Genomic DNA, 55316 nt, shown 5'->3' on the forward strand with positions numbered 1-55316 from the left:
ACCTTTTCATCTAAGCAGCTTTTACTTAGTCACGAGTTCATTAGTTGCTACCAAGAGCACATAATTAAACAACTACCTCAAATGCACATATTTGTTCTAACCCGGGTAGGCAAACTTACCTACCCAACCGGTAATTACCGGTCGGGCAAAATAAATACCCGAAACCCTGTTTAAAATCAAACACAAAGATAAACTACATACGTCTAGTCATTACCGGTGCTCATTACCGGACGGTCCGGTTAATGATACCCGGTTGAAACCGCAGGACGATTAGAGGTTTTCGACCGGTTGTTTATAGCTAAACAGTACGGATAATTAGATTTTTATTTCTTGTGTTTACAATTTTAATTAAAAAGCTCATTACGGGGTGTTTGGTGTTGACATTATTTAGTATTGGATTGTTTTTGTTTGTTGTTTGTTTATGTTATTTAAATTGTTTTCGTGTTATTATTGAGTTTGCGATGTTGTTCGCGCCATTTCTTGTATCTAGCAAAAACATATCGGAGTGGGGATAAGCGTTTTTTTGTGTCTGTCTGCAATTTTTGACATTCAAAATTGAATTACGTGCAAATGCATAAAACGCTGTTGCGTTATTGTTTTACGCTAACAATATATAGCATTAATATTAAATAGTCTACACTGTGTTTTAAGTACAAAAGGAGAGAGCTTTTTGCATGGACTTCAGAGACGTTTCTTTTCACACACCTGATTCAATTAAGGAGCACAAATAAAAATACCTTACCACCTCTTCAAGTAAACATCACTATCTTTTACAAAAGGTTAATATATCATTACGTTTCTTTTACCATGCTCGTTAGCTTCACTCAGTTAGACGACTGTGAATTACGTTAGTTAGCTTAACGTAAAGGATTAAATCGATTCGCTCGCTTGTCTCACAATTGAATTGACTGATGACTGGGAGATGAATGCGGAAGCTGTGATAGTACTACAATGGACTTAAGTGGGATAGGATTAAGGTTGAATATAGATTGGTAGCGGTACATTTATTGAGGCTTAACAGAAGATTCGAGTACTAATGATGACTAAAAATATCAATAGAGTGATGCTGTGGCAAATAATTTTAGACTTAGGTTTACAGGTTATTTTTAGCGATTGTGGTAACCTTAGGAAGAAAAGAAGCTTGGCTAGTCAATACAATTGAAATAGTTGGCGATGATACAAAACAATAATAAAAGTATGAAAATGTGCAAAATAAATAATGTAAACTTGAGTATTAGTACGAAAAAGGAACAACCAGTTCATTAATACAAATTATTTAGAATTTAATAGGTTAGGTTCCTGAATATTTTTTATTTATTTATTTTATTTATTCCTTTATTTCAGGCAACTAGGGCCCATAAAAATACAAATACACATATATCGTACATTACAATACTTATAAACTAATACATAAAAATTCACCATATCAATATATATATACAATACTATATCTATAAAAACATAAACATACTATAAATACATAACAAATATTCTTAAAACTAATGCACACGATGTGTCGGCGTCGTGTTACGCTGACTGGTGTCACGTAGCCGGCCACGAAACCGGCGGTACAGAACACCCTTCGGCCAAAAATCTTCCTTGAGGACCTTCTCGAGACCTTGTGTCGGAACACGCACCACGAACGAGTTAAAATTTGTGTTGTGACGCGGTTCCAACCGCACGACCCTCAAGGTCCAGCTGGTCTTCACGCGCAGATATTCCACGACCTCCTCAACCTTCGTGGAATGGTGCAGCCTGGACACGTACAGCTGCGTCGTCGGAATAGCTGGACGCAGCAGCATATTGGGCCCCGCCAGCGCAGTACCACACTGGTTCCGACAAGGAGGTTTCTTTTTCTTCCTCTTCTCGACCTTGACGAAACCATCCTTGTCGCACGTGTCGACCTGCCTTCTCAAAACCTGGTTTGGTTTCGATCGGCTCTTCTTACCCCCTTTTATGGTTTCCGCTATTTTAACCTGCGAGTTTTGTGGCTCAACAGGCTTCTTAGCGTCTACAATTGCTGCGTAGGCTCGTTTAGGGGTTGACGAACCTACACGAGTCATCGTCTCTACCGATGTCGAGGCAGGGACGGCGGCGGCACACGTTGCAACGCATGCATTCTCGGCAGTAGGTGACGCATTCGAGCCCGCCGACTCGAAACTGCAGATGGAGGCATTTTGCGCCCCGCGACGCGTGTTCACATTTCTGTCGCCGTCGGTAGGTGACCTACTTGCAGAAATTACATTGCGCAATGCTACTAATTCTGCCCGTAGATCACTGATGGTGTTGTTGGACACCTCCAGCTGATGCTGCATCTCGGCCTGGCTTTGCTTCAGGAGTGTAATGTCCTTCAGCAGCCTGGTGACATCTACGTGGTCGAACGTGACGGGAGGAAGCTTGTGCAGGTCCTTCGCCACGAAATCGGGCACGTCGTCCGGGTCGGTCTCCTTCAACAGCGTGACGATGTCTTGGAGACTCTTCTCTGTGCCATCCCTTCGACGAGACGGCATCTGGCTAACTTTGCCAAGCGTCGTGAAAAGCAGCAATTTAGCACTGCTAATTTCATCTTCCTTGAACGAGGTCTTGCAGATCTGCAAGATGCTAACCTCGTCCATGTAGTCGATGGCATGTTTAATAAATGCCAACACTTCGTTGGCTATGAGCGTTTGTGCACTCATAGCGAAAACCGGGCAGCGGCTATAGCCGCGCAATTCGCGAATTTAAAATTCATACAGTGCAGCGCAAACGCGTCCGTACTCGACCGCGTATGGCATTGGACTGAATAACTTATGGACAAAATTACTCCAATAATATTTCCCTCCACTTTACTCTTTATTTAATTTTTGTCACCCCATAAAGCTTTTCTATAAAAACCCACAGCACTGCGGTGGATTTAATTCAGTTAGCGTTGTGTGAAATACGCGACGCGTGTGGATGTGGAAAAATATCTGAAGGGTGGAAACCCCATTCTATGAGAGTTAAAGAAGTTACAGTAAAAAATTACAGGTACAAGAAAATGATATTTTATTAAAAAGAGAGTTTTCGTATAGGTCCATATATTCCTAGGCCCAGATATACAGGGTTACTTGTAACTAGAGCGAATCCTTTCATGAGGTGATAGTATAGGTCAATACGTACAAATTTGACCATGGGATACACTGGGCAAAACATAACCCTTTTCAAGATAATCGAATTTCAAGATTTTTCTTGAGTACTTATAATATATTTAGATAGAAATGTCACCTCGTCGATAATCTGCCTTTCTGCCAGAACCCGTAGTCAAAAACGTTTGCGGTGACTGTTCTCAAAACCGCTCAGAACATTCCATCAACCAAGCATATTATGCGCAGACCTATAGAAGTAACTGAGTGACCTGACCAACCCAACGGGACCAATGCATCTGCTCGACCATGAAATATCTCGGAATTTTTTTTAATCGGAAGAAACAACAGCTTCCCGGTCGTGGCTTCTTTCAAAACTACTCACTTTTTATTTAATCAGGTGATAATTAAAAGAACTTTCAATTTTCTACTTCTCTACTTCTACTTTCAATTTTCAACAGGTACCAACTGAACCTTTTCCAATACATCTGTTTTATGTACAGGGTGGAAAAACATCGGACCGGTAAATTGAGCGCGCTCGGCGGTTGAGCGACTCACGCGCTTCGTTGCGCTGGAAGCGGCGCGTACGCACTGATGAAGATATTATATCTTCTGCGAATGGAAATAGAATTGTGTAGATGTAGATTAGTATAACGTATACTTACTATATTGAAGATATATCGAGAAATTACAAAAAAATATATATATTGGGTGAGCGTTTGTATAGCTACTTATATCACACTGATTAAAACAGTGTTTGCTATTGCCAATACACTGTTAAGATCGTGTTTAACTGAAACTAAAACAAAAGATGGCTTCATTCATTCCTACGTGTTCAATTTCCCACCTAATATCTATATTAATCATTAAATCTTGCAGTATCTCAGGAGTCTTCTAAGCCTTATCAACCACTTAGTGTCTTTTAGACTACATATAGTAGACTAAAGTTGTTTTATCTGCTCATAAAGTTCCCTACCTCCTCGAAACAATTAAATCTACAACATACATTACATAAATTCATATCACTTATTGTTTCACCGTGAGAAGCAAATCTGTCACGTTGTCGCTCTTATAAGAATTAGCATCACGTTCTGCGAGAAATCTCTGTCAGTGTCTAAAGAGCTTTCTGACGCCGTTATACCTAGCTCATATTTATTTTACGTGGTGCAAGAGAAAGGTGGAATTGTTTTTGTAAGTTATTTATTTTTTAACCAACTTCCCAAAAAGGAGGAGGTTCTCAATTCGTCGGGTTCTTTTTTTATGTATGTTCACCGATTACTCGAAGACACCTGGACCGATTTACAATTTTTTTTTTGTTCGATAGGGTTAACCTCCCAGGTGGTCCCATAATCATCAGGTCAGAATCTGATGATGGAAACCCTGAGAAATCGAGGGCAACTTTCAAAAATTGTAGGCATACGTAGGGTAAAAACTTGACACTAAGGCGTATGTCTGATAACACTATGCAATGGTAAAGGTTTGAAGCTGACCTGATGATGGAGACCAGAAAAGGTCGAGGGAACTCGACTACTGACTGTGTAAACTGCCTCGTGTTTGGGCTTATATTATTCGTATTGACGAGACCTTTGCATCAGTGAAGGTTTGGAGCTGACCTGATGATGGAGATCAGAGAAGGTCGAGGGTACTCGACAACTGAATACGTAAACTACCTCGTGTTTGGGCTTATATTATTCGTATTGATGAGAACTTCTGCTTCTTATGCTAACTTATGCGGATAGTGACAACTATGCTTGTCACTGAAAAGCTTAAAATAAAAAAAACGTTTTCGGTCAGTCGGTGTCGGTAAGTCGGTGGCGTATATTTTATTTATTTATTTATTTGTTCCTTTATTTCAGGCAACTAGGGCCCATAGCAAATACAATACACAATACATATAAATGACATATCAATACTTATAAACTAATACATACAAAAATAAAAACAACTACAAGCTACGTATTGACACGAGTAAGCGGTCTCGTGTTACACTTCGTGGTGTCGCGTAACCTCCCGCGGAATCGCCGGAACACGACACCCTTCGGCCAGAACTGTTCTTGAAACAAGTCGAGATGCTGAGTCGGCACACGTACCACAAACGATTTAAAGTTCGTGTTATGACTCGACTCTAACTTCTCGACTCTCAAAGTCCAGTTGGTCTTCACTCGAATATACTCCACGATCTCCTCGACCTTCGTGGAGTGATGTAATCGCGAAACATACAACCGCGTCGTAGGAATAGCGGGGCGCAGCAGCATGTTTGGACCCGTCAATGCAGTTCCGCATTGATTCCGACTTGATGGCTTCTTCTTCTTCCTCTCCACCCTTATGAAACCATCTGCATCAGCCTTCCCTTTGGTTGGTTCAGGATGAACCGTTCCTTGGGTTACTTCAGGGTAACTCTGAGTTCCCACAATAGCCTTAGGTTGCCGTTGAACGGGAATTTGCTTTACGGCAGCCGAGTAAACACGTCTAGGCTTCGACGTGCTTACATTCATCGGCGTCCCGACGACAGGAGACGCGGAGGGGGCGGGGCACAGTTTAGCATCGCTTGCAGTGACGGCGACCGGCGACGAGTGCACTATTGCTGACGCGGCGCTCGGCGATGCGTTGGCCTGTCCGTGGCGTGTGTTGTCGCTGTTGGCAGGCGCGAGTGACCTACTTACAGTGTTTCGTAATTCTGTTACTTCACTGCGTAGATCACTAATGGTAGATTGCGATGCTTCCAGCTTCAACTGCAGCTCGACCAGGCTAGACCTCATGCTAGTGATGTCCTTTAGGAGCCTGGTGACGTCGACGTGGTCAAACGTGACCGGGGGCAGCTTGCGCAAATCCTTTGCCACGAAAGTTGGTACGTCGTCTGGGTCGGTCTCCTTCAGCACTTTAATCATGTCTTGGAGACTCCTCTCTCCCTTTTCATCCCTCCTGCGGGACGGCATTCGATCTGCCATAAGCAGCGTCTCGTACAGCAGCGTCTTGGCGCTGCGTATCTCCGCCTCAGTGAAGTTTGAGGTGCAGATCTGGGTCACACTGACCTCATCCATGACGTCCAGCTGGTACTGCAGGAACGCCAGGACCTCGTTCGCCACAAGTTCTTCCGAACGCATGGTGTGCAAAAAATATGCGGCGACGGCTGACGCCGCGCTCGGCCGAAATTATAAATAATAATTTCTGCGTACGGTGCAGGCGCGTCCGATGTCAACGCTAGTACGCGATGCGTATAAACTCAGGTACATCCATTAGATACTGACTTCTAGGCCGATGCACCTAAGAATAGTCTTTTTTTGCTTTTCAGGAGTTTTTGGGAGTCGGTTTTATTTTTTTATAAAAAGTTTTATTTAATACACTATGTATTTTTAGGAAAACACATCGTCTTTGGAATAAAGTAAGCCACAGGGTTTATTGAATAGCCGTGAAGATTTTATTGATAAAGAAAGCGAAGAAAGTGTTGTGAAAGCCTTCGGCCAGAATCATTTCTTGAACATATCATGTCGATGTATTCAGTCGGGACATGTACCTACTACAAACGATTTGAAGTCCAGCTTCACGACTCTCAAAGTTCAGTTGGTTTTCGAACTTCGTGGAGTGGTCTAAATTATGCATGATTAAATGTAAATGTTGATGAATGTGAATGTTGTTTAAATGTTGATGAAATGTAGTCGCTGATAGCGACTATATTTTTCGAATCGGTTTATTGAGAACTGAAAGAAAACTAAACTTCCTTACACACAATCAACAAAAAAGCTCTAACACATTCTAACACCAAACTTTTCTAACTTGCACCACATACCCGACAAACCCTGGGAGCAACAGACTGTCGAGATCACGTAATGCAGCTTAAAACGGAACGTGGTTTGATTCGGACTATCACACAGTGTACCCCCGGCCTATGTTGTGCGCACATCTGCTTGCTTTGCTAAGGGAAAAATTAATTAGTCTTATTGTTCTGTTGATTGGTTAGTGTCGAAGATTATAGAGGTATTTAATAAGAGGTTTTGTCAATATTAGGGCCATTCTTATTCTTAGTGTACATTAATGATTTACCTTACCACCTCAAAAATATCTGCGATGTTGTATTATTTGCAGATAAGAGAAATAGAGAGCAATTTGACGACGTAAACAGTGCACTCTCAACAGTTACGCACTGGTTTACAACAAACAATTTAGTACTAAATGCTAAAAAAACAAAATGCATTAAGTTCACTTTGCCTAATGTAAAAAACCTAGGTCCTAATGTTATCCTAAACAACGAGGTTCTTCAAACCGTTGCATCTACCGTGTTTTTGGGTATAACAGGTGATACAAAACTTCAGTGGGGTTCACATATTTCTAGCCTCGCGGGAAGGCTTAGTTCTGCTGCCTATGCCGTCAGAAAAGTTAGACAGTTCACTGACGTCGACACTGCGCGATTAGTGTATTTCAGCTATTTTCACTGCGTCATGTCCTACGGTATTTTGTTGTGGGGCAAAGCCGCTGATATAGAGAATATATTTATTATACAAAAACGTGCTATTAGTGCTATATACAAGTTAGGTACCAGAACTTCCCTCAGAGAGTTGTTTAAAGAAATTGGTATTCTCACTGTAGCATCACAGTTCATCTTTGCCAACATTATGTATATTAGACAGAACCTACATTTATATACCAAAAAAAGTGAAGTCCATAGCATTAATACTAGAAATAAGCAAAACTGTGTGTACCCTATCACTGGCTTCATAAAGTGCATGACACATTTCTGGGTTTAGGTATTCGTTTTTATAATAAGCTTCCTTTGACCTTACAAGAACTGCCGCCGTTTAATAAATTCAAAGAACAAATTAAGGCTGTTCTTATAAAAAAGGCATATTACACCATCAATGATTATTTGAATGATAAAAATAGTTGGTCGCCATGATGAACGCAAGACAGCTATATTAGCTATATTATTTAGATAATTTAAATTTCTCCCATTCAATCTCTTGACTCAATGACATTTATTTTATTTTTATTTATTATTCAATTATTATTTTTTAATGTTTTTACATTATTGACAAGATACATTCTTTGTATTAATTTTCTGTTTTGGATTTTAGTAAATAATACTACTTAGCGGGAACTGATAATTTAATCTTGATATTGAGTTGTGTAGCAGTGAGTACGTCATGCTCCCTTAGACGGCACTGCTTGCGGTAGCGTCGGCGGTCGGGTTGCCTCCCTCCCTCAAAAATGTGCGAGGGGGGCGATGGCTGATCCTCGCGTTATGCTCGTGAACGGGTGCTGCTTGTGGTGCCAGGTCGTCTTACTGACTATATATTAGTTTTTTTGTTTTTATTTGTAAACTCTTTTTATTTTACATATGTTCTGGCTGAGCGGTCTAATTTACTAATTTAATAGTTTACAAAAGAATAGCACATGTAGGTGGGCACTCCCTGATATTCTATTAAGTGTAAATATTTGGAGGCTATAATTTTCTGTTCATCAAACATATTCAATGCTTGAGTTAGTTAAGGTATGTAGGGTGAGTGCTAGCTAGCATGTGGTGTATAAATTATTTTTACTGTATTGTCCTCTTTTGTAATATACAAATTAAATTGTATACAAATGTACATATCAAACAATGTTCTAACCGAACAGACAGACATGTGTTGCTGGGGAGTTTGTTGCGCCACTTCTTCTTCCCAGCAAAAACACATAGGAAGTGGTGAAGGGTGGGCGTTTTGGGGGCTGTCTTTTGTAAATTTATTTTTTTTGACGTTCGAAAAGTGCTGTTTTGCAGCCAAGTTTGAATAAATGACTTTTGATTTTTTTGCAGGAGAGCTCGTTACTAACTGAAATGCTTTAGGGTCCATTGCAACTCTTGGAGCTATTGGTAGATAGATGATCATCTATATCATTTCGAGTTCCTCCGTGTTTCGGAAGCCACGTAAAATTGAGGGTTTCGACTGTCATTCATATACATAGATATCAGCAAATATTTTTAATTATTGCAGACTTTGTATAAAGCCTGATAGGGGTGTTAAACTCCAAACTAACCTGAACCTACAACTTTCCTCAGACGAATAAGGCTTCCTAAAAATCAACAAATTCCCCACTCACCGCGAAAATCCACTATAGTTCGGCCATTCAGAGAATGCGTTCCTGACACGTCGCGATTGAACTGACGACGATAATAACATTCATTGATTATTGATATAATAATGTTGTTTTAATGCTCCTCAATTGTTAAAACGGTAAACAACCAGCAAAAATATTTTTATCGTAACTGCAACGCCATTGCAAAGTTACGTCGTCAGTTCAATCGCGACGTGTCAGGAACGCATTCTCTGAATGGCCGAACTATACTTAATAACTATCCCACCACTGTTTACACGGCCCATTACCCAACGGCCTATAAAGAAGGCTCACATTCTAAATCTTGCGCTAATATTTTATGAAACAACTTGAATAATAAACTACTAGTAAAACAGCTCCTACGTGTGTTGGCTACCTGCCAGTAGGTTATACCAGCTGCAAAGAGGTTATGACGACGCTGCACCGTTTTTCAAAGCCACCGGTAAATGTCTTTTAAATATACCTGTAGGAATTGCAGTACTAAAGTCTGGTCTTGCATTATGCAGGCCTCTTTATGTATGTATGTGCTTTTTATTTTGGAGGGAAATGCTGTGAAGAAGAGTATTTTCAATGCTTGTTTGTTAAGAGATCTTGGGTGTGGACGTGGATGGATACACAGGAAGGGGACCAAAGAAACGATGGAAGGTATGAAGAACGATATGGTTGGAGAGATTGTTGCTTAAGAGAGGACGTCAGATAGACGAGTATGAAAGAAGTAGACATGCTGCTCCGACCCCTATTACAATTGGTACTTGTTGAGAATTAGGAAGATGGAGATCTTTGAAAAGATTGATAGATTTGATACAGTTTTCCCAAAACTTGATAGCGGTTTGTAACTAAATTCCGAGCACAAGTACGCCTGCGTCCATACAAGCACCCCCATCACTGTACTTATTAAATAAAAAAATTAACACTCGCTGATATCCAAAAGTGGTTTCTGCTCAGCCACTCGCAAAATGTGCCGTGATGACAAAAAGTTTGGCGAGGACTTAATGTTCAATTGCGTGTTAAATCCGCGCTCTACCAATACCTGTGAAACGTAAATTAAACCTCGAAGTAAATAAAAGGTTGGTTCATGACAATACCTTATAGCTGCAATGAAACGTTTATTTGGACAGTTCGATGTCAGACAAAAGTATGTAAATACGTTAAAAAAACAACATTTTACTGTCGTGATTTAAAAAAAAGGTTCATTAAACTATCCCTTTTTTATTGGAAATCATCAAATGACCCCACTCTCTGTGGGTGCAGAGTGAGGCAGTATCAGACTCTCACTGACTAAAACTCACCATGTTCCTTCTTATGTACCATGGCCGCGGTAACTCTTTCGAACAATCCCGCAGCCTGATACTACACCTAAAGTATGATACGTATATTTATGTAGAACCCTATAATAGTTAAAACAAACGAGGGTAATAACCATTATTCTCATTAACCCCCTACTGCTGTATTACCCTGGTAACACCAATATCTTCTCATATACTGTAAACTTGTAACGGGTCAATTTGCCAAGTAATACAATCTAAAGGATGGTACTCATTGACCTGGTATTCAAAGTCGAAGTCAAATATGTTTATTGAAATTAGGCTACTTAAATTAGCACCCAAAAACCCCTTTCACCACTTCCTAGTTAGTTAACGCTGGGAAGAAGAAACGGTAATGAACAAACTTCCTAGCAACATAACTGCCTATTACAATTTAAACATTTAATTTTTATTATTTTACAAAAAAAAGAGCTGCCATCAGCCATATCTAGTCTAGGCTGCAGTCTTAGTAACCTAATAATTTCTAGCGTCAGAGTTTTCGTACAATCGTCGGTTTCTGACCGCATAGTCATCGTTTTTAGAGTCCTGCACACCACTCCGCCGACCCCAGGTGAAGGATAGTCCATGAGGATTTCGCCATGATAAAAAGATGGTACTGTAGCGCGTAGCGCGCTCGGACCGGGATCTTTGATATATTTAAATAAAAGATCTTCAATAACTTTAACTTTATATTTATTTTTAGGATTGGGAGAGAAGTGACAACCTCAGTATCAAAAACCTAATGTAATTCGAACATATTAAAATGGTTGTCCAGCCAGGGACCAAACACCGAATAAAGACTAAAAAGTTTCTGACTGTTCTACAGTACCTACTTGAGATATACACCAGCTAACTACGTAAGATACAAAAGACATTTACAGATACAGTTCGCTAATGAGTACCCAGCTTAACATAACAATGCCTCGGAGTAAAGACATTAAGCAGTATTTATTACGAAACGCCCTCAAAATGTCCGACGTAATTCAAATTTTATGACTATTAAGTAAAAATATTGTTTTCATAAAAGCATTCCTTTAATTAAGAATACAGTGTTGTTTTAATTGATACTTTTGTCTGTACATTTATTGCCGCTAGTTAAAAACGGGAACAAAATTTGTAAGATGTCCTGTATCTATTTTAAGTTGCGCTCAAAAGAATGTGTGAAATGCTAGAACTGTATGAATTTTCCGTCTTCTTTAAGTTGCAGTATTTAGCCTTTTGATATTTCAGGAATTATTAAAGTGAATCATACCTATAAATTAAAATCTTAAGATATCACAAAAAACGGCATGTCGAGAAAATAAAAGCGTTTATAATATTTCCTCATCAGTTTGACTAAAAGTGTTTTCTAAAACAAATTAAAAATAACAATGACAGACATTTTAAACGCGTATCTTAATTGCGAGGCTAACAAGGACTATTTACCATAAAAAATATATTCCCATCTTGGCTAATGAAAGGAATACCTACTTAAAGGCAGCAAATATAAGTGCTTTTAGAGAAAAAAAGTAATTAAACAACCTCTTAATAACGAACCATTAAACGTTTTGCGGTTTGTGAAATACTAAGAAGAAAATACAGCGTGTTTGATAAATTGGGAGTTATTTATTATTAAGTATTTGCTGCTGTAGATCGCATCATGTTTTCGTAAGCACGACAAACTGTAGGCCCCAGCGGTCATTGAATATCTTTGGCAGTCGTTACGGGTCACTAGCCAGTAAGTCTGACAACCAGTCTTACCTTGAAGCGTTGGGTTCAGGGTAACTGGGCAGAGGAGGTCAGATAGGCAGTCGCGCCTAAAACACTGGTAATCAGCTGCATCCGTTTAGACAAGAAGACAACCCTATCATAGTTAAAAAAATGCTAGGCAGATGATTAATGTATTTAAACGCAGGTGAAACCGCGTCCTCAAGCACCGCTACACAGTCTATGAATTTATCTAAATTCGGGTGAAACCGCGTTCACAACCTCGTCTTTAATAAATGCTTAATATGAAAGTTAATGTACAAACCACCCTAAGATCAAATGTACATTCCAACAGTTTTCAGATATTCCATTAAATTAAAGATAGTTGCCACATTCCACAGTTATTGCACAAACTTGAATATCTGTGGTAGGCTTTGTGTAGACTTCAGTCAATTGAAATAGTTGGTGCGCACGCATTTTGGTAGCTATGTCTGTCTATTGTAAAAACTGGTTCCAGTTTGAGCTTGATTTTAATTTAGATTGCTGCTGCTCAAATATGAAATGGAACGCTTTGAGTTGTAGTGGAAAAGCATAACTTCAAAATAGTTTTAGTGTGATAATAAGCTAAAAATACTAGTTAACTTCAGAGCTTCTATAAAAATATTTATAGGTAATCAATCTCATATTAGAGCATCGGTGGTCAAAGGTGTCCAGATGTACTTCTATTAGGTATAATACAGAAATTATCATAGATTCCAATCATCTAACATCATCTGGGTAGCCCTTATCCAAATATATTGGGGTCGGGTTCAAGCCAAACTGGATTTAGTTGCTTGCTAATGTTTTACATGGAGCCACATATCTGACCTCCTCAACCCAATTACCCGAATAACTCCTTGGCAAGACTGGTTGTCAGACTTCTTGATGGTCAACCATCCACTGACCGATGCACCAATCGATAGATCCTACCTATTAAACCACGTGGCTTCTACTTTACCACGAGCTCCCCTTAAAAAAGACCAGGCACAAAAAACAACAAAGCACATTTTATTTTAACAGAAATATTACCCAAGAATTTTTATGGCGTACATAAAATATTCTTGTCGCCTCCATACGGAGTGCAATCTGTCCATTCTCTGGAGTGAAAGAGGAATAATGTCATTTTTTAAAACAAAAGCTTTCCTTTAAGAAAAGTGTAGTGTGTAGCTGTCGTGTCTAGGCGCTAAGTGCATATTAGAGCCTTTCACACGGAATTTACGCTGCGTTTTTGTGACAAGATCGTGCTTGGTGTAAGGTTTTTTCTTATAATAGTGGAGTGTTGAATTTAGTTTGTTTGAGAAATTAAAAAAGTATACGAACCGTTTTAACGACTTGATAAACTGACAGCTTAAAAGGCGACATCCCTCCTTTTTTTATCAATATTAGGATTATTGTCATATTTTGTTTTATATTGCTTTTTTAGAATATAAATAGCCTCTTTGAAGGTAAAAGTTGAAGAAAAATGGAATACAGCAGCTTTGTTAATGTTATGACGGGGGTAATAAATAAGTGATATAAAAAACATAATAATATGTTGTTCATGTTATAGATAAATTCATATCTCTATAACCTTTAACACTTCGTTATACGACAAAGTAGTAATATTTAATATATCGCTAAATGGGGATGCCCTGAACAAAAAGTAGTCAGTTAACAACATTGTAATTTGCAATATTTTAATCATAAATGATTCCAGTAATTTACCAACCCGGTAATCTTCTAGAACTGTACCCTTCACATATTATGTTATTATAATTTATTATTGTTTAGATTGATACGGGCCTTTGTGTCGGAATTAAATGTATTAAAAATAAAATAATAGGTTGTATGACAGTGAAAAAAGTTAAAATGCAACGTTTTAACGCTGTTAGTCTGAAACAGCTTTACCGTGGTGCGGTCTCCGGTGACTGCGGCAACGTCTTTGTGAAACAGATGTTATATCTTGGAACAGATTTCTATTGTTTTATTTGTGTTTTCCACATTTTATTCGGAACTAGGCTGTGATATCAGATTGTATTTAGGTTTACTGTGCTGAATTTGGGCTTACTATGATTGAAAGTCAAAATCGAAAAGTGTTTATTCAAAGTAGGCTAAAAATCAGCACTTTCAAACACTGCAAAATTTTAGTTTGTCGATAGTTTGTCTGGGTTCATAAATCAGTATGAAGATGAATAGTTGAAGGCACATTACAGATATTATTTTAGGTATTTAGCCTTTATCAAATCGAGTGAAAACTTTGAATGGAATTAAGATTTTCTTTAAAAAAAATTTGGTCTACTGTTGGATCAACTGGCCGGCCGACTGTTTGTGTGTGTATGGCTGTGTAGTGTCCGGGTAGTCAATTTCTTATATCGTTAATCAAAACAAAAGTTATGATAGTATTTTTGTTTATTTAAAGTAATATAGGTACAAAGCATCTTGTAAGTTCTAACTTATTTGACATTAAAAAAAGAATTGAGGAACTTGTTTTCCACTTAAAATCTAGCACACATCATAACACTCTACGTATAAGTGTAATCTAATATTATTAAAGCCATATCAAAATTAAAGCAGGATACATTATTTGTTCCATTAAAGCAAAGTTACCATTAAAATTAAAGTTCTTGATCTTTACCACAGACCCACGAATCCTTTAGTAGAAAAATAGTATTGGCCCTTAGCTTTCAAAGGGTTCCTAAATCCAGTTGTCGTACTCTCCTTGCATTTGTTCTTTATGAAATCATCGTAGTTGTCACATTTGTATGCAGTAAAAGCTTTGGGGTCAAGCACGGATTGCTTCCACATGTCCACACACTTATTATGGCTGCAACGAAACACGTCCGTCTCTTCGTCACAAGCTGGTTGACTCTTACCGTCGTTCATGAAGAAATCCACATCTGCCAAAGTGCTGTTAGTGCCAAAAATACCAGAATTGCAATGGTATACTTCCACATACTCAGCCACTCCCGACCTGATTTGCTCTTCAGCTGGTCTTGTATAAAAACAGGGCCCAGCAGGGTCCAAAGACGAAATTCGAGCAATTTTCTTTCCAGTAGATTTGTGGAAGTTCGCACCAACATGCCCCAAGATTTGACCTCCCAAACTGTGGCCCATGGCGTGGATTTTTTGAGCTGGCACTCCTCCTTTGTACAGGTCTACCAACAGTTGAGCCAATCTTTTGCCAATGGATTTCACATGCTTAACAGCCATGCCATATTTAGCGTTATATATAGAGCCCTTGTTGGTGTAACTTGAATGATCAAGGATGATGAGATAGCTGTTTTCTTTCATAAAAAGATTTCTGATTTTTGTTGCTTCGTTGAATCCAACGTTGGTATTGAAACCGCTGACAAAAACCAAGAATTTTTTAGATTTATCTAGTTTGTTTTTAATCAGTATGTTTTGAGCGGCATCCTTGATAGGCATCCTGTGAACGTTCTTGCTGCTGTCCTCGTAGTTATAGAAGTAAACACCAATGTCACTGACATCCAAGTCCTGGTTGTTGATTTCATCGTCACTTCCACCTGAGAAGAAGATTCTCTTATTAGTAAATGAAATCAAAAGTCAAAAGAGGAAAAAATAGGTGACAAATATAACACAAACTAGCTTATAAATAGTCTTAAAAGTTGAAGGTACTTACATTTCAGTGTCAAATCCATAATAGTTTTGTATGTAGCTTTGGTGATGGAAGCGCTCATGGCGTTGCTAATAAAGCAGAAGCTTATAAGAAGAGTTAAAGTTAACGATGACATTTTTACTGTTGGATACTAAACAGCCAAAGAGTTAGGAAGGCTAGATGCTGTACTGTTCACAACTTGAAGAGTAGTGTGACTTTTGACTGCAGGCTCGGACTATATATATTGCAGCATTATCATATATTAACTCTTATGGGATATTGCAAATTCATTTATCCTGTTTGGGGCAATGGGAAAATACGATTACGTCCCCGAAATGCAGGAAAATAAGATATTTTACGCGCATGTGCATTTTGTGGTTGCATTTATGCTGCTATTAATTATGCTTATGCTTATGCTTTAATTAATTTTAAAGGATGAATACAAGTTTTAGGATAGTAAGTCCAGCCAAGAAAAGGAGAACTTCATCTGGACTAATTGTGAAGAAAAAGAAGTACTGAAATAAAAAACTCAAACAGAGAGAATATTCGTGAACAGAGAGAATTATATATAAAATACTAGTACTCCGCTGAATACATTTAGACTGGAAGCCGACTCCAACATACCTAGCAAGGAAAAAGCTAGGCTAGGTTGATGACAATTTCTTCGTCTAGTTTTCTACGTGCGTTCAAAGAACCTGTAAAGGACAATGGGCACTTTGTATGGGATTTGGTACCCGCTCCAACAGTAACGTATGATATATCATTAGAAAGGTATTTACGTGAACAATAATAAAAACTATGGGGCTTGCCTCAATTAGCTGTCCGATCCGAGTAACGATAAAAATTAAATCGACATAGAAACAAGTATGTCATCCATATATGCAAATTCATTAAGAGGCATATGTCGTCAGTGTAATAATTTTAAACTCAGTTAATAGACATCTTAAATTGTTTGAGATACACTCTATTATAATCTAAAGGTTGTAATAGTCTATGGAGTCATACTACGGAAACACAATCGTCATCTGATTTGACAAAAGTTCAAAACATTTCTGAAAACACAACTAATCATTTTAGTTACATACTATCTTTAAACATACTGGCTCCATGCACCTACACATTATATGAAATAAAAAAAAACCTGTTATTAAAACACGATAATCATTAAACATTAATTGATTGTAAATACTGAAAGACTTTCATCAAATACATAAGCTATATTCTGCGTGAACTGCAAAGGTTTGCACACAGACTTTTTTTAAAGCAGTGGGCAGGCAAACATTGTAATAAGGCCAAATTCTTGTTTTTTTGTTACTTTACCAGTTTTTATTCAATACAGTTGGATTTGAGAACTACATCTAGGTACGTTGATGATTTATGAACATTATACATTCTATTAGTCGATGTCACGCGAAATGGACAAGGAATTGGGACTAGTCGTCATAGTAAACATTTTTTGGCTTGCCAAGACCTACGCAATGGTACTAGAATCAACACTGTTGGACAGGGTACCAAAACGCCCTTCGTCCTTTATGCAGGTTGTTGGTATATAAATAATTTAGTCACAATTATGGACCCTGTCGGGCACAGCATATAACAATTGTAGGAGAGAGAAGGAAGAAAACAGAGCGTGGACAGAACCTGGACGTTGTTTTAAAAAACGAGCTTGTACCTAAGCCCCATTCATGGTAAACTTTTGTTTATAATCAACGCTACACGTTGATACAGTTGACAACGGCAGTCGACAAGATCTTGCTCGATGCAGCAGTCTCATCTAAATTGTTGATCAACTGTTGTTGTATAAGTGTTTACCATGGATACGAGACGTTTTTAGACCAGCAAATAAAGCACTTGACGTGATATTTCATCATCAGCCTTTTCATCGTCTCACTGCTGGGCACAGGCCTCCTCGCGCGTGGAGAAGGATTGAGCTTTAATCACCACGCTTGCTCAATGAGGGTTGGGGATTTCAGACTTTATAGTCCAGGTTTCCTAGATATGTTTTTCTTCACCTTCTAATCAGCCGTTGGTGCCCAAGATATACATAGAAAGTACATACACACTTAGAAAAGTGGCATTGATACCTGGCCTAGAATCGAACCTTAACAACGTGGTTCTTTACCCACTAGGCTTTATTTTATGCTTGATTTGCTAGTCTGAAGTCGCTCTTTTTTCATTAGACATGTGTCACTCATATCTGACGTATCACTGGTCTATCCAGATTCTGTTTTTTTTTTTAATTACTCTACGGATTTACCAGTGCGTGAGTGCGTTTAGTCACCTGTTCTCAGATATTGTAGGCCTTTTTAATTTGCAATAATAGATTGCGTCAGCTTTAGAAAGTTGGTTGCGCCTTTCCAAGGGATTTTACTTGGTTGAGGAAGTCAGGGTTGCTTTGTATACTTCACTCCGCAGTAAATCGTAAAATTTTTGGTTTTATTTATAACTGACGAATTTTAAACATAATTCAACTTCTAGAACAAACTTCAAAACATTTTTAGCAGGTGTACGGGTAGAATCAGAAAGGCTGACAATCAGTCTTATCAAGGTGTACCGACCGGGTTGTCCTAGTAACTGGGCTGAGGAGTTCAGATTGGCAGTCTCTCCTTGTAAGCACTCAACTGCATCCGATAAGACTGGAACCCGACCCCATCATAGTTTCGAAAAGGCTAGGCATATGATGACTAACTTTGTAAATAAGCAGTAAGTTCAACTAGGAATCAAGTTTCATGGCTTTATTTTTAGTGCCAAAGTAAATACACAATGCAGTTTTGAATGGTTACTTCGCACCATTTATTCATATTCTGAATTCTGTTTTTACTTTTTACAGGAAAATAAAGTAAAACCAAATATTGTATCGTGTTCATTTATTGTTAAACTAATATTTTAAACTAAACTAAAAATATTTTAAACAATAAAAAAAAATACGTTTAAAACTATAAACAACATCGTATTATTATTAGTGTAGGAATATTCTTTTACAATTATGAATAAGTAAATATAAATCTCATAAAAATCACATAGGTATTATTTTTATGTATTTACATAGATATTTACAACACAAAAAAACTGTCCTAGTAAAACAATAAAAAAAAACACTATCTAAAACGCGTCAAAAAATAGGTATTGTAAACTTCTTAGGATATTTTTACTCCTATTACAAAGTTATAAGCGCGTATGTTGATCTAAATACGTACATTTCGTACAAGGCGACTAGTTCAAGATACTTAAAAGTAGTCTACGGGGTTATTAATATAGGAAAAGTAAGATTAACCTAGCACAGCACTAGGTTAACTAAAATTATAACCTTCAGTAGAAAAGTAGTAAACTCCCGTAGCGTTACCAGGGTTCCAGAAACCAGCGAGAGCTCTATCGTTCAACGAACACATACCCCCTTTGAAATGCTTATACTTGTCACACTTATACGCCTTGTACCCCTCTGGCTGCGAGACTGAGGCTGTCCACATTGTGACGCACGTCTTATGGTTACACTTCGCTGATAACGAAGAGTCCAGTATACCAGGCACTAAAACAGTCCCACAATTGGGTTGGGAACCTCCTTTGTTCACGAAAAAGTCTACATCACCCAACACACTGGTCGTTCCTAAACCACCAGCGTTACAATGATATACTTCCACGTACTCAGCCACACCAGATCTGATCTGTTCGTGTATTAAAGCGTTTGAGAAACACGGTCCAGCTGGATCTAAAGCCGTTATCCTCGAAATTTTCTCACCAGTCGCTTCGAAGTAAATCTGGCCAACATGACCCAATATTTGGCCGCCCAAACTATGGCCAATGCAGTGAATGTTCTTTGGTGAAATTCCTCCTTCGTGGAGACCGACCAACATTTGAGCCAACTGTTTGCCGATGTAGTAGACGTATTTGACAGAGCGTTCGTAACTTTTCTTCTTGCCCTGTCTATCGTTTGTGTAGGCTGAGTGGTCTATGATAATGAGGTAGCTGTTTGGGAAGTCTTTGAAAGCCTCTCTGATTTTTTCCTCTGTATTCTTATTTATGTGTGATTTGAAGCCTCCGACGAACATGAAGAATTTTTTGACCTTGTTGAGATTCTTTATAGCTAGGATTCCTTGGGCCGCTTCGTTGATGGGGAAGCTTGCAACGACGCCATTTTGAAAGTCGTAGAAGTACACGTCGACTCCACTAACATCGAGGTTCAGGTCTCTGCTGTGTTCACCTGAAAATTGAAAAAGGGAATTATGACATAACATTTATTTTATTATTCCCTAAAAGTATCATTTTGAAACAGTTTCAGAACCATTCCGCTGATGATTGGTGGAAATGCTTTTTGTTATTCTGATCAGTTATGGATACCTTGTAGGCGGACTACTTTAGTTATTTATCTACATTTACATCCAGGATAGATATCCCATAGAATTAGTTCCAAAAATAATACAATTTGAATTATGTGTCCTACAAATGGTATTTAGTAATATTAGTTAGATAATTTACAAAAAACACAAAAATCATCGTTGAAGTGAAGTATTTTCTTAAAATTCGTCAAAATCTTTATGGACTTTATCCCGTACTCTCGGGATGGGGAAAACTATAAATACATAATTGACTACGTGCTCGAATTAACGTAACAATAATTACAAAATAAATACAAATAATTACTGTGGTTGGGTAACCACATTGCCTAGTGTAATTCTGGTAAAATAATAATGTTAGCTAACATAATATATTATATAGAAAATTGGGATCCATTGGGAAGAAAATAAAAATTTAATTCCAAACAAAATAATTTAACCGAATGTTATAAAAAACATTTCAATTCCATCAAAAGTGCTTAAAAAATACATATAATTATAAAAAAATATCTCTCGATAAATGGACCATGTAACACTGAGAAAAAAAAAACATTTGTTTTTTGTTACAGCAAACAAAGTCTGCATAAAAAATACTAAGCACGATAATAAATATACTCTAATATTATTTACTTCAAAGCAAAACGCATAAAAAGTATTACAACAAGATACTTCATTTATGTAACACGTAACCACTTATTATCATAACATACTTTTTAAATATAAACAAAAGAATGAAATACTCACACTTGACCATTCTGAGAGCGAAGTTAAGCGGCCCATATCTCTCCAGCGACCCACTATTAAAACCAAAACACATTAAAAACACGTAAATAATTAATATTTTCATTATTTTTGTATTCTAGGACAGAGATGCGGAGCGAAATAATGCAAGTGACAATGACCAAAGAGGTAAGAGTGCTGTATGAGGTACTACCTCTTAAATCCTTGTGACAGACGCAAGATTATATTAGTCACTTTGTTATATTTGCAACAATAGATTAAAGACACTAGGTTATTTTAACAGATGTTATATAAGTATCCACGTTTACAAAATACCAAACAAATATTATTCAACTGATAGCGTAGCAAAATCTTTTTGTTTTCCTCACGCTTGGTTTAACTTGTTACGCAACTGATGACGCGGTATTTTTGATTGTGCCGTCTGACCGTCATTTAAATATGAATTTGGCTGATGTTGTAATGTGTGGGCTGTCACATACCCTACATACTTAATATATGATTACCTACTGATTTATTTACTAGCAAATTGAAAGTAGGTACAATACTTTAATCTGATAGATTTATTTTTTTATATGTGAATGCAATGCAATATATTTTATATTACGATCCACTGTGAGAAAAAAAAAGAAAAAAAAAGTTGAAAAAAAAGAAAAAAAAATGATCCTCTTTAAAAATCCACCGTCAATATCAGGCTCATTGAGCAGCGAATCACAGTTATTTACGTTGAAGCGTCGACCAATCACTGATAAGTCCTTATCTGGCTAACAAGCGGTAATGTCTATATAAATTGCCGCTAAGATAAATGACCTAGACTGTGAACTACTTGAAGAACAAGTGAAAGGAAATTCTTACTATGGAACTGGGTATTTACCGCGGTTTTAGTCTGATCTAGTTGGAACTACTTCGAGATTTTTTTTTGAGCAGTTGATAGATTCTTCGTAGCATCTATAACTACACATAACATTATGCAGGTATGAATGATAGGAAGAAAATTATTTACAACAAAAAATTAAATATCTTTAGAAATGGCGTCGGTTTCTAAGAACAACGTTGTACTGAGTATCTCCATTTCTAGGTTTTTGGTCTACAACTATTACTATCTACTAAGTCAGTCACGATAAGAAGTACGAACAAAACACCAGAATCTTATATTAAAATTATTTTAATTAAAAATAGTTACTAACTTATTAATTAATATGTATTTTACATAATATGTGTACATCAATAGCATTGCTTATTTGTAAAATCACTCCACACAAACACCCTATAAAATATATACAAATCCATTTCACCTAATTTAGTAAATTAATTATCACTAGTATTTCTAATCAATACAAAGTTAACTATATTCATAATCTTCAGAAGCGAAATAATAAACTCCCGTCGCGTTACCAGGGTTCCAGAAACCACCAAGAGTGGTTTCGTTCTGCGCACATATTCCGTCTCTAAAGTCATAGAAATTATCACACTTATACGCCGTTTGCCCTCCGTGAGCTATTGACGCCGTCCACATAGCTACACACGCTCTGTGGCTACATCTCGGCTCCAAAAGAGTATTTAACAAAGGAGGTAGCCAAGATACAGTACATTTTGGCTGCGAAACACCGTTGTTCACAAAAAAGTCAATATCACCTAATATACTTGATGTCCCGAATTCACCAGCATTACAATGATATACTTCGACATATTCAGCTACACCTGATCTGATCTGGTCTTCATCAGGACTATTAGCAAAGCACGGTCCTGCCGGATCTAATGCTGTTATTCTGGAAATTTTCTCACCAGTAGCGTTGTGGAAGATTTCACCAACATGCGCCAACATTTGGCTTCCCAAGCTATGACCAATGCAGTGTACATTTTTGGGTGAAATTCCTCCTTGGTGGAGATTGACCAACAATTGGGCTACAGCTTTACCAATATCGTAGACGTATTTCACGGATTCTTCAAAACTGACTTTCAAGCCAATCCTGTTGGTGTAGATGGAATGGTCGATGATGATGAGGTAGCTGTTTGGGAAGTTTTTGAAGGCGTTTCTCATCTGTATTGTCGTAAGTTTGGTCATATGTGACTTGAAGCCATCGACGAACATAAAGAAGTTATGGTTCTTGTTGAGTCTCGTGTAGGAGAGGATTCCTGTGGCTGCGCTGGTGATGGGGAATGGCACGATGATGTTGTTGGGAAAGTCATAGAAGTACACGTCGATTCCACTGACGTCGAGATTCAGATTTCTCTTGTGTTCACCTGAAAATGACAAGGTTTATAGGTTAGTTTTCGTATATCTGTTTAATGTTGGTTGTTTAATGCTGGTGCAAAAGGGGGACAAACATTTAAAATTCTTTCAAAATAAAAGAGTTCGATTTTTCATACTAATCTGTCAGTTCTACCATCGAGCTCAACGAAGAAATGTCACAAAGTTAAAGAAGATTTTTCATTCAAGTAGAAGATATGTAGTTTCTCGGCTCCTTCAGGTTTTATTTATAAGTTTTTTAAAAAAAATTGTACCATTATTAGTCAGTTAATGGGTTTGTCTAGACTGAGCGGCATCGCTTTAGATTAAGATGTGTAAGTCCTATTTTACGAACTTGTTGCAAAGGGCCATATCTATTTCTAACAATGTATTCAAAAAATCAAATCAAAACTTAGATGAAGATTGTAAAATGAATGATTCTTTATTTCTTTGTTTGTTACGTGAACCGATAAAAAACTTTTATACGTTGACCTAGTAATTATTTTTGCAATTGTTTGCTTTGTTTAATGTTTGGAATTGGGTTAAATCTATTACCTAATGCAAAATAAACTGTAATAAAATAATAATAGGTATCTATAAAATAATAACTACCGAATAATTAATTTATTTAATGTATACAACGCATTAGTAAAACCAATACATAACACGACGATGTAGGTAATATCCGTGTTTGAATTAAGGAAAATGAAATTGATTTTGTGAAAAGAATAATTATTGCTTTATTTTAGGTAGTCACTGCGAGATTTTTTTTTGAGGGCCGAGTTAATTTGTGCAGATAAACAAAATGACCTTTTTTATCCATGGCAAAATTAAGAAATGTATAAAATATAGCAACGGGGTTTCCCCGACAAGAAACAAAGTAACCTTAAATAACCTATATTTTATACTGAAACAATACTACTACATATCTGTACCGGCATGATTGGAACCTATCTCACGCAGTCTAGTAGACAATATTTAAACCACTGCTCTATATATACGATACTTTAATCTTATTTACGATAGCCTGTGAACGTGACCTTTGCTACAGTTATAAATATATGTAGTACAATATTTACTATTTATAACACTAGTTTACAGTACATTTGTTGCCGGGATTTTTTAAGCTGTTGTTGACTACTCATATTTAACCATATTTGAAACTATTAGTAGTTTTTTTTTATCAGCTCTAGTTTTTGAGATACAGCTAAGTGCGGTTTAAAGAGAAAAAACGTGTATTTACCTTAAAGAATATTTGTTTAAAAATTATATTAATTGTTAAGTTCCAAAAAACTTGACTTTAAAGCTCTTCTCTTATGTGTAGACTTTGGGAAATGGCGTATCAGAGACCAGCAATAGTCAGACATCATTTAAATCCCAGAAACCCTGATAACGTTCTTCCATGACACGTTAATCTTGATGCATAGGTACGTTCTCCCTGCTCTTCGCTCATATCTCCTAAATTTTCCGGAAATCTGTCCAGATGACTGAAGAGGAAGTGAGTTTATGCTCAAATTGCATCCCATATCTCTTAATTGTAAGAGCAGGTCTTCGACAAGTTCAACATAATTTTCATTATAATTTTTCAAAATTCAATATAATTTTTATTCTCTGAAAGTTCAGGTGAATGCTGCACTGGACGCTGAACACATGTACTACTTCGGTTTTGCCATTTAGCTCGATTTTTGGTGTTTAAGCTGTTTATGTTCACGCTACAAAAGTAAGAGTCGTCGAGATGATTTTTCGATTATTTCCAAATAGTTCGTGTTTTAAGTTTAAAAGTACTTCTTTTACCACTTTTCCATAATCTTAAGTATTCAACGCACGATTTACAAACACGATCAGGAGCCCAAGATTTGTCATTTTTATCCAACAACATTCCAAAATATAAAAAATAAGTATTTTTAAGCGTCTCTGATGACATTTCTACTCTTCTCAAACACATATTTTCCACATAAGTAACAAACATGGTTTGGATTGTTCAAACAACGCCTCCTTGAACTACTCATGTTGTAAAAACTTCACATATTTGTATAATTACACTAAAATACGTACTTTAGCGACTGAAAAAGGTTCAGAAAAGAGAAAGTCAATAACAAGTAAAGTCGAGCTACAAAAAAATTTTTGCGGGTGTAATTAATAAAAACTAAACATAAGTGAATGTTACCAACCATTAAATCCACGGCAACAGGCAAAAAGTTTGATTTTGTAAACTAGTGTAATAAATCATTATTAGTGTCAATCACAAAATTATTGTCATGGGGATTTGAAAGAGATCGTTTGAGAGAGTTAGCGCGATCATGGAACAAGAAGGAACATAATTTGCGGGGTTTCGTCTGTAATGACAGCTGTCATTCTTCTCTGCTTAACCCACTAACTGTAACTAATGGAGTAACTGATGGAATATTGGATTTTTTTGACTCCTTATTTCGCTCGATTATAATGAAAGTTTCATAACCGAGGCGCTAATAACATTCCAAGGACTGTCATTTTTTGACTAACAATTTTTATAATACATAGGCCACAATGACTTGCCATCCAAAATACTATAGCACAGCCTAGCTTCCCTATACTTAGATCCAGTCACAATAAAAAGAAGTGCATATGATAGCAAAAAAGTAATACTTACATTCAATCATATTCAAAAACAGATCCAATTCCCAGGACGCACTGATCACTCCAACACAGGACAAAAACACACATATTGTTGACCACTTCATTGTTCTTTTAACTGACTTCCCAAAAAGGAGGAGGTTCTCAATTCTTTAGGTTCTTTTTTTACTTTTTTCTTAGCAAGAACTAAGAACACGATTTCTCGGGATCTATTTTTAAACTTTTTTCTTAGTAAGAACTATGAGCACAATTTCACGAACTGTCGATTTAACTAGTGATGTAAGAAGAATGAATGATTCGACCTCATAACTGAGAATGATAGATTGACACGCAATTATAGAATAATAAGTCTCTCGTTATCTCTTGAGATAAGCAGCAAAAAACGTGATTTATTTTTGTGTTTTTAACCGACTTAAAAAAGGAGGTTGGCCTGCAAGTTTGTGCGTGATAATCTGACGTTTGGCTGAACCGATTTTGATGCGGTTTTCTGCATAGTGTTTGTCAGACTTAGGAGAAGGCATATTTATTGTAGATGGTTTAATTTTTTGGAAAAGTTTTCACTGATTTAAGTAAGATGGTGACAGATCAAAGATTTTGCATTCCTCTGTGGATGGGTGACCATCGTTGTAATAGGGAGTTTGAAGGTCATTCATTACGTAGTTGCTATTTTGTTTAAGAAGGGGCTTATTATTATTAGCTCATTAGCAGAACCAACTCATTATTAAAAGATTATTCCTCAAAATAACAGACTACAGTAACCCTACACTGTGTTTAGTTGTTATGAATTTAAAGCTACATATTTGTGCATGCATCGGAGATAACGCTGAAGTCGCTCCTGCGCCTGATTTCTCTCCGGTCGTGTCGGATTGTCGTCCAATCGGGCTATGAGAGCGAAGGAATAGTAAGTGCACCTGTGTTTGCCCAAATAATATGTCCTGCGCTGCTGTCTGATCTTCTTATATGAGAACAGCCGCTGTGGCCGATAATCGGCTAGGAGGACATCATTTGTACGACTATATAAATATTTTTTGTTCTTTCCTACAGTCTGGGTAAATCATTAGTGACACTCCTTTCACCCCTGCTCCCTGTGTGGACCACTGGAGTGTCAATACCGAGGTGGCCAAGCTGTAGTCATCGAATCAAATCACAGATGAAGCTGTCTATGTACCTTAATTCTAAGTCTTAACATTGATAAAGGGCTTCACTGGGATTTTTGGGCAGACACAAAAAATTATGCAACATCATACCCTAAAAGGAAACTATGCAATTCTGTATGATTATAACCTGTGTTTTCCTTAATGTCTAATTGACATAATATGTACCTATTTACACTTATAGTGACTACCTGTACTAATAATATATTTCTATTTATAATACTGGGAAATTACAAAATCAAAATGTTAGTAGTTCGGGAACAAAACTCAGCTTATTTTATATTAACATTATTTTTATATCATTTATTTAATTATTCAGGTTAGCCAACAATTTACATGACAAATTAACATAAAAAAGCACATTGATACAAGTGCAACAATTCCTTATAGGCTAACATCACATGCAGTTAGTTTCATTTCATTATGTTTTATAAGCGAGGAGGAAAAATGCAATTCGTCAGTACCCTCATACTGCAAACTATTAGGCGGCCGATAGTTTGTTTGGGTTCATAAATCAGTATGAAGAAGAATGGTAGCAAGCACGTTCCAAAGATACGGTATTAGCCGGTATCAATCCGACTAAAACTATGATTGGAATCAAGATTTTCTTTAAAAAATTTACAACTGTAGGCCGCCTGTGTACTTTCAAAATAATAATATGTATTTCTACATACCCAATTAAAACTGCAGCTAACACGTGATACATATTGCCAAACTAAAACTGTATTAATTCCATAAAAAAAAAAAACTACTCCCAAAAAACGAGGTACTCAGTTCGACTGTTTGTTTTTACTAGTTTCAGCTAAAAAAACGTTCACGACAGCATTATAAAACAAGTAATTGTTTCCTAACAAATGAACGGGAATAATTGTTCTATTGTTTTGCTGTAATTAGATTATTTATAACCATGATTTATTTGTGCGGTTTTATTATTGTAATTTGCAAAACGATTAGAAATAGCATAATGGTCGTTAGTAATATGGACTTGGTTATATGACAAAGGTGGCCTGTAATTGTGAACTAGTAACGGAGATTTTAATAACTATCTTTCTGTATGTGCTTGTGAGATAAGACTGACATTAACAATGTCACAATCTTATCTCTAGTAATCAAATCAACAGATAGGTAAGTTACTGGAATCCAAAGCGGTGGATGGATATTCATGCAATAGCCACCTTTTCCTTCAGAAGAGGAATTAAGGCAGTTATTAGGCCATTGTAGTAAAATGTATGCAGGGAAAATATTTATGCATGGCAAAAAAAAAATCAGATTAAGGATTATATGATTTTTATCAACGGAGTTATGTTATTATGAGTATTTCTTATTTCAGGATTCTGCCGCGACTTAGTGCATCTGTTTACATTTCTTACTTCTCTTCAACCAGCGGTTTCATTTGCGTCCTGCGGGTACCTACTACATATAAGTATATAATACTTCCCGTTCAGATCGGGATACAAGTTTCCCGTATAAGCTACCTCATGACCAATTTTTAGCCGAATTGGTCATCTATCATAGTAGGTATGTAATTTTTTATTTTTTACAAAGCATATATAATTATTATTATGCATGAGAATGAACAACAACTTTAACATATCGAGTTCACTAGTGATGTTTTAATCATAGATCTACGATGTGCTCAGTCGAGGTAGTTTTAACATAACAACGTTCCCACCGAGCTGTGGAGAGCTCTTCACATGACGAGGCCATCACTGCGGTAGTGATGTCCAAATATATCGATATAACGAAGAAAAAATATCGAGTTTTTTCAAACTCCCACATGAAATAGATGATGTCTCTTTTTACCGATATTTTGACAGCTAATAAAATACACACTTTTATTACAAATATTAATTTCATTATTTTCCTTCAGTTTATGTTTACAGTCAGGCAAATAAACAGCGTAGGTTAAGTAATGGAACGACCGTTGTAACTAATCCTTGTGGTGCCTATATTCTAACATTGAAATGGACTTTCCAGGACCCTTCTAAAAGTAAACAATTAAATGAATAATATACATATAATGCTGTTACTCTGTTTTCAGTTTTTGTGGTTTCTAACTAGATTTGTATGGTTGTTTTAAACAAACAAGTGATCAATTTACCAATACCTACATTATTTTTTTTTTCCGACGTCAAAAATCATCAAATGACCCCTCCCGCTGTGGGTTAGCAGCGGTGAGGGAGTGTCAGACTCTTACTGACTAAAAACCGTCGTGTTCCGTCATAGGCCTTTTATGTACCAGGGCCGCGGTATCTCTTTCGAACAACCCGCAGCCCCGGCAGGCCTTGGCCCTGCTGGGCCCCGCTGGGGTTGCTGACATCTCTTTGAGGAGCGCGTGGAACAACGCGCGCCGTCGACACGGGTCTGTCGTCTAAGCAGACAGAGGGACGATGAGCCACTCGAACTCACCGCCCACAGACCCACGCCTACGGTGGCCGGGAGTCATCACGCGACACCCGGCGCCCATGGTGTCTACCTGGTCCAGCGCGGGGGCCGGGATGAGAGGTGCGTACTCTCTGGCGTTCCGCCTCCTCCTTCTCGAGCATGATCGCTTCGCAGAAGGAGGCGACGGCATCCCATTCCCTCTCGCCCCGGACCATGGCCTGAACCAGGGCCGGACGCGAGAGGTCGCCGCCGCCCAAAGCCTCGATGAGGACCCGGCGGTGCCCTTCCCATGCGGGGCACACCTGGACTGTGTGGTCCACCGTGTCCTCGGGGCTGTCCGCACAATGGTGACACCCGGGCGCCTCCTCACGACCGATGCGGTGCAGGTACCTCCCGAAACAACCGTGTTCGGTGAGGACCTGCGTCATGCGGTACGTGAGGGCGGCATGACTCCTCCCGAGCCGCTCCTCAAAGAGGGGACTTACCGCCACGATGGTGGCGTGCCCTGCACCATGAGATCGCGCCGGAGCTCCGCCCGCTGCGCGACAACTTGCCGCGGCAACGAGTTTTCCCCCCGGCGCTGAGCCTCCTCGCGCCAGTCGTACAGGCGCAAGAAGACTCTCGCCTCCAGATCCCACGGTGGCAGTCCGGCTAGTAGGCCAGCTGCTTCGCGGGAGATCGTGCGGTACCCCCGGATTAGCCTGATGGCTATCACCCTTTGGGGCACGTTCAGGTAGTGTACGGCCCGCTTCCGTACCGAACGTGCCTATACCGGGGTCCCGTAAAGGGCCATGGACCGCAAGACTCCCGCGTAGAGTTTACGGCAGGGGGCGTTTGGGCCTCCCAGGTTGGGCAGGAGCCGCCTGAATGCAGCACCTGCCTTCTCCAGTTTGGGGCCCAAACGTAGGAAATGCTCGACGAAGTTCCACCGGCTGTCGAGGACGAGTCCCAGGTATTTCATCGCCCTCTCAACGCCGATGGGAACCCCCCCCACCGTGACTTGGGAGCCTGAAGGTGGCGCGTTCCGAAGCCCATGAAAGCACATGGCCTCGGATTTGTGCAAGGCCACCTCCAGTCCCAGCAGCTGGATCCTCTCGATGACTATCGCAACCCCGCGCGTCATTATGTCGGCCGCCTCCTGGTGCGACCTCCCATGTGCCAGAACCAGCGTGTCGTCAGCGTAGCAGACCACGCTGATGCCGCTAGGGAGGTCGGCGCGCAGCACCCAGTCGTAGCCGATGTTCCACAAGAGCGGCCCCAGAACCGACCCCTGCGGAACACCGCACGACATCTCTCGCCGGTTCCATTCCCCGTTGTGACCAGGATAGATGATGGACCTATCCGACAGATAGGCCTCGACCACGCGACGAAGGTAGGTCGGCACCCGGTCGTACCGGAGTGCCTCCCTAATGCAACTCCAGGGAAGGATGTTGAAGGCGTTGGCGATGTCAAGAGACACCGCCAAGACGACCCCCCCCCCGGGAGACAGCATCCCCCGTCGTGAGAGCTCTCACGCGCATGATGGCGTCCACCGTTGAGCGCCCCCTACGGAAACCGAACTGGTGGTCCACAAGGACCAATACCTACCTGACTCCGATTTCCTGTTTTCTGAAAATTCATATTCTTTTTCCTGGAAATGAAACTAAAATCTTGGTACTTTTAAATGCACAGCAATATGAATAAACTAAACAATTTTCGGACCAAACATCCTATCCAAAGTTAACCTTTAACTTGTTAAGCAAAAGCATTCGCATTCTCCAATATTGTTTGTATTCAATTTTAAGCACACTGCAATACCTACTAACTTCAATGACCTATCTATTCGTTGACTTACTCTATACATAATTTTGACATTAACACCCATACAAGTCGTGGTGGCCTAGTGGGTAAAGAACCAACCTCTCGAGTATGAGGGCGCGGGTTCGATTCCAGGACAGGCAAGTACCAATGCAACTTTTCTAAGTTTGTATGTATTTCTAAGTATATCTTGGACACCAATGGCTGATAAAAAAGTGAAGGAAAACATCTTGAGGAAACCTGGACTATAAAGTCTGAAATCACCAACCTGCATTGAGCAAGCGTGGTGATTAATGATCAATCCTTCTCCGTGTGAGAGGAGGCCTGTGCTCTGCAGTGGGACGATGAAGAAAAGGCTGTAACAGTAACAGTAACATCCATACAAGTAATGTAAAATTCCTACCACCTCGTCCGCAAACACATAGATTGGTTATTGAAACTCGCCGCAGTTATATCGATAAAAAACTTGCCCATCCCTAAACGTAAAATGATGAGCATCGCAGCGTTGTGATCGGCGCGTTCCGTTGGCTTGCTTCCAAAACGTACGAGCTAAACAAGCAATGTAAGTGTAATTCCTGAGAGGTTTCCACAAGGAACTTTTTAATGAGTATCCCGTTACCTTATCATTCCGTTCGATGTCTCCAGTTTTCGTATGTAAGACGATACTTTGAGCTTGCCTCTTGGATAATTTTAAAGGGGATGGTACTGGTTTGTGGTTTATAAGTTAAATGACATATCCATTACCCTTATCTACTCATTTTATATATTTGAAATTCATAAAGATAAACCTACTCATTTTATTAATAATTTTAATTTTATTTTCAAAAATCGGATAACAAAAAATCCATAATGTTAGTAGCATATATATACCTCATATCTAGTGTTAGAACATACAAAATTAAAAATAACAAAAACAGAATTTGAGTCATCTTGTACAGAGGATGAAAAACAAGATTTTCAAGCGGCCATCCTCTCCACAAAATGTCTCAACAAAGGGGAAAACACCCTCACGGCCACTGTTTCCAGAATACTGTTGTCACTGGCTTTGGTTCTCGCTACTACCGATGCTATAATGCTAAAGTCTAAATTATTGAATCGATTTAAATGAAATTATGTAGATAGAAATAATTTGTGCCTGGTAATAGATTTGGTTCTCCAAAGACATGAGTGAAAAAGCGATGAATAGCTGCGGAGTTGCGCTAATCTCAGAAACTTCTGGAATGATTTGAAAAATTATTTAGTATGTATCAAGGAAGGCTAATAAACCTTTTTTCTAGGTGAGAGTGAAACGAGATGAAGATATTAAAATAAAACTGCTACACATTTGGTACTATGTAATAGAATACATGCTCACTTTATCCTGCGGAACATTACATTATGGAATTTTGTAGGTTTCAAGAGTTACCTGTACCTATTTAGTTAATTAATATTGGTAAGTATTTAATTAAACAAATATATTAATTGCTTTTCCTTAGAATATATGTAATTAAATCGTTCAATTGACCACGCAGTGATGTGTGGCTGTATGTATTGTGTAGTGGTATAATATCTTTATTATAATGCCTACATATCACATCTCTAGTAAAGAAAAAATCGGCGTTGAGGAGAAACACTATTCTAAGTATTATTTTTAACCGACTTCCCAAAAAGGTGGTTTATAAATTCAGATGTTTGTAGTTTCTTTATATTTGGTAGCTCATACCTCCGTCGTTTACCAAATGATTTTAAAAATCCTTTTTTCATTTGATCCATTATTTCGAATGAAGTTTGCATAATAATGTTTAAGTATCTTTGTGTAAATAAAAGAATGTTGTATAAGTAGTAAATATTGGAACAGTGTTTAAAAACTCAATATGAAGCTGATTGTGAGTATCAGGATATTGTCGCTCGGCTTTGTCTCAGAGTGTTTGCTCGGCGCCAATATACGCCGCACGATGCTATTGCCGTACCGAACTAATATCGAACCCTTCTCTATACTGGGTGAGATTAAAATCTTTAGGATATTATGAATTTCGAAAGCTTTATTTGTTTGTTAAGATGTCTTGGTACGACTGAACCTCAAAATAGTACTTTAGAAAGGAAATAGATGCTCTGAGGCTATTCTTTATCAAGATATTGTAAGGCGAACACTGTCTTTAAGGAAGCAAGTAAAGCCAACCTTTGCAAGGGGTTTCGTATTGCCCAGGCTTAGGACACACATAGGAGGCACATAGACATTCTCTCACTGAAAAAAACTGGGACTTAGCTCTATCCAGTCAGGCTGGAAGCCTCTTCCAATTAAAGTGTGTAGTTAAAACAGTAAAATAAAACAGGCACCTAAAATCCTAACACCCCTTCTTACTTCGAAGTCGGCTAAAGAACTATCTGGAAGAAAATATAGCAGTTCTTTGTTATATAAGACGAAACTACAGCTCTTGAAACTTTAGTAAAAGAATATACTTACTTAAGTGTATTAAAAAGTTTGTAGTATTTTTCTGGAGCTCCTCATAGTGGCTATCATTATTTACTTGTCTCTAAGGTTAAGTAAAAAGTTTAAAGTACTGTGATAGTAAAATGTGGAGTCAGTTAGGTCTTTTTTAAGAACTTAAGGTAATGGTTTTACTTTTTGCATTAATACTAATACTTGGCCTATTTTCTTGTTAACTTTATTATCATAACTAGCTTCTGCCCGCGGTTTTACTATCACTTCCCGCAACCGCATAAAATGTCTCTGACCTTCTTCAATAAATAGGCTGTCTATCATTGAATTTTACATCAGACCAATTCTTAACATTAGCGCGTTCAAACAAGGAAACAAGAAACTCTTCAGCATAGATTGATGAACTAGGAACAGTATAAAAACAGAATGATTCGTTAAGTACATGCCTATATAAGGTGCTTTATTATTACCTGCCAGGACTTGAATGGGGGGTAGTATTGCGTTTATTGATTACAATAGTGAAAAAAATTCGTTCCCCGGAACAGTCGATTCAATTTGAGACGGTAAATAAGTTAAATTAGCATTGGCTGTACTCTGCATAACGTGGTTCACAAATTACGCGCGTAGTGTCGCTTCGTCAATGAAAACAAATGCTATCTCTTTCTATTTGTTCTGCTGTTAAACTAATAAATTAAATCAAAATACGTATTTCGTTTTATGAAAAAAATATGACAAATAATCAATAATTTATATTTACTATTATAATCTATAAACGCAATACTACCCTCCATTCAAGTCCTGGCAGGTAAGTACCTACATCAATTGTAACAATGTGAATCCATTAGAGTGATATAGATCTTTGTGACGAATATTGACACAGTTTTGTTTCCGATGTTTTATTTTGCAGAGGTGGGTGCTCCACAGAGTAGTTTGCGATAGAGATTACATTTATTATAAGGTTTTTTTGAAGGTACAGTCATAAGTGAACGAGCCACTTACCCCTGTTCCTATTTTTAACAGATCTCAAAATCTTCAATTCTTCAATTCAATTCATTTCAATTGTTTTTTGTCTTGTTTCTCAATTTCTGGAAGACGCCTCCTAAGCCAATTTGGAAAATTCTTTCTCTATAAGATATGCCCTTTGGTCCCGTGTCAGGAATGTTGAAGGAAACCCTGAGAAATTGAGGAAAATATAGGGCAAGAAGTTGATATTGATGTGCTAATCTGACCGCACTTCATTAACAAAGATGTTTAGATGGTCTGATGATGGAGACGAAACAGAATCGAATTGACTCCTCAAAAGTATATCGTACCTTAGGTTAATTTTATTCGTATTGACGATGCACAGTATGAAAATGATAAAAACCTTCATATCTTTGTAGAGTATTATAATCGCCTCTGTCTACAACTACACTGTGTAATTCCCACTGTCACAATGTGTCGAGGCTTTGACAACTCGTCACGGCCGCCATTTTGGATCGCAGACGAGGGGTTCGCACCGGCCAATATAGATGGCGCTATTGTGCACCCGCTTTAACTACGTGCACTTTGTTCTCGTCCAGCGTTGCGATTCCGCTGACGTGTGATGTGTTGCTACCAACAGCCAAGTTTACTTGACCTGCATTCACACCTAGAACTCCAAGCCCACGGGTCCATTTTACACTGGACGTTTCATGTCACTGAACAATTTTTTCCATGCGGCTATCAACAATCGTATCTCCTTACAAATAGGGTTCATTTTCAATTGTGTTGTCCACGTTTAAATTTGCAGGGCTATTATTTCGTGACTATTGAGAATGAGCTGTCGATGGTGACGTATTGTAGGCTTTTCACTGTTCAATTGCAATTTGATAGCGGGAATCAGAGAGAGATTTTAGTTCAATTTTAGTTCTCTGATAATAGCAACGTATTTGATTGTGATGTATTGTTCGGGGTTTGTAGTAATTACTGTTGCTGCCAATTAGGAGATTGATTAACACATATGTGTACGATCAGTGGCGTGCTTAGAGGGCTTTGGTACGTAATCCTTGAAGGGGCCTAGATTTCATAGATAGCTGCGGTTAACTGTAGATCTTCACATCTGCCTAATTAATAGTATCTGAAGTCAAGACTCCATCGCTATAAAGAAAACATGTTTCTTTTGGTAGAATCGCTTTACCAAAGAATCTATTATATTATTAAAATATCTGCAAAATTGCAACCCTGCGCTATACTCTTATGACTACATGCTATCCATCCACCATAGGCTCGTCATTTTAAAAACAGACCGGGCGAAATCGGTCTGCTAGATGCACCAATAATTGACAGATCGTCCGGCTGCTTTGTTGCTAACGGCCACCAACATTGCTTTTATCTTCTCGCTTATTATCTCTTAAAGGAAAAAACAAACGATCTTAAAAGGCATTATAAAAACCCCTTCGGTAAAATGGTTTCCGTATTTTCAAGGTGGGTAACATCTTTAGAGAGGAGAAATTAATTTACTGAGTACATTACACGGTTTAGTGATGTTGTTTTTTGGCTGAATGCTGTTTGGGTGCGGTGGCTCTGAGCGCGAGTATACTTACTTAAAAAATCTTCTTCTCTGCGGGTTCAGATTATATCACCGAGGAAGCCGTTTAGACTTTGCTAAAATAAGCCTAACGGTCTCTGACGTGGAAATGTAAAAGGACCGCTACTGGTTGAGTTCCAATCGAGGTCGACGATTCACGTACTTCCCTCAGGCACACCATTTACTTCCACATTTCGGGCTGTTTCTTCAAAATTTCTTACAACCCAATAATAGATAGGTCATCCCAAGAATAAATTCATTTGTTACCCAGGCACAGATGAAAATATGCTGTTTTATGTCAGGGATAGTATAGCAGTATTTGCTAAAGCTCCTAAAAGTAATGTTTTCCAATCACTCGCTAAGACTCGGACCTCACCCAACTCTCATGCTCCGCGAACCTTTCTGTGTAAACGATAATTTTCTTTCTTTTTATTACTATTTGCTTTTAGGCACAATTTTATAGTCAGCTGGGAGCGCAATTATGCCCCGGGCCTTATAGCAGGCATCTCTTTATGTACGAAATCAAATTCTCTTCTGTGGAACATTGGTTTTGATGCGAAAATGCTTTTTGCTGTATGTTAGTTGTTATAGTTATCAGGGAGTGGGGGGGTTAGTAGTCTTTCGGAATAGTGTAGGAATATAATGGTTGGAGTTTGTAAATGGACATAAATGGTTCTTATTATTGGGAATGTGTGCTTCTGAGATTGATATGTCATTTTTCTCATTTTTCGGGTTCATAGCGACATAAAAGATCCTTGATACACTTTTGATAGAAGAACGGCTAAATATTCAGGTCATTGAAATTGTATTTGACTCTGCGAATGTCGTAGTGGCTACTGCAGTCATTTCGAATTATTTCAGGGGTTACGTAACTCACTCTGTTCTAGTCCTAGATTATTGGTACCTGATGTAGTTATTGTTGTACTTATCAAATCCTAGATAAAAGTTTATTTACAGATACTTCCTAAACTTTGATCATCGGTAGTACCGCTGATTTCAAAATAAACAAAATACATCAAGAAATCAATCATTTACAACAATAAATGGGCTTGGCACTGATTACCAGGGCGGCAGGATTACTGAGATGTCCCTCCATCGCTGACTTAATTACCTTTATTGAGCGAATTAATTTTAATAAATCATGATTAATTACAATGGATTCCTTCTTTGAGGTGCGGACACACTGGATAGAAGGACTCAGTATAATGAAGATCATTTAATAATTAAGCTTGAGAATTTTCCAGAACTAAATGTTGGTTGTATTGTCAGGACTGAACTTTATGGCTATACAAACTACTTTGACCTAGATAGATTTCGATTTTTTTAATCTGACCTGTGGATTTTTTTAAAAACATACAAGAATAGTCGTAGGGCAATCATCGCATTTTTACAATTGGTCTATTTTTGAAATAGCGTCATAGAAGTTTATTAATTCACTGTACTTCAATAATACCTTAATTATCAGTTTTATTTCATTTTCATATAAGTACTCTCAGAAGATCGGCAACGCAAACACTCTAAGGCCACGAGTACATACAAACACATTGATCTCCTCAAGTTCATAATCTCCTAAGATTATAACGAAAAATGAAGCCCGACCCTTCCATTCAACGATCAAAATTTTAATGTCGGTCTTTCCATACAATTTTCAAGTACATAAATCGCCATAAATCCTTGAGTTGACAGTGTACCCTCAACTTAACAGTCGAGGGTAGGCTAAGAGTCCAATTATAAAAGTTTGGGAGGACCCTAATTAGAGCCTCTGACCTTAAAACCGGTCTCACGTACACTTAGACTGTAATTAGGACAGATTATGCTGCTTGGTCTTTGGATGGATCAAACATTGTTTTTGGAATGCTATAAATAGGAAGCTTATTTGGTGAAGCTATGAAAGTGGATTATTTATAGGTTAGGCTGAATGGTTTGGGCAAGTTTCATGTACCTAATATTGAATGTTAAAGTGTAGGGCGTAGATATTTTTAATAGTCTGGGGAGTTTGTTCCACCACTTCTTCTTCCCAGCAAAAACATAGGAAGTGGTGAAGGTTTTTTGGGGTTTTTGGGGCTGTCTTTTGTAAATTTGATGTTCAAAAAGTGCTGATTTTCAGCCTACTTTGAATAAATGACTTTTGATTTTTTGAGTCTCCCAAACTCCCAGTGTTTTTGGATTGTGTGTGGCCAGTCACGATCAAAGAAGCGGTGGATAAGTAGATGGTCTGGAAGACGATATGATTGAAAAGATTGTAAGACGATGGTAGATAGAGGAGTATGGATAGTGACGATGATGGGGTATAGCTTATGCTTCAATAATGGTTTATATGTACAGCTTAAATGCAATAAATACACAAAGTAATATTTCATCTACAAATAATTACAATACGTATCAACTGATAAATAAAGAAAATATAGCATTACCATAAAGTAAACACCGACCAAATTAAAATATTCATAGCTCCAGCATCCAATTGGTCCGTTTTAATGAAGTAATTGAAAAGTCATGATACGTGTTAACTTACATTAAATAAAATGCATAAGGATTGTATACAGAAGCCTTTTAATGAGTATTGACACTGAATAAAGAAGAAACTGAAACTGAACTGAATTAAACACGAGAAGAATTTGACCCTTCATTAAAGTCGCGTATTTTGTTTTGAGAATTGTTTTAATTAATGTTTTCAGTTTTGTTAATTTACCTACGAACAATGAGTTGTGGTATAATAATATTATTTTAATATAATTAAAGTGCATTAGACAGCTGTGTTACTCATGTTAGCTCGTTGCCAAGTAACAAAGCACGGGTCGATCAATCATAAGGGAAAACAATACTGGTAGGTACTGGCTGTCATTTGAACAATTTTGACAGTCCTTACGGATAGTAAGAAGCCGGGAAATCCATTTATATAATGATGTCCTATCTGATTATCGGGCAAGATAAGGACATCAGCCAGCAGCGCGGTACAGATTGTACTGCACAAGCATTTGCATAGAAACAGGTGCACTCCCTATTCCTTCACCTGACACGACCGGAAAAAGATACCACTCGCCTTAACAGCACCACAATATCAATTTACCAATACAAAACAGTAAAGTAAATATTTTCCACACAAAAAACATACAACGAAGATTGTCATCGTAATAACCAGCCACAATACGAAATAAATTCAACAGACACAATACTGACTATAACGAAATCAGGGTTCCTTTGTTGCATTCAAAGTGTTAAAAGCTGTGCTCGCGGCCGACGGAACCCTAATCGGGTAATGGACGCAGCGGAATATTGTAGCTTTGTGTACCCACAAACGAGTAACTAGTTTTTCTTGTGGCTATGTCTGTTCTTTTGGTCTTTTTAGGTTTTGGGGGGTTCGGAAATGGGTGTTGGTTGGTCGGCGTTTGATTTAAATGTGTTGTCATTTTTGCTGTGATAGGTTTTGTGGTTAGATTTTGTTACATTGCCCTTCCCTTGGCCTTAAACTCTTTGCGTAGTAGGTACATTCCCTGCCATGATCATAAAAAAATATAGGTATGTACATCGGGTTGCTCGAGAATCTAGGTTGAGGAGATCAGATAGGCAGTTGGTCCCTGTAAAACATTGGTATTCGGCTGCATCCGGTAAGTCTGGAATTCCACCCTAAGTTAGTTAGAAAATTTCTATGTAGATGACATTATTATGAATTTCTAATTTCTTATTATTGTTGCCTACTCGAAATTCGAATTGATGATGAAATGCGCAATAAATTAAAGGTTAAATGTAACTTCGACTCACCATCCCATATATCACGCAGGTAGATTCAAGATAGTTAATCCAGGTAGAATCGAAAACTTCAAAACTTTGCCTGAGGTCCGAATCAATGAAGGTCCAACATGTTCCGTTTGGGTCTCAATTTGTGTTTTAATCCCCTCACTATCTGTTTATCTTGGACCTCAAACTTTTCCTTATCCCTCTTCATTATTTATTTATCAGACTTTTGGGTTCCGCATCCAAAACTTTACTAGTGGACGTAATTATCCTTATATTATTTGTGTTTGGGAGGACAAAACTTCTAAGTTGAATGAATTAGTTCGATTCAATGATATTCGGATGGGAGGACCAGTTTTTTGGATTGGTCCTTTGTGTATATAAAAATTAAAAAGTCTGATATTTGACCTGGAGGGGTCAATAACTACTTAGAGCTCTCATTGTTGTTAGCAAATGTTGTTTTTGTAAACTGCATTCAAGTATTGAATCATTAAGTTTTTAAGCTAATTAAGAGCTTACGTTAAGATAGTACCAGGTAAAGTTTGTGTTGCGCGAATTTATGCTTTTGATGCTTGAGTGAAGAACGCTCCGTTAACGTTTCATAGAACTGTTTAATATTTATTTAATACCTTTCAGCTAGAAGCAATAATGTAGTAGTCTATTCACGATAAAACTACTCAACAAGCAAAGCGAACAAAAAAAAACTTATTACACACCAAAAATACAGCGTCCAAAAACTCTAAAAGCCGAAAGGAGGCGCTTGAATTATTTTAATTCAAATTCTCATATCATTATCACACAAAAGGGCTCAGCTGAAGTATTCGTTCGCGCGAAAAAAATCACCATCTCCCAAAATTTAAGCGCCAAAATTTTAAAACAAGGAGTTAGACTGGATAGAAATTTGCATTTGGTGCAATTTTCGCCTCTGTCTTTGGGAACGTCGCAATTTAAAATAACAGGGGTATAAGGCCATTAGTTAGAGCACTCCACTCGAGTCCGCCTGCATAAATGTAAGGAACGGTAATTATGTAAACACCTGACGAGTCCTGAATTCAGTGCTGCTGTGTTAATTTACACTGAATTGTGATGACGTGAGATCATGCTTTTGATTGTTCTGTGATTGTTTTGTTAGTATTGTTATGTTTGTTTAATAATAAGTGCAGTAGATTGCTAAGAGATCACCAATGACTCTGAAAAGTCTGAAACAACCGGGATTAACTCGTGGTTTACACCAACAAAATATTCATACAGCAGTTTTTTACATGTTCTTGAAAGACAATCAGCAAATATCCAAATCCAAATCAATGCATACATAATAGATGTAGTTGGACAGAGAATAATAAATGATGAATGGATTATTATTTCTTCACACCCAATCCATCATATAAAATGGCCTTGTACACTCACATTAATGGTAGCAGAAATACAAATAATGTTATATTTCGCCAATATACACCCACTAGGTTTTCCCTATTCCGTTGCACGGGCAGTTGAACACCCTTTTGGCTTTGTGCCCACAGGGGTGAAGGCGAATGGAGGTCAGTATCTTAATCAATGAAAATATAAAGAAAATAACACTTGGAAAATATCATTGAACGGAGTATTTTTTATGGCCTTCTTTCAAGTCCCATATTATAATAAGAATGAGGCTCATTTATTTTTGAAGTAGGTCCTTGAAAGCCTATTCATGTCGGTAATAATTTAGCTACATTTAGTTTTATATAAAGCCATTAATAGCTTTCACAGTTGCATGACTCCTACAACAAAAACGCACATCCAAAAAAAACCTAAACAGCATTACGAAAATCTCCTTAAAATACGGTTCCAGCAAAATCCCAAAACAAAAGCGAGCTAAAACAAAAGAACAAAATTCCCAGTATAGAATCCAAATGGTTGCGATAGAACATTTTCGTTCACTAGTCGGTCGCTATAATCCTATTAAGGGTAATGCGATTACACTAGTTAGGTACGTTTTCATTGGTACGCAACGGCAAGGTGAGGTAAGGATTTAAGAAAATCGAGACGTGATGTTAGAAGTTAAGAAGGAAGAATTAGAGGTGATTGAGAAAGTTTTGAAAGTAGGGTGTGGTTTCGAAATTGAATGTACTGTGTCGTCATTTCTACATAAGAATTTAATACATAAATTGTCATCAATCCTAAACACAATAGGGAAACTGTTGTTTAGGAATAACTAGGCGATATGTGAAGTTGAATGAATTGAATAGCAGAACTCTAAGTTATGCTTAGATTTTAATTGTTTTTTTGCTATTATTTTTGTATGTATTAGTTTATTATAATTGTAATGTTAATAATTATTTGTGTATTTTATTTTCTATGGGCCCTAGTTGCCTGAATTAAAGGAATAAATAATAAAAAAATGCAAAAAATATCCTGTACTATCTATCAAAAAAATATGTATATTGAAGCCAGTAATATCTCTATGGCTTCTCTTAAAAAATACAAACATTTTCAGATACTTCACGATAGTCATAAGTTCATTGTTAGCATATCTCCTTTGTTTCTTTAATCTGGGATCAGGCCAGTCCCTCGGGACAAAGTCAAACACTGTGGTCGGATAACGACAGTTGGTGAACACACAAAATTTTCAAGCAGGACCTTTGACCAACACAGGATTATCATAATAAACAACGTTTCGTGAAATCCATTGAAAAGCTTACTACGAAAACAACATTCAATGGTATTAGTTGATTTGTACGTTTTCAGATTCGAAATTTTCATTTTGAATGTAGCTGAAATTGATTTTTATTTCGTGGGAAAAACTTATTTGTGGATCTGCAATGTTTGGATGTAAAAATATGTTGCTAATTCCTGTAAGTCTCTCAAAATATTAATACCTACCTATATTTTTGCTATAAAGCTAACAGAGGTATTTGATTACGAGATCCGGTCTATTTTATTTGGTAAAATCACGCTAATAAACAACACTTTTTACAATAAAACGTATGTATTAACAAAAAATACGCAAATTACAAAATTATATGACATAGATTAACCAACGATCTTAGCTAAATTCGAGAAATCTGGCCACGTATCCTCCGTTTCGTTGGCATTAGTAAATTTTTTCTCCATCTTAATATCCTTTAAGATGGGCAAAGAATTGGTACTTGTCACTTTTTCTTCAGATCTTGTTGTGGCGTCACCTTTACTGAGTCTTTGATATTTGACGATTAGTTCTAGAACTTCGTGTTGCATTCTTAGTTTGACATCTGCAGTAAGGTTCTTCATGGCATTGCCGACGTACTGGCCGAAGACAAAATCTTCGCTGACTTGTCGTGAAAGGAATTCTCTGCCGAGTTGTACGATGATGTCCTTGACCAGGTTGGTGGCTGTTGCGTTGGAGACGTTGTGAGAGACTGCCTTGGGAGGATGCTTCCAGTGCACCTTGTCGTATTTCGGTCGGATGGGAGGAGGGCCAATGGCGACGGAGATCACCTCATCATTATCGATGTCATCTTCTTCTAGAGGTGTTAAATGTCCTGATGGCTGAAAAGGAAACGTTTGAGTTAGGTACACATTAATTTAGAACTTATATTTTACTACGTTGTGACCGATTCTGTTATTGTACATATGTTTTGTTTGCCAACCCGTTAAAAAATAATGATCTCATAAACATGTCACTTGGTATTTGTTCATATCGTAGAAGTATAAATATTTATCTCGATAGAATAGAATGGAATCATTTATTTAAACAAAAAAAAACATATACATTTGAAACCATAACACGCATACACTCACAAGACATGATGTCAGTTTGAAATAACAGAAAACAGTTGCTCTATAATAAGAAAAGTTAATTATTTACCTTTTTCCTGAACTCCCTAGCTCGTGGCGTGGTAGCCCGCCTCTTGGATTCAGGCTCAGGTAACATATGTCTCTTGGAGTGGTAGTGCACCGTCCTCCGAGGGTCGCGCTCGTTCACACGAGCCTCTCTTCTGTCCTCCCTGGATGTGGTCCATGCTGCCTGTAAAGTTCACAAAATTAATCACAAGATTTTTATACAATGATTTAATACACCACCAGCAGCCGTCTAGCTGGAGGAAAAATGGATGCATGCAAATTCTTATAAATTATAATCTTGGGAAATTGATTATTGGAAATAGTTGTTGTAACAGTTACAGCCTGTTTATTATCCCACTGCTGGGCGCAGGCCTCCTCTCACACGGAGAAGGATTGAGCATTAATCACCACCCTTGCTCAATGCGGGTTGGTGATTTCAGACTTAATAGCCCAGGTTTCCTCAAGATGTTTTCCTTTTTATCAGCCATTGGTGTCCAAGATATACTTAAAAAGTACATACAAACTTAGAAAAGTTACATTGGTACACCGGAATCGAACCCCTACCAACATACTCAAGAGGTTGGTTCTTTACCCCTGTACCCACTAGGCCACCACGAAATCTTGGGAATGTAAATCATAATTTTGGGAAAATAATTTATCTTGGTTGATTATTGGAAATAGTGGTCCATGGGATCATGTAAACACGGATATAAATGTTAAAACACAGATCGATTGGTTCTGATTTCCGGGAGTTGCTGCTATGCAATCTTGAATTTTGAAATCTACTTGATTCCAGTTGTGCATCGACACCACTTATCGCTTAAAATAGTACTAACAATGGCTTTTATATATCCAATCAAATAAATCTTAATCTAACTCTCCAGCAGCTCTTATCCTAATTCACAAAAAACAACCAGAAAATAAAAATACTCACAATAAAAACAGGTGAGAGCACTAATAACAATATCGTCAATTTTTTCCCGTCCATTGCTACCGGCAACAAACCAACGACTGCGGTGACCACGCTTTGGAGACAACAAAGCGTTGTTTATTTACAAAATAAGAGTTGTTCCACATATAGCACAATGACTGGTCCAGGTAAACAACACGATATGAAGAATTCTTTATGAGCAAACAGTATAAAGTAACCAGATGATGTGTCTATTGCAGTTGTAAGAATTGTTTGTGGCAGTGTCGTGTGTCATGCAGTTGTGTTCCTGTAAGTGTAATTCAGGAAGTCGTAAAGGAGTGGTTTGGTTTGATGGTTTATTGTTTTTTGTCCCTGTCCTGTTTCTTGAGATCAAAGAAGAAGGACAGGACAAGGAAGAACCTAGATTAGTGAAGAATTGAATTCATAGTGATTGTGATGAATAAATATATTTTTGAGTTACGTTTCTTTTAGAGAGTTTAATTTTAATCGTTTAGGTGGTCACTAGAATTTGCAAGCGGTGGTTTAATTTTCGAAATCTTTTGAGTAATCTTAAGACTTCCTCTAGTTGCGTACCAACGAACTTCTTAAGTATAATCTCCGTAAGTGCGAAACGTGATGTTCCCGCGAAATTTTCTACAAAACATCTGTTTAAAATGTAAAACCATAAAACGTTAATGGAATTTATACGGAACCCATAAAACTTTTAAGTGGGATCGTTTGTATTCCCACCAAATCGTAACAGGACCAAGATACGTGACCTCTGGAAGTTAGGCGATTCACCCCTTTTAGGTGTAATTGTTGGTTGAAGAGGGGGGATGGGGGGTTCAGGGTATACTGGCCTCATCATATGTTGCCACGTACAGACGAAGTTGTACAAGTCGAAAACAGGCTACTTTCGCGATTTAATTAGATCCCCGCTTTAATTGAAAATATGTTCTAACATCAAATACGCAAATAAATGGTTTGTACACGCTTGTACTGTCAGACTAAAAGGTTAATGAGGGTTTTGAGATTAATTAAAATTGAGTATAATTGCGATCTTTAATGGCTGTTTATTTATTTGGGAGTATATTTTCTCGGAGGGTTTAAAATAACTAAAAGAAGTAGAATTATTTTTGAAATTTTTCATTTGGTGAATATTTGTTAACGAAGGATAGATATTTGGTGGATATTTTTAACGAAGCTTTATTTTTACTTGAAATTAAATTTATCGTAGGTAACAATACATTAACAAAGCGCTAAAAAAATTGTTTTCAGCTATTTTTATTACATGGTTTCGAAATTTGAGAAAGAATTAAGATCTCCCATTAGCGAATTTATTCATAGTTTAAATAAAACCATAAGATCATCATCATCATCATCTCAGCCATAGGACGTCCACTGCTGAACATAGGCCTCCCCCTTTGATCTCCACAGATACCTGTTGGAAGCGACCTGCATCCAGCGTCTTCCGGCGACCTTTATAAGGTCGTCTGTCCACCTCGTTGGTGGACGTCCTACGCTGCGTTTGCTAGTCCGTGGTCTCCACTCCAGCACTTAAACCATAAGATACATATGTGAATTTCAATACACTTATTAATTTACTTACCAACCGTACTTCCATCAAGTCACGTAGATATCGTAAGCAAATTCAGCGTGTAACTTAACTGAAAACTTACGTCTGTGAGTTACTAAGTAAGCGCTTACACGAGTGATATTCATATAATTAATTCTAATTATACTTTCGCAGAAGATTCTCGTGTTTACGTGCTGTGTTGAAGTTTGTGGAGTCACTTTTGTAAATTATATAGAAGGTTTGATATATGTATGTATGAATATTGCTGACATCCGTGTTTATAAGATGATTGCTTTTTTTAATAACTAAAGTTCTTAATAATTCTGCTTTGAGTAATTTATTGAGTGACTATCTTCCGCTGGCGGTTTCACCCACGTTCCGTGGGAACTACTTGCCTCAGCTGTCTAACATAGAAATTTATTTTTCAAATCGTACCAATAGTTCTTGAGCTTGGTACGCTTAAACAACAAACTCTTTAGCTTCATATTAGGTAATAGACTGAAGTATAGATTAATGGCATTTGGTTATATTTTCGTAACGTATGGTGGTGTTTTTGTACGGGTAAATAAATAAAAAGTCTTGTAGAAAACTCCAAAGGTTTCCTGACTTTACAGCAATTTAAAGCTGAATCCTGAACCCGTAGTACACGACGAAAGTCTAAAACAATAAATGGCAGAGTGCAATCTCAGATGAAAAGCCTTAGAAATACTTCTTCATTACGTTGCACATTGTAAACTCGAGTATTCCTGCGTTTTCGAGCAGCAGGGCTCGAAGTTCTAAAGACAGGAAATAATGGGAGAAAACTGGTAAATGTCATGGCGTAAATGTTGTTTAAGAATATCTTGAATTTCCAGATTAAAAGAATAAATGAGAAGTGAGGATAGCCATTGAATATTTGAATCTATAAGAATCACAGGGCTCTAGAAGGTATATGGGTGGGTTCTAGTTAGTAAGATTTTTGACGCTGTGTCATGAATAGCGGAAAGGTATTGAAGATGATTCACGTCTTCTGAAAAAGGGCTCTAAGTTAGAAGATTCTCTGTCTTAAGTCAAACCTAGCCCATAAGTTTGGCTATCAAGAGCAGAAAACTGAGATCAGTGGTATACCACGGAAGATGCCTAAGTCCGACTTTGTAAAGAAGAAAGAAAGAAGAAAGAAAGAAAAACGTTTTATTCACGCGAGTGACACAAGGAAAAAGAGAAAAATACAAAAAAAAAAATAGATATAAAAAAAAAATACGAATTACAACACAGAGTACGGAAATTACAACAAGAGACACGACACGAGAAGAAGGTACATAACGGTTGTACTGACTCCAACTTACTTATGACGATGATCATGACGTCTTCAAACTTCAATAAACGTGCCTAATGATTCTCTTACAGGTATTGCTAGCTAAGATATAGATCCAAGGCTTTAATTTACAACAGAGTGAAACTGGGACGCCCCAAATAATTCAGATACATACCTAGTTTAGTAATCAATATGGCAGACATGTGCCACTTTAGATGTACTGTTCGCGGAAAATAGCATGCAGTGTGCAAGAGAATTTATAGAAGTACCACTGCAAATTTTTATACATTGGTGTAATCATCGGCACGAATCTTGAGCGCTGTCCTTCGCCTGCGCAGAAGTAATATTTATTGGGTCCCTTTTGTGGTATGCAACTTTCCATCCCCGGTCGAAGATCGAGAGGGCGCCCCAAGACGAGATGGCCGGACGTAGTGTCGAAAGACTTGAAAGAGTGTCCCGTGTCCGAGAACGACGTCACGGATAGAGCGAAGTGGAAAAGAAAAATAAGGAGAGCTGACCCCACCACCATGTGGGATGCATAGCAGGAAAGAGAGAGAGTGAGGCGCGGAGGCGTTGTAAAGCGGTGATTTGCCCGCAGCGCATCGCGTCATAGCCGTCACTCGGGATTGGTTGTTTGCTAATAAATCACTTCTGCGCAGATGAAGGTCAGCGCTCAAGATTCGTGCCGATAACTATATCAATGGACTGTCCATCGATTTGTCTAGTAGGTATAGATGTTTTATTCCATGAAAGCGGGTGACTCATACTTGTATGTGTAAATATGCATCATTATTTTTTATCCGTGCTTGTTATGTGTAAGGTCAATGACACTATCCTATTGCTTTCCTAATCAAAACATTATTTGCAGATTACGTGGAAATAACTCACACTTAGAACACATTATTTATTTATTTATACTTAATGCACATTTCGTACAATGGCGGACTTAGGGCCTATGCACACCACGTTTTTTAAACGCGCCGTCGCTGGCGCGTTTTTATCCTGCAGAGCAGTTTGTTGTCCTTTGTATCGATGCAAACGCGCGTCACCGGCGCGTCTGTATCGATACAAACGTGCGTTTGCATCGCTACACACGCGCGTTTGCATCGCGTCTGTATCGCTACACACGCGCGTCTGTATGTATACAGGTGTGCAAAGGTCTACAGGCTGCGTCTGTCTTGCGTGCGTATCGCGTCTGTATCGCTACAAACGCGCGTCGGACGGCGCGTTTAAAAAACGTGGTGTGCATAGGCCCTTAACGCCTTAGGCGTTTTCTCCCAGTCTACCGACGGTGGTGGAGAAATAGCAGTGGTAGGTGCAAGGTTTTGGTTTGGATAGTTGGTTTAAAAATATACAATATATGGATAATATACATACATACATTATTCATAGACAGACGCTAATGTTAAACGCATAAAAATTTAGTATAACAACATTTTAAGACTGGCATAAATTCATATCGAGTCTACATCGTTTGGAAACTGGTTGTGAACGCCAAGTTTATTCTCAAGGACATTTCAAACTAGAACTTTTGCAATGACCCTTTTTACTAAGAAGCCTCAAACATATTCGGGTGAGATACGGTATCAGTATTGCTCTAGACCTCGAGATATGATACGGTTGATTGAAGCCGTGTTTCACGAAGCTATTGTTTTGAATGACGTGGGTTCAGTATTAATTACAAGTATAGGATAAAGGATTTACACTTTGGTACTTTGAAATGGTTAAACTATGGAGAACAAAATGACGAACGGAGATGAAATAATGGAAAATCTCCTAAGATAGCGTCGCCAAAATGCTGGTGATCGGGAGACAAGGAACGTACACCGAATGCCTTCTTTGGAACTCGTCCATTTTTTATAAAACTAAAAAGAGTTGATAAATGTGTCAAGATCCTCGAACGCCTTATTATTTCATTAGTAACTTGTAGCATTTGACCTAGGACAAGGCGTCTGACCCGCTTTATGTAACTCCACTCATCTTTCCTTCATCCTCCGAGCCTTTTCCCAATCATGTTAGGGTCGGCTTCCAGTCTGACCGGATTCAGCTGAGTACCAGTGCTTTACAAGAAGCGACTGCCTATCTGACCTCCTCAACCCAGTTACCCGGGCAACCCGATACCCCTTGATTAGACTGGTGTCAGACTTACTGGCTTCTGACTACCCGTAACGACTGCCAAGGATGTTTAGTGACAGCCGGGACCTACAGTTTAACGTGCCATCCGAAACACAGTCCATGGTGTCTAAGATATACTTTGAAAGTACATACAAACTTAGAAAAGTTGCATTGGTACTTGCCTGACCTGGGATCGAACCCGCGCCCTCATACTTGGGAGGTTGATCCTTTACCCACTAGGCCACCACGACTTCTCCACGACTCCACTCATCTTTCCTTATTTTGTATGTAGATTAAACATCATTTAATGTGGGAATTTTAGCACTTATTTGGTAATATTATATTGCAGTTTACATAATTAGTTGTTTATTTGGTTTTCCTTTTCAGCGTCAAACTTTGTGTGGGTATTTTGAGGTTATCTCTTATTACGTAAAGGTCAAAATACGACTGCACAATATTATGTTTAATATGTAATTAATTTAGTATTGTTATCTACATTGGGGAAAACGTCTTTATATTGGAATTGTGATTCACTTAAGTACATTGACATTTTGGATAAGAGGGTAAAAGTTCATATTCGTGATTTCCATAAAGCCATGTTACTTCTAGCTAAACAAAATAGAATACACAATTCATAATCTGCCTAGCCTTTTCCCGATTATGTTGGGGTCGGCTTCCAGTCTAACCGGATGCAACTGAGTACCAGTGATTTACAAGGAGCGACTGCCTATCTGACCTCCTCAACCGAGTTACCCGGCTACAAAATACTGATTAAGAACAAAAACAACACCCATTCATAATTACTACACTAAAGTCCCCTGTTCACCAATCAAGAAGAGAAATGTCCACAGAAAAATTTATAAAGAATGCTTTCCATTCTAACTCAATCTATTTGACTTCTCCCACAGGTGTGGTGCTACAAAAAATCTCAAACACCACATTCATGGCATACCCAAAAGCCTATATGAGGTACCAGTCTAAGTTGACCTCCCGACCCCCTTGGAACGTAAAGGGTTGTGGGCAAAAAGGGGAGTGTTCGAGTCGTGTGAGGGGCCTTGGTTGAGTGGCACCTTTTTGTAGTTGCGATATGGAGGTTGGAGTGTTGTGGTTTTGGGATTATAAATGTTTTTGAGTAGCTTACGTTTATAACTAAGTTCTGCCAACGGTTTCACCCGTATCTCGTGGGAACTACTCCGCACACTCATAACCTTATAGTAAAGTAACCTATCGAAATGTAATCTATAGTGCTCTTCAATAAATGAGCTGTCTACCACTGTTTTTTTTCCTAAAATCGGTCCAGCCGCTCCAGAGATTAGCGCTCAAACAAACTCTGCAGTTTTGTAATATCAAATTTTGATGAGTATTTCAATTCGGGTGAGACGACTGGCTGTCTTAAATACAAGTCAATTTCATACATACCTTACAAAAACTGAATACAGAACCTCAATTTCCCCAATATTCGTCATCCACTATGAGGTGTTACCCCATATGAGATCTACCATCAGGTATCGACCTCGTCAAGTCATGAATAAGTGAGTTGTCAGTGATTGTACTGAAACATTAACGCGACGGCCGACGGATTTCGTCTGGCTTTGCCTTTTTATATTATTCACTTTATGTACCTCTATATACGTAGTTTTTGATGTATTGGTTCTGTAGTGAATTGCAGGACTTGGTAGGTATGTATGCAGTAGAGGGTGTATGAAAAATCTGTCGTTTCAGTGAACGCTTATGTACACATAATATAAGAAGCCCTATATTATTTGCTTATATCGTAAAAAGACCGAAGTCGAAGACAAAATCCATCATCAGTGATTCTAAAAGCTATGCCTTATAATATCATCATCATCATCCTCTGCCTAGTCTTTTCCCAACTATGTTGAGATCGGCTTCTAGTGTAACTGGATACAACCCAGTACCAGTGTTTTACGAGGAGCGACTGCGTATCTGGAATCCTCAACCCAGTTACTCGGGCAACCCAATACCCCTAGGTAAGACCGGTTTTCAGACTAACTGGCTTCTGCCTACTCGTAACGATTGCCAAAGATGTTCAAATGACAGATGTAGTAACACAATCAGCATTTCACATCCTCAAAAACATTGACGAAGCCGTTCATGTTTAAAAATGTAGTTACACCAATATATCATCATCCTCCGAGCCTTTTCTACCCAACTATGTTGGGGTCGGCTTCCAGTCTAACCGGATTCAGCTAGTAAGTAGTAGTAATCAATATATGTAGTTGGTAGTTAAACCAATATTTGTAGTTATTAAAATGTACTTCCCATTCAATAATATTGTGATCTAATCGATTGTAGAAATCAATACGAATCACTATTGCTTACTATATAATATCCGTCTATTGTGATTAATATAAGTTTATAATAGTAGACACATCGGAATTCGTTAATGTCTTGTTCGTCTATTGAAAGTATTTCAATGTTTAAAATTAACATTTGGATCTATTGTACTTAAAATGTTCTACAGTTTGACTAGTATCTTTTGTAAATAGTGAATGCTGTATCACCGAATCTATGAGTTGGAGAACTAGTAGATAACATTGAGTAATCTTTTGGGGCAGGCTAAAAACTTGCGCTATGGCTTTCCTATAATATCGCAATACAAAACTTCACAGACTTGACTTGCTAGAGAAAACGCTTATTGTTTTTTTTATTTCCATAAAAATAGCATGGAGAACATTCTTGAAAGCTAGCTTCAAATACTTACTTAAACGTGTCACCCGTTTTCGAGGTAAATGGGTAATGAGTGCGAAACATTTGGGTAGAACCTCACCATAATATTCCATCTGAAAATACCACTTGTAGCCTCTTCCGAGAACATGAGCTAATAAACATACATAGATACGTACAATATTCCAACATTCACATGAGTGCAAACAAATCACAAAACTGCGCATTCAATTGTTTGCCAGCACTATATTGCTATTCTCAGAATAGATTCTTACAGTATGATGTTCTACAGAGTAACGTTTGAAGTATAAATAAGACTAGCTAGTTTTGGTATTGAATAAAATTATTATTATTAAAAATTTGGTTGTTAAATAAAGCATCTAGGTATTCATCACGTCTGGTTATTTGAAAATACTGCCCCAATATTATCACTGAAGCTTTAAGACAATAATAATGATTAGATAAATCTGAATTATTTATTTTTGAAACATAGATTCAATGGTAAGTGATTTCATGGGTTAGGTGAAGAAAATCCTCAAGTTGTGTCTAGGGCTGTGGGTTGTTCGAGAGAGATACCGCGACCCTGGTACATAAAAGGCCTACGACGGAACACGACGGTTTTTAGTCAGTAAGAGTCTGACACTCCCTCACTGCTGCTAACCCACAGCGGGAGGGGTTATTTGATGATTTTTAACGTCGTTAAAAAAAATCTGCTTTAATTCACAGCATATTATTTTGATTTTCTATGTTGTTTTGTAGCTACGATTCTTCTGACAAATTACCTACTCTTCACAGAAAACTGCACAAAAGATTCACGCAAATGCGGGTCCCAACGAGTGACGACACAACCTTACGTTGTTTTATTTCTACTCCAAAATGAGAACTAACTGTATCCTAAAATATCTGAAATATTCAAAGTGCTGCTCCCGTCCTCTGCTGATGGTATTCCGTAGATCTCACAAAAGCGTGTAATTCTGAAAATTGCACCTTCCACACTGTATGAATTGAATATGCAACGGAAAGTAGTGTTGCAGAATTTTAAAATAGACGAAAATTACTTTAGTTTTGTTAGTTTGAATAATTTTTGGAAGAATTGTTTGGTTGGAATATATTTTACATAGTATAGACAACGCTTTTTTATTAAACGGTTTTATTTAGCTCACCCTGTTTGTTTTATTCTTTCTTGGGTCAAATTTAGTAATTCAAATTTAAGTATCTTCCTGTTGTCAGATTGATCTGAAATTTGGTACACACCTTCAATTCCGATGACAATACAATATAGTAATATCAATAACATTGTAAATCCAATATGGCCGCCGGCACAAAATGGCGGATAACGCAGATTTTATCAATGCCATCAATATGGGTATCAAATGAAAGGGCTCAACAAGCAGAATACAATATACTATAAAAAATTGAAATCCAAGATGGCGGCCGCTACAAAATGGCGGATAACGTAGGTTTTATCAATCCCATTAATATGGGTATCAAATGAAAGTTCTCAACCAGTAGAATACAATGTACTATATAAAATTAAAATCCAAGATGGCGGCCTCTACAAAATGGCGGATAACTTAGGTTTTATAAATCCCATCAACATGGGTATCAAATGAAAGGTCTCAACAAGTAGAATACAATTTACTATGCAAAATTGAAATCTAAGATGGCGGATAACGTAGGTTTTATCAATCCCATCAATATCGGTATCAAATGAAAGGGCTCAACAAGCAGAATACAATGTACTATAAAAAATTGAAATCCAAGATGGCGGCCGCTACAAAATGGCGGATAACGTAGGTTTTATCAATCCCATCAATATGGATATCAAATGAAAGTTCTCAACCAGTAGAATACAATGTACTATATAAAATTAAAATCCAAGATGGCGGCCTCTACAAAATGGCGGATAACTTAGGTTCATTTGATACCCATGTTGATGGGTCTCAACAAGTAGAATACAATTTACTATGCAAAATTGAAATCTAAGATGGCCGCCGCTACCAAATGGCTGATAACAATTTTTTATCAATCCCACCAATATGGGTATCAAATGAAAGGGCTTCACAAGTAGAAAACTGTCAGTAACTCCAGCGGGGCCCAACAGGGCCAAGGCCTGCCTGGGCTGCGAGATTGTTCGAAAGAGTTACCGCGGCCCTGGTACATAAAAGGCCTACGACGGAACAAAACGGTTCTTAGTCAAGAGTCTGGCACTCCCTCACCGCTGCTGACCCACAGCAGGAGAGGTTATGTGATGATTTTTGGGGTCGTTAAAAAAAAAGTATCTGGAAGGGCTATGTATTGAGGAATTAGATTGTAATAAATTGTCAGGTAAGAGACCGTGTAATAATGATGCACTAAATGAATTAGATAGAATGAGGAATATTCGGTAGGCATTTTCATTAAATACTAAAAACTAGAAAATAAAAAATCGGTAAAAAAACTTTTAAGTTAAACGGTTTTATCTTATGTGCACTGAAAACTAGAAAATAAAAAAATAAATACTTACCTGTCAACCTACGTAGGTGGTCCCGGTCATATTAGACTAAAATAAAAACGTGGGCCCCTGTGAAATCCTATCTATGGCAAAGCATATCTTTATACTTTGGTAGATCATGAGCTACGGCTGATTATTGATTGTCAAAATCTCCAGTTACGATTATAGTAAGTCGATGCAATCCACACCTATTATACCTCTAGAAGAGAGTACTACAGCAATAGTTAATGGGCCCCACGTTTTTATTTTAGTCTAATATGACCGGGACCACCTACGTAGGTTGACAGGTAAGTATTTATTTTTTTATTTTCTAGTTTTCAGTGCACATAAGATAAAACCGTTTAACTTAAAAGTTTTTTTACCGATTTTTTTTTAGTTTTTTTTTTTGTCTAAGAAGTATAAAGTGAATTCAATGTAAATAAATCTTGGAAGGTGAGTCGATTGTTTATAAATCTCAGAGCAAGTAAACACTTAATTTGCTACATTGTATAAAATTAAACTAGCTAAAAGTGATCACTTTTTGATCGGCATAAAAATACATAAGGCAGCCTCCAAAACTCCCACGCTTCACTACCTCTATTGTACAGATATTTTATTCGATCTATTTAGGTACATGTCCACACTTAAATCTAAACAACAACAGCCATCGAACCCGACAACTACCGTCCAAAACATACCA

The 55316-nt window shown here is 37.8% G+C and overlaps 5 protein-coding genes and 1 pseudogene across 6 annotated transcripts; all 6 read right to left on the reverse strand.

Moving 5' to 3' along the window:
- Positions 1-1523: 1523 nt before the first annotated feature.
- LOC124633063 lies at positions 1524-2774 on the reverse strand (annotated as a pseudogene).
- Positions 2775-5053: 2279 nt separating this feature from the next.
- On the reverse strand, positions 5054-6205 carry LOC124633064. Its single transcript, XM_047168157.1, has one exon. It carries the CDS (start codon positions 6203-6205, stop codon positions 5054-5056), a length of 1152 nt encoding a protein of 383 aa, XP_047024113.1.
- Positions 6206-14827: 8622 nt separating this feature from the next.
- Positions 14828-15948, reverse strand: LOC124632865 (lipase member H-like). Its single transcript, XM_047167841.1, has 2 exons — positions 15837-15948; positions 14828-15720 (listed from the first exon to the last, which is right to left on the reverse strand). The coding sequence occupies exons 1-2, from the start codon at positions 15946-15948 to the stop codon at positions 14828-14830; spliced, it is 1005 nt and encodes a 334-aa protein (XP_047023797.1).
- A 2716-nt stretch (positions 15949-18664) lies between these two features.
- LOC124633531 (lipase member I-like) lies at positions 18665-27619 on the reverse strand. 2 transcript variants are annotated; one of them, XM_047168788.1, is made up of 3 exons: positions 27553-27619; positions 20888-20940; positions 18665-20010 (listed from the first exon to the last, which is right to left on the reverse strand). In XM_047168788.1, exons 1-3 carry the CDS (start codon positions 27582-27584, stop codon positions 19103-19105), a joined length of 993 nt encoding a protein of 330 aa, XP_047024744.1. In that variant the 5' UTR covers positions 27585-27619; the 3' UTR covers positions 18665-19102. The 2 variants fall into 2 exon arrangements, with proteins under 2 accessions (XP_047024744.1, XP_047024743.1); XM_047168787.1 differs by lacking the exon at positions 27553-27619 and having other exon boundaries at positions 20888-21144.
- LOC124633532 (phospholipase A1-like) lies at positions 22029-26095 on the reverse strand. The gene is made up of 2 exons (XM_047168790.1): positions 25741-26095; positions 22029-23125 (listed from the first exon to the last, which is right to left on the reverse strand). The coding sequence occupies exons 1-2, from the start codon at positions 25829-25831 to the stop codon at positions 22224-22226; spliced, it is 993 nt and encodes a 330-aa protein (XP_047024746.1). The 5' UTR covers positions 25832-26095; the 3' UTR covers positions 22029-22223.
- Positions 27620-42749: 15130 nt separating the features above from the next.
- On the reverse strand, positions 42750-44576 carry LOC124633065. Its single transcript, XM_047168158.1, has 3 exons — positions 44465-44576; positions 43586-43744; positions 42750-43266 (listed from the first exon to the last, which is right to left on the reverse strand). Exons 1-3 carry the CDS (start codon positions 44546-44548, stop codon positions 42772-42774), a joined length of 738 nt encoding a protein of 245 aa, XP_047024114.1. The 5' UTR covers positions 44549-44576; the 3' UTR covers positions 42750-42771.
- Between the last annotated feature and the right edge of the window lie 10740 nt (positions 44577-55316).

This window comes from Helicoverpa zea, chromosome 9 (assembly GCF_022581195.2).
Source record: "Helicoverpa zea isolate HzStark_Cry1AcR chromosome 9, ilHelZeax1.1, whole genome shotgun sequence".
In the NCBI taxonomy this organism is placed as follows: domain Eukaryota; kingdom Metazoa; phylum Arthropoda; class Insecta; order Lepidoptera; family Noctuidae; genus Helicoverpa; species Helicoverpa zea.

What these genes read in the sequence shown, in the direction of transcription:
- LOC124633064 (XM_047168157.1), bottom strand. Translation starts at nt 6,205, where the DNA reads ATGCGTTCGGAAGAACTTGTGGCGAACGAGGTCCTGGCGTTCCTGCAG.
- LOC124632865 (XM_047167841.1), bottom strand. Translation starts at nt 15,948, where the DNA reads ATGTCATCGTTAACTTTAACTCTTCTTATAAGCTTCTGCTTTATTAGC. An exon ending in TATGGATTTGACACTGAAAT is followed by an intron (nt 15,721 to 15,836) that starts GTAAGTACCTTC and finishes TCTTCTTCTCAG; the next exon opens with GTGGAAGTGACGATGAAATC.
- LOC124633531 (XM_047168787.1), bottom strand. Translation starts at nt 20,990, where the DNA reads ATGAAAATATTAATTATTTACGTGTTTTTAATGTGTTTTGGTTTTAAT. An exon ending in CGCTCTCAGAATGGTCAAGT is followed by an intron (nt 20,011 to 20,887) that starts GTGAGTATTTCA and finishes TTCAATTTTCAG; the next exon opens with GTGAACACAGCAGAGACCTG.
- LOC124633532 (XM_047168790.1), bottom strand. Translation starts at nt 25,831, where the DNA reads ATGAAGTGGTCAACAATATGTGTGTTTTTGTCCTGTGTTGGAGTGATC. An exon ending in GTTTTTGAATATGATTGAAT is followed by an intron (nt 23,126 to 25,740) that starts GTAAGTATTACT and finishes TGTCATTTTCAG; the next exon opens with GTGAACACAAGAGAAATCTG.
- LOC124633065 (XM_047168158.1), bottom strand. Translation starts at nt 44,548, where the DNA reads ATGGACGGGAAAAAATTGACGATATTGTTATTAGTGCTCTCACCTGTT. An exon ending in TTATTTTCTGGTTGTTTTTT is followed by an intron (nt 43,745 to 44,464) that starts GTGAATTAGGAT and finishes TGAACTTTACAG; the next exon opens with GCAGCATGGACCACATCCAG. An exon ending in CTAGGGAGTTCAGGAAAAAG is followed by an intron (nt 43,267 to 43,585) that starts GTAAATAATTAA and finishes TTTCCTTTTCAG; the next exon opens with CCATCAGGACATTTAACACC.